Raw genomic sequence first — 68,034 nt, forward strand, 5'->3', positions numbered from 1 at the left:
TTAAAACGAGAAGGCGACAAAGCTTAGATACCACAGGGACAAATGGAGCGGCTGTTGGACCCCGAATCGAAAGAACATTCCTATGATAGTATCAACGGAGAGTTTTTCTCTCCCCCCTTTTTGAAAGACCCTGACTCGTTGGAATTTCAATTACTATCTCAAGTTAATCCATTTCGCTTGTCGACTAGGCAACTCGAGAAGAAGCTCATCAATCACCTAACAACGAAACTTTTGTCCCGCGTTGTACGGAGTAGTGACCGACGCTTGTACAGGCGGGCTAATGTATACCAACACATCTGCGTCATTACCTTCACAAAATGTTTCTTGTGCCTGTGCCCGCTTGACGTCTTATGCGTGCCATTTATACAAGCATGTTCCTTTTCGGCGTGGGGACGCTCTCGTGCGCTGTGGAGAGGGCCAATTTTTCCTTGGCTTCCCTTGCAGCAGTAAGTTTGAAGCGGCGGCATGGGATGGAAATGAGCATCGGGCGACTTATTACGGACTGAGCCCGCTGACGGGCATATACAAGACAGGCAAGATGAGTGCAAATATCGGTGAAGCTGTACGAGTTGCCACGACTAGCCTTGAATTAGATTTGTTAGGACGAGTCTGATCCATGGCGAGACAATCAATCTGTTGGTGATGCCGTGAGGTGTGATGTGATACAGCAGCAGATTTCAATCTATACTAACCAACGAAGAGAAAAAAAAAGCATGTGCCTATCTTATAACGACCGTTGATATGGGCGGGACCCCGGACGTCTGAGTGAGTTAGCAGTAGCGTCGGTCTCTATGCAGCCACTGCATGGAATATCTTGTTACAATACTCCGTATCCATCATGTTTTAATACCTGCATATTATCGCCAAGCACCTCCTTTTACCACCAGTTCCATACCCGCCTTATATGGACGGGGATGAGGAAACTGAGATCGTCTTTGAGATGGGTCTGATGCGTATGAGATCCAACCGGATACGTATCGGGCGAATAAATTTGTTTGCGACATGATATCGATCTCGCTTTATCAAAGTGGCACCTCAGGGCACTGGTTTGAGTTCCGATACTCAGAATAGTATCGAGCTAGATCATGTCTAGAACAGGGAGATGAGGCTGAATGTGAGACTGACAACTCATTCAAGGGAAGCTGATTTTATAGTTAATGAAGCTATCGGACAATGACATGCAGGAGAAAATATGGCTTTGATATGATTTGCGTTTATTATGTACGGATATGTGAATACGTAGTGTCAGGTTTGTGAATAGCGTTGTCAAAGCGGGAACATGTCCGGTTGAGCAAACTTTCTACGACGGCTCAACGAATTACGATACGCCCGAGGAGTAAAGCGGGACTGGCATTATACGCTGAGCAACCTACCTACTGCAGTTGCTGCTCCGTGCTGTGTTCCCAAAACTATAGCATTCAAGGGTTCTAGCAGGGCAGAACGCTGACAGCGTCTCACGACTTTTGGTACTGTACCACCGCCGGGCCCGTCACCCCTGAGCTACCTAGGCTAGGCAACGCGAGGAGAGGACCGCGCCGATGAACGAACACCATGCTACGTACAGATACAGTGGCAGTGGTAACAGTGACAGACAGTCTGACGTTTACAGCTAGAGAGCTGGCAATCATGTATAAATGACAGCTGCACAGCACAACATAAGTTAAGTTCACACAAGAGGCAAAAAGCTAAAGCCAATCAAGTGAGAGCTATGCGAGCCTCTCATCTAGCCCAACGCTTGTCTAGCGACCTGTAGTTTAGTGGATATATTGGAAAGTCAAAGTGAAGATCGCACGCTGTGGGGATTGGAGTGACAGCCTTGGATGTGAGGGAGACTGAGAATGACAGTGATGCTTGAGCACTCAATTAGTTACATGCATGATTAGTTGATGCAAAAGCCCGATGCGGTGAATTGATTGGTTCGGGGAGGATGTAAGAGTCGATAATACCTGAAAGCAACGCGAGCAGCGGGTAACTACTGGTAGTTACTATAGCACGAGTGCTTTTCAGTCCGCCAGAGCCCTTTAGTGATTGTCACAGGCCCTGGCTTTTCTAGCTGGCAACGCCCCCAAACCCACAGAAATCTCCCTTTGGTCGCCGAGATGGGAAACTGGGCTGACTGAGATGAAAGTCAGGATCTGGGCAAGACTCGAGGCAATCGTATTAGTCTCTGTCCAAGTGTCGTCGCGCAGCTGCCGCGTCGGTATGGACCCGTACTTAGGAACGACACGGTTGTGGAGGAAGACGAGACGAGACGAGACGGGACGCGATGGCTTCACGCTCCCGTCGGAGCTGCAAAGTAAGGTAGCTTGTGGGCTTGTGAAGCAACAAGCGCAGCAAGTGGCTCATGGGCTAACCCCAACCTCAACTTGCACACGCATCAACTAGCTGCGCCGGGCAACGAGTCTCCAGCCGAGTCGACTCTTTTCTGCGGAACAGTCAGTCGTCGCGTCCAACGGGAGCTTAATCCGTCCGTAGTGATGACGAGTGTGGGATGTTGGCTAAGTTACGGGCAGCTCGGAACCCCGTTAGAGTGCAGAAGCGTCCACTGTTGGCCGGACTTTTTTACGTTCATGACACTATCACTGTAAGGGAATCCATGCTTTTGAAGGTTTAGACAAGCATTGCATTCGCAACCCGAGCAACAGGGACGATGTTCTGAATGATGGATTTGCTACTATTGGCGCCTCACAAACAGGCCCCTGGCCATCACCTTATCATGGAATTGGTGCAATAGTGACAACATCTTATGATTTCTGTTTCGTTTACACCAAGCTAAGCAGCCTGTATATCACTACCTCCTCACCACTATCAATTCGAGCGCATTGACTTTTGACTCAATATGACGATTGTTTAAGTCGGCCAGAGGCCGCGGTCATGGTGGGCGCCCTCAACTCGGTCATGAGCGTGTGTCGTGGAGATCTTCATAATGTCTTGCTTGGTTGCCATGATGAAGACCAAATGGTGCATGCAAACGTGACGGTTTTTTACAGCTGGTGTCTGCCGACTCGCTGTGGTGAGCTTGTGTAGTGCTCCTTAATAGGTCGTCCGGCCATTGAATGGACGTACAATGCTTATAAACAAGGACAGCATGTAGGCCGGCTGTGGCCCTGCTCAACAAGGCCATGAAGCGGCCATGGGCAAAAGTTCTAAACAAACAAACTGTCGTGGCTGCTTGAGAGAGGGCTGCGTTGTTGAAGTATATAATAATAAATGTCTTGTCCAAAACTTGAAAGGAGTCAACAAGTAAATAAATTCGGCCGAGTGCATCGTACCACCAAAATATTGAGGCTCTTTGCTTCACTTTGAAGACATCTCTCATTCCACGTCAAGGTCGATTCAACATATAATTCATGATTGCTTTCATCGAACTAACTCGTAGCCGTTGTTTCTGTTCTGTATCGGATATATGTCTCTCCATGTTTGCCATCTACGTATTATTGAATCAGATTAAGTAAACCATTCATGATCAATCCGATCTATGAGCATCATTAACACCTGGGACCGGATCACAAAGTTCCTTCCCGGCATTGGATGGTTTCTCCTAGGCTTGACGCGGTCATCTTCAATCAGCCTTCTTCTTAGAGTCACCTTCACTTTCACATTCACATTTTTGATAATCTTTTTCACTTTTCTTCTTACATGCGGTCTCACACGCCCGTCTCCATTCGCGGATCCCTGCCTCAAGCCCACGCCGTATTTCCCCAGCCGAGAGACAGAACACGCTACGACGCGACACAATTGGCACAAGTCGACAGGCCCAGCGCAGGCTCACACGCTTGATACACGCTTCACCAGGCTTCTAAGCAAGCCCCAAGTGAGTGCTAGCGTCCGCCCGGAGTTGCTGCACTTGCACACCCCATGTCATCCTCCGGTTTCCTGTGCTGTATTATTCTGTTGTGCTGTGCAGAGTTGCGTTATGCTGGCCCTCCACTCACATCCAATCCTGTTCTGCTCTGAAAGCCCCAAGCAGAGGCAACCTAAGTTTAGCCCCAGCCTTCGAACGAGCGTGCCTTGAATTAGGTGCGTAAGGTGGTGAGGTCAAAGTAGCGTAAGTCCGCCCGCAAAAAAAAGAGAAGAGGCAATTCATTGAGTACTTTGCCTGATATGAAGGATTTGTGAAATACTTACTATTCATGTATTTATGCGGCCAGAGCCGTAAAAAGGGGAGTCAATGATGAACATGTGCTTGAGGAAGATGTAAAAAGCAAATCGAATGGAAGCTTCCTTTTTCCTCTCCCAAACCTCAAACTGCCAGGATTGGCGTTCCCTTTGGTGGGCGCGCGACCTGAGCTTAGGTGGGCAACTCCTGGTGGCCTCCTAGCAGGGGCCGGTTTAGGTACCTGCACCACCTGTTGCCCAGCAAACCGGTACCTGGTCAGCGCCCCCGCAAGCGGTACGATAGGTACCTCCTTAGGTGGCCGGATAAACAGTGGAGGGCAGGACGGTATTAAGGTAATAATTGAGTCAGTTCCATTTGTGCCAGGTATTGCGAAAGAGACAGAGGCAGAGGCAGATATTGAAATGGAGATATTGAGGATGAGGTAAGTCGCTTATTAGCAGTGCATTCATCAATGTTTGAAGCAAGGACGGATGGTGCATGCAATGCAGCAACGAATTAGACTAAGGCAGAGCACAGAGCAAAGGACAGGACACCCATCTCACACACCCAAGATCCCAGCACACTCCTAGGTACTTACCTAGTTAGACCACACACTCACACTCCACCTGCATCTGCATTTATGTACGGGTACACCTCACGCCCCTGGCAAGCTAGCTAGCTTACTTTAGGCCATGCCATGGATGGATGGATTGGATGGAGCCATCCACCCATACAAACCATGGATCTCTTCTCCTCTCGCTGCATTACAGTTGGTTAAAACTACCTACTCTACTCGCGTACCTGTCACCCAGTCCTTTTCCTTCTTCTCTATCCTCCTCCTACCTCTTCATCCTCCCTCCTTCCCTTCCTCCTCTCGTTTTGTTGATTCCCTCATTCTCTCATTCCGTCTTCCTCTCCTGACACGAACACAGCAGGCCTGAAGACGCTTGAGACGAGGAGAATTCTCAACTTGACTTGACTCCCCCAGGGCTTTCGCTCAACATCTCTCCCTCAAGAAGCCCCCCATCCCGCCCTATTAAAGGCCAGGAACCACCAAAAGCTGTGAGACTAGGACCAGAAACAGGCCGGACTGTGAAAAGTGAATCAAAGAGACCTTTACTGGTATTTCGCTTTTCTATTTCCACTTCGCCCTCTGTAATTCTCCCCCCCTCCAGCTTCTCCTTCGACTCTGTAAAATTCCTCGGTTCATCCACCGGGAATTCCAGTCTCCAATCTGAATCCACTCCCTCGCCAACGCAACGCTCCCGCTCCCGCCGCCGACGAAGCCTTCCATCGACGAGCCCGCTCCCTTGGTTCAATTCAGTTCAACTCGATAGCGACCACTCCTCAACCCTTCCCGAAACTAGTCGTCGAACTGAAGACTAGTCGCCAATCAATTCTGGGTATCCCTTGGATTACAGGGAAAAGCTAGGTCAAAGTGACGATTGCGAGTTATTCAACTCTCAGTCTCACAGCACCCTAGAGAATTCCGAACCATCCACACACAGTAGTGATTTAATTAATCGCGACTTGTTCGGTTACATCGTTGTTGTTCTGACTCGATAATCGAACCATCAGAAGCGTTCACGAGCGTGGGAAAGGTATGTCATCGCCGTTGCTGCACGGTGCTGGGGACATATCATATCTAATTTCCGTATAGCTGCATGCCGAGCGTTCAACTCCCGCATACCGCTCTCCTCACCACAACCACCACGCTTTTTCTCCTTGAAATTTGCCCAGTGGGAGACGTTAGCTCGTTATTCCTGCTTGATTCGATTCAGGGACTGTCTCATATTCTCAACGAGCTTTGCCCATCTCCCCGACGTGTGGCTGTAAGACTTGCCCCTCTCCCCTCGATACCATACTCGTGCCAGCTTGTCGTGTTGTCTATCGACCAAGGGATAGTTGCATAGGTGCATTTCGCCGTGTAATGTAAAGCCTCCAGCGAGTCACGAGCTTGGCAAAATCGAGATTCCGCTAGTATTAAACTTGATACTGACGCACATACCGCATTAGAGCCCTTGAGTCGATCTCGTCTTCAAACAGCCCCCTTTCCAATCCCTTTTCTTTTTTAACTCCACTATCTACATGCTCCTGGTCTCGTTACCAGCCACGGTCACTCTTTTCATCATTTTCACCCACGTTCTTTAATATCTTAATATCCTAATTGATCGGCTTCGCATCACTCCTTTTTGCAGCCAAAGTCACTCTCTCTTTTGCGAATTTCCGACCACAAGATTCCTGGCGAACAAACAGTCGCTCCTTTGACAACAAGCCACAGGCACTATTCTGCCCAGTCACCGCCCACCTGAGAAACCCCAATCACCTACCACCCAATATGGCGTACTCTCAACATGACGACTCTTACTTCGTGGAGTCGGAAGAACCTCACCACAGAATCACAGCCCAAGAAGCAGCGCGAATGATGGCCCGTCAACGGCAGGACATCATTGGCGTTGAGCTATCACGATTAGCAGGCGATGAGTACCTCGAGGATATCATGCAGCACATGCGACAAATGGAGGTTTGTTGTCACATTGCTGTCCACCACGTCTCATCTGCTAACAATGTTTAGGATGAGACTCTACCAGATGCTTCCCTCATCGATATGCAGCGCGAGATCCAGTGGTTCATGCGACCTTACTTGATCGACTTCCTCATCGAGGCCCATGCCGCCTTCGGCCTCCTTCCCGAGACTCTCTTCCTCACTGTTAACCTCCTCGATCGATACTGCTCTAAGCGAGTTGTGTACAAGCAACACTACCAGCTGGTTGGATGCGCTGCACTGCTCATCGCTGCCAAGTATGGTGACAAGAAGGACCGCGTTCCCCAAATTCACGAACTTAACAACATGTGCTGCGGACTCTATGACGCCGGCATGTTCACACAAATGGAGATGCATGTCCTCAACACACTTGATTGGATCATTGGCCACCCTACCGTCGACTTCTTCTCGCAACTAATGGTAGCAGAGGAGGGTGACGACCAGGAGGTTGCGCACATGGCCGCCTATCTGTGTGAGATTGCCTTGTACCATCGCGATTTCGTTTCCACCAAGCCTTCCGTTATGGCTCGCTCATCTCTCGCTCTCGCACGAGCCATCCTTGGCCGCTCCGAAGTTAACGATGGAGGTTGGGACCAGACAGAGAACGTTACCTTGATCACATTGTCGCATCACCTTCATCAACCCTCGCCTACACTTGCGCGCAAATACTCAACAACAGGTTTTTCTCGGGTGTCGCAGAAGCTGGCCGACTTCATGGCTGAGCAGGCTGCGATCGCCCGTCGAGCTGCTAACCCAGCTACTCCCCTAGCCGAACCCGTCAACAAGCACACGAGCAACATCTACAGCACTCCTCAAAAAGGACACAGCGCGATGGGGTTCGATGGTTACCTAACACCCCCGATCACCCCTGACGGTAACTCGTTAATGGGCAACCACAACATGGCAAAGGAGCCTTACGGCTTGCCTCCTCGATGCCCAGTCACACCAACACCTCCACACCATGCGGGAGTATATGGTCAACAACACCAATACGTCGGATACGTTAACCAGCATGGCATGAACCAATAATGTTCTCTTCATGACAAGATATTGAATCGACGATTCGACCTTCGACGTTCACCCATGTACATCATCGTGGCTTCTACACTATCTTTCCGACATTCTATTACTTGTTCGAAATCATTGCATGGTCGCACAACAGAATGATCTTTCCACATATGTTTTGGCATTTAGCGACTGCTTTCTATTTCCTTGCGATTCAAACTTTTTCTCCTCAATATCAAGTCTAGCGGCACCAAAAAAAGGAACACGCGGATCATACCCTTTTCTTTTCAATTTTTCTTTAGCAACTTTATGCATCATTTTTTTTCAGGCTCCATACGACTTGGTCTCATCCGCATACCCAAGAGGACCAACGACAGGTCACCGTTCGGGTAAAACTGGTTGGCGACATAGATTACACATGAAGGGCCTGGCCAACCTCGAGACGGAAGAAGTAAAAAAGAAGACCGAAAATGCACCAACACAGGTCCCTCGCGGTGGATAAAAAGGATACCCCCGGATTTTGGGACATAAGCGGTTATGGACCGACCAGCTTTATTAAAACAGGGACGATGGTGTCTGACCTCGGTCTGGTACGATGAGGCGGCCTACTCTTCACGACAGCAGTACTACGTCTGCATAATTCTTTCAAGGGTGGATGGGGTGGCGGGCGATACATAGTTGGGAAGCCATTGGCATGCACAACAACAACACGTTGTCCCGGGGAGGATTTTGGCATTAATGGTGCCTTGGGTTGGATCTACGAAGTCAGGCTAGTTCCTTTCTTCAGGCCCCCCCCCCCCCGTCCTGTGTATAGATAGTTGTACGTAAAACAGGCACAAAAAAAGAAGTAAAAATTCTTTAACTTGAACTGTTCCAAATCGTATTCATTTCTCATTCCGATGGTCTTCGGTGATTGTTCAACCCGGCGATCGATGGGTTCACTTTGGTCATCTCAAGGCTTAAGCCAAGCCGTCATACCGGTGTTTCTGGTTCAGCCGCGTCTTTTGTCTGTCTATGAATCTGTCTTTGAATTCTAGCTGAACGATCTAGATCGTCGATGGATGGAGCGGAAGCTTGGAGCTTGACGTCAGGAAATTTCCCAGTGTGGAGAGACTTTAATTTCGCACCTTTGACAGAAACCAAAAGAGCTAACTTGGAGCAGTATCTGGCAACCAGCGCAGGCACCATGGGGAGCCCCTGACTAGGAGACGCATATGCATGGAACTACTGAAGTAGGGCATATTATTAGCATAGTACGGAGTAGTGGTGTTGTCTTAAGGGATGTTTCCTAAGGTTTAGAGTTAATAGCGGCTGGTATTGGCCAGGTTCATGCTACCCCTGGACGCTGCAGGTTGGGAGTTGAAGATATGCTGACTCTTATTGGCTACGCGCTCTCATGCAGGGCTGATTCTTTAATTTTGGTAGAAAGTCTATTGAATCATATCTCGTTGTGTCATCCTGTGTCGGATTGAATATTTTCCATTCCTGAGTTGTGTTAAGGTGTGGTGTCGGGTATTGCATTGCAGAGTTCCAGCTCAACAACAAGCATCCCAGGACCAACATCCTGGATTACGGGTCTCGCAGCGGTAGTTCTATGGATATCTTATGGATATGAGTTACGAGTAATGGAGGGGTTTACGACATGTTGACTATTGCCGTGCTGCCTACTCCGTATGTTGATTGATATGGACTTTTGGTTGGGATGATATGCTGTAGGGCATTGTTCAGTGCCACGCCGAGACAAAATGACTCGTAATTCCCTGCTACTTGGATTTACAACGAGAATAACATGCGTCAGTCGGAGACGGTCGTGCTTCGCCTCTATAGAGCACATCATTAAGCCGGGCAAATATCAATGCTCAGATCCCGCTGTAAGTGCTATGTAGATAGTGTATGTGCATTGAGCGGGAGAACGCTTCTCCACAACATATATTACGAATATTTATCGCAAAAACTCAAAGAATAGACAGAAAAACAATAAACATACAGAGCACAGATACAAGCAAAAACCCCTAAAAAGGAGACACGTATAAGTCTATTCGTTGCATGAACGAGGCGAACAGGAGCCCGCATCCTCATGTAGGGTAGCAATAGTTGACTCGGCCGAGAGCGATATGGCAAATTGCGTCTCCACCCTCGATGGAGGTGACTGGCGCATTGCGAGCCCGCGACGAGACGGAGATTAAAAGATCACGACTGACGCGATATGTCGCAAAAACAAACAACACCCGCGCGCCTTACACCGTCTTTTCATATCTTCATTCTCGAGACTGTATAGGGAAGGGGTGTATATAGACAAAGCTCGCCACAGTTGTGAGCCACATACATAAGTACCTAGCTTGTGGCTGTTGAGGCTTTAGTTCCACAAAGTTGTTATAGCTTCTAATTCGCTGGAGTCGCTTATGCATACAACATATGGATACAAGGTTCATCAACCATCATGAGCTTATGGTTCTTGCGGCAGTATCATCATATGTCTGGGCAACAAGACTTGGGCTGAACTTATTGTTGGAAATATCACCCATTCCTTTCCTCTTGAACGCCGGCCACGGATGACAGGGAAACAGGGCAACCTAACACATTCATTAAAGGCCAATAATCGAAGATTAGGAGAAGTTCACTTAGCAATGAGAGTCACAGCGACATATATTGAGAAGCGGTAGATTAAAAAGGGACTATTAACCGTGCTCAATCGACTAAACATCATGTCATAAAAGCGCGCCAACTGCCTCCCCCGTATCAATCCAACCTACCTAGTAAGTAACTCAATACTTCCATGTTCGTCCATGGATTCTATAAATATGTCCCTTTCACTCCTGAGATAACACCAAATAATGATGTCTAAAAGCAACCCTGTTTTTGTCTCGGCTCTATTGAACCTTTTGCGGCTGTTCTTTCCTCAGAGTGACTGTTAGTCAACACTGCAGGGTAAATACCCAAGGTATGTGCTAGGGAATAAACACAATCAGGGATCAAATTAACCCGGCCTTTCCCCCAGCTAGAAGACAATTCCTGGTCTCGTGTGAAGCTTGATAAACTCCTCAGAAGAGTGCTAACCCACGCGTTGTCGCTTAATTCCTCGATCCGGCGTGCTGTCTAGCCGCAGGTCATTGCGGGTAATCTCTTCTGTACCCGCGGGACTTGGAGTATTGTGGTGGCTCACATGGGGAATGGGATGTCCCGTATGTAGTGCCGAATTCGGGTGGCTTGGGTCTGTATCAAGGCTGAAGTTGAAATCAGTGCCATCAGTGTTGTACTGCCCATCTCCAAATAAAGCGTTGCTGTCAAAAAACTGATCAAAATCTGCCGACTGAGGATCGAAGTACGCCTCGTTTTCCCCTAGACCAGGTACATGCCCGGAAGGACTCAGTGGTCCGAGTATGCTACCAAGTTCGCTAATCTTTGCATCTTGCTCACTTTGAAGACGTTGGAGTTGATCTAGGTCCAACTGGTTGGTGTTGATCTCGTTCAAGGACGGCGGTGCCATGGGAGGTCCCATGATAGGGGAAAGCGAAGGAGCTGGGTTGGACTCAATGGGTGGGGGTGAGACTGAGGTTGAGGTAGGCATAGTCGGCATGGCCATGTGGGCATTTGATGTAGGTATTTGAGCAGTAGCAGGTACTGGTGTGGCAGAGACTGGGGTAGGGGCGGGAGTTGACCTGGCAGATGGAGCAGAAGAGGACTGGCCAGCCATGAAATTAACCAGTTTGCTTCGTTGGGCGTTGCTCAACGTGTTGGGGGCGTTGGCCACAAGCTCGGCAGCCTCTGGCAGATCCATGCCATGATTGTTGGTTGCGTTGTGTTCGTTAATCATCTTCAACATCTGCTCATGAGGGTTTGCCTCCAGTTCCTGACGTAGATTGGGGGAATTTGCGTCGCTAGGTGAATTCTCTTGGAGTTCTGTGACGTGGCCCATTTCAGGGTTGTGATGATTGACACTTTGGTAGGTTGAATTGACAGGTGTTGACCTGTTCGGGGTAGACGATCTAACTGACTGGGCACGGCTCTGGTTGGGAATAGGGGGTAGCAGGCCGCGAGCCTTCTTATGAGGTGTGCCGTATGATGAAGGATCCATCTGTTGAATGAAGTCTCCTAGGTCGACCACACTGCCATGTTGAGCGGACTGCTGATTCTGGTTCGTGAGCATGCTCGAAATAATATCGTTTACATTCTGCGAGTTGCCCTGATCCTCCAGTGTTTTTCGAAAGACATTGGCGAGAAAGTTAAGAATGGCGTTGATAGAATTTTGATGGCGGTCATGCTGATTCTGGAACATGACCGCCTGTTGATAAAGATCGTTGTTGTTTCTTTGCAATCGATTGATGGCCCCGAGAATTAATTTCTGTTGTTCTCGGACTTTGCTCAATTCTTCTCGAACGAGGGTCATCTCTTTCTTTGGAATGGGTTGAGAATCAGCAGCTGGTAGTGATCGAGGAGCCTGGGCTGCAGAGGTCCCTAGCCCAGAGGCGAGGATCTCCTCGGTGGCACCCTCATCCTCACTGTCGTTATCGATCTCAGCACCCTTGCCCCCCTTCTTTGCTTTGCTTCCACTCTTGGGTTTGTTGATGAGCCATAGCAGATTTGGATGACCGCGTCGGAAATATGGGTTTGAGTACTCGCTAGGACTCTTGTTCTTGCGCTCACTGGCTCGCATCGAGTTGTCCGACAGACCCACGCGTTTGTGGAAGCCATACATATTGAGCTGTCGAACAAATGATGCATAGTTGTTGTGTTTGAACAGTTCTGGAATCAGAGTCTTTGCAAACTCATCCTCATCAAGCACAATGAACGAATCTCCCTTTTCTGACCATCGAATCAAATCTTCGTTCTTGCGCTCTTCAAGGAAACTTTGACATGGTTAGTTTGCCTCTTTGACCCATAGTGATGAAGAAACTTACCTGCTCAGTTTTTGCACGAAAGGGGGAATCTGCTTCCGCTTCGCTTGCGCCTCTCTCTTGGCCTTCTGGGCCATCTCCTCCAATATCTCAACGTTGTCTTGCTCATTCAAGTTTTCGGAGGGGGCTTGTTGAAGCAAAGCATTGTCATCGCCAACAAAGTTTCCCCATGGTTCAACTGCTCCATCGTAGGGCCGGGTATTGGTCGGGACAAGCGCGCGATTCATTTGCCGTCGAGCAAGCGTGTTCGATGGCGTCGACACAGGCTGAGCATATTGTGGCTGTGCCGGCACCAGACCAAATGAGTTCCCAACATGAGCATTCCCATCCATGATACCATCAGCACCGTTCATGAAGCCCGAAGGGTCGCCCATTCCATTCCAACGCATTACCTGGTCGCCAGCCGGGTTCCCCGTGTTGTACTGTGGCTGCATTGGCTGCGGTATGGGCATCATTGGGGACGCTCCTGGTGCTGGTCGTTTCCTTGGGTTGGGCGCTGACATGAAAATGGTTCTGGCTCAATCGGTGCTTCCTCAGAAGCGGTGAGATTAATTTTCTGTGGATTGGCGCAATCGATGCCTAATCTAGTCGGGTATGGGTTTGTGACTGCTGATGTTGGTCGCCTTGGAGCCAGTTCGCCTCGTCGCCCTGATCGGAATCGATTTCACGTAATGCGTGCCTTGGGAGGGAGGTGGCCCAGAGCGTAATTGTGACTTTTATTAAGACTTCTGTAATTGCTGCGTGTGCGCAACGTAGTCCGTGGTAAGCGGTCAACAACTTATCTTTTGCTCGGCTGTGTCCGGGTTGTGATAAGGGAAAGTGTTGGACCGTCTCGAGGGAGCAGATGGGAATCGCGAGATAGCTTTGGAAGGTAAATGCGGAAAGTTGTCGCAAAAGTCAGTCAAATGTGATTGATGGTGAAGAGGCACAGCCTTAAAGATATGATTATGGAGAAGATGCGCGGGCGCGGGGCTGAGGTCCAAGGACGTCCACTCGGTTGCTCTATCTTCGTGTACGGAGCTCGCGTAGTGATGCCTTAAAGCAGTGTGAGTTGCGCAGCGCGTCTGCCCAAGTTATGTAGTCTGAAGAAAAAGGCTGGAAGGCAGCCTGTCGTCTTGGCCGGTGGGCCTTGCTCTATATAGATCAAGCAAGATAAGAAATGGTGAGCGGCGTACCCATCCTGAAACGGTAAGTAGTAGGCGATGCACAGGCCGGAAGCTGAAGCGAGCAAGTACGGATGTTGCGATTGAACGGTGGTGCAGTTTGCGTGACGGTGATGATGCTGGAGTTGATGGTCGCGCTGCGAATGGGGCTTCCGGAGCATTTGGAGCGGGCGGATTGAATGTCAAATATTTTTGGGCCAATCAGATTCCTGTCAGGCACATGGGCCCAGGTCTTCACGTGATGATAAGACGACGTATCTCGATCTTCAACGTTGGAGAAAGCCACGACTTTGTATCCGTAGCCTCTTGGTGAAGCTCTAACAGCTTTTTCCAATTAGTCCTGCAAGCTTCTGCAAGCTTCTGTAACCTCTATCAACTCTAGAGACAGAATGTCTCACTTTAATCACTTCCATTAATTCGGTCATCGACTGTAGGAAAAACAGTCAAAACTTCATCATTACTATGTGTCCTCGAGGATCGAGATCGGTCATGACATGAATTGTGGGGACGGCAGATGCGACTCGTAATGCCACTTTTCTTCAGCGAACAAGCATTGGCGTCATCCTGTCCCATGTCAGCTCAGACTAGGAGGGGCACTATTAGACCTGGCCTGATGCTTTTGTGCTGGGTATCATAGACAGACTATTCCTATTATGGTCTCAAACTTCACTTGTCACCAACAGCTTTGAACCACACTTGGCCTATCTACCTGATCTTCTCGGTTACTTTGCTCCTCGACCCGCAAGCGATGCTGCCTGAGCCATCTTAGCATTCCTTGCTGCATCTCGTGCCTGGTCCCATGCTCTTCCGGAGTTTCCCTGCCGTGCATCGCGCGCAGCTCTCTTCTCGTCCTTGAGAGTCCGAGCCTTCTCGCGCGGATCAATGACAACAAGTTCTTCTTCTGCCTTCTTACGGTTACTGAGATCCTTGCCTAGTTTGTCTGCTGCGAAGCTGAGGGAGTGAGACATCCATCCTTCATCATCACTCTCATCCTTTTCCTGCTTATCCCAGGATGTACAGCTTTGACAATTTGCGATGAAGTGTAAATCACATAACTCAGCTTCATCGTCTGGAGCATGGGTACTTCCCTCTTCACGCATAGCCCCGGTTATTGTATGTTCGTTGTCCTTTTCTGGGGGCGCCTTCTCCAATCTCGATTGGAAGGCCTTCAGCATGCGGAGTGTTTTTGCGTCCTCACTTGCTGAGGTGTTGGCAGCTCCGGGCCTTCGTTTCCGGCCCCTGATTGATGTTTCAGGGATCATGGCCTCGAGTGCAGACTTCTTCCTCTCCTTCACAGGCTCTTCTGCATGAATGGTCCGTCGCATCGATGCTTTCAGAGCGGCCATCTCCTCGTTGGCTCGCTCTAGAGCGGTCTTTTTGGGAGCCTCCGGTTCAGGTGATTGGTCCTTCACCTCCCTGATCGTAAGCGAGCCAGGACTCCGCCGTGTTTCATTGGATGGCTGATCAAGCGTGGGCTTCCTCGGCCCTTTCTCATTGACCTCATCTGCAACTGATGGGAGCTTCTCCGTTACTCTTGGCTTCTTGGCTTTCTGCTTTGCTGGTTTCATGGGGATTTCGTCTTCCCCCTCATCTTCCATGACAATTCTCGTATCGAATTTCTTTTTCTTAAGCACTGGCATGTCGTCATCATCTTCCTCGTCGCCGAAACTGAGCAGTTGTTTCCCGTCTTTCCGTTTCTTCTTCTTATCCTTGCTCGTTGCTGCTGTTGTTTTATTAGTTGGCGCTTGGGCAGCCACTCGAGATCGTTTCTTCATGTCATCGAAGGGGTTGACCAGTATCTCTATTCGTTCGATCTTCACTGGGTAGGTCGGTCGTTCCGTTGCTTCGTCTACTTCTCCCTCGCCCATTTTAGCCAAGTTGTAGATCGTGTCGCCAGCAATTCGGCCAAACAGGGTGTTTTTCCCATTGAGCTCCTCGGCCTTGTCGAGCGTGAAGAAGAACTGGCTACCATTGGTATCTGGACGCGATTCGTTCGCAGAACCTAGCAGACCACGCCGGTTGAATTTGAGACGAGAGTGGAATTCGTCCTTGAAATTGATTCCTGTTGGTCCTGCATTCTTGCCCTGGCGCTGGTCCATGGGCCATGGATCTAGGTCGCCGCTGAATGCGCCTCCATCGTAAATGGACTCTCCTCCATTGCCGGTGCCTGTAGGATCCCCACCTTGCAATATGAAACCTGGAACTAATCGATGGAATATTGTGTTATCGTAATAGCCGTCGAGCGCTAGTTGTAAGAAGTTGCGACATGTCAACGGCGTTTGCTTCGCGAATAACTCGACGGAGAGTTCGCCCCGGGTGGTATGAATAACAACTGAAGCAGTGGGCTGCGGTTCAAGATTATATATCGCCGACATTGCGACGCCTTGAGTTTTGGTGAACGGAGATTGGGTATTCACTTGTTGAGGTTGTAGAATTCAAGTCGCGTGTGATGAAGACTGGAAGAGCTACTTGTAAGAAGAAGCTTGGTTTGGCCTGCATGAGAGATCCACACCAGAGTCTTATCGATAACCATACCAAATCTTTTGTACCTAGGTAGGTAGATATGCTCTGTCGTCAATATGTTGCAAAAACAGCCGATACGGCTACCAATACACAGGGGTCACGACTCCAATTTAATTTAAATGGCATTCCTGTAGGAAGTCAAGCAATTATTTCAATAATACTCTCGATTTGACTGGGTACAGATTGGAACACTGAGTACCTATGTAATGATCAAAAAATAAATTATTTAGCAAGCGGGTCCTCTTGACCTTATGGTGAGATGGCCGAGTTGGTTATGGCGCCAGGTTAAGGTTAACCTTAACACCAATTTCCTGGTGGAGCAATCCTCCTGGGTTCGAGTCCCAGTCTCATCAAAATCTACATTTTGCCTTCTCGTGTAGATCAGTGCTTGTCAATTTTTGCTCTTGTCCCGGTCGTACTTGTCTGTAGTCCTAGAGAACTTGGTGTTGCCTACTGAACCACAGTTATCTATTGTCTTTTTCTTCTTATGCCAATAGAATTTCTGTTTGGAACATTCAAAACAAACACAGTTACGATATTTCTGATATAGTCATAAATAACACGCAGTAGTTATAGCTTTGTTCAGAGTAGGTTCAACTATGACCCTGTTGTCACCCATTGTCCACATAAGCACATAGGGCTTGCGTTCAGATAAACACTCATCATTCGCAATTGTTCACATGGCCCAAGAATTATCCCTTTCTAGCAGAAGTCACCGCATATAATATAAAGTGTCCTGAGCTTCGCGTTATTCCTCCCTCATTACGCGACTTCAAACTTCCCGGTAAGGTCTCAGTTTCAATCCAGTTCATGTCGTCAGGCTGGTCTAGACGATAAAGAAGTTCCCAAGAGACGCAACGTAACATAGCAATCTCGTGTCCTTCAAGAACTCCCGACGGATCCGTGAACCACCGGTTCTTTGTGGGCATGTTTCCCAAATCCAACCGGGCCTCTGCCCCTGGCTTCAAGGTTTGCTTCAATGACAATAGTGACGCACGGCGCCGCATATTCCACATCGATATCAAGGATGTGAGAAAATGGCGAGATGCGTTCAAGCCAAAGACGCTTGATACTAAAGCAGACCGAAGGCGTCAAGACATCCACGCATCCATGAGTCAACGGGCCATCACCAACAGTTCCTTCGTTACTTGCAACCAAGAGAATGTTCCCACTCCAAAACGCGAGCCAGAATCCATAGACAGTGGATCACCATATGACTCCTCAATTTTTACAAGGGAGAAAATAGATCTTCTCGGAGACACGAAATACAGTGGGACAGTTGATGCCGAACGGACCAAGACCGAAAGGATTCTCCAAGGTACGTTGACTCCAGATCCTGACCGGGACTATGAAGGCGAATTTACCCTCTTGTTTCTATCATTCGTCGAGGCTCAACGCGAACGACAGCCAGATATTGTTGATGATGGTTCGAAAGGGTGGAAATTTCTGCATGACATAATCACCGTAGGGCAGAGCGGTGAGCCCAGTGAACTTCCTGCCTACCACCCAGCCAACGAGCATTTCTCCTTGTTCGGAAATTTAGGGGCCCTTTCCTGGTTACCTGTTCTACACGAAACATTGATGCTTGCAGCCACGCGGAACTCCTGAAGCTCATTTGGCAGATGGAGATGACCGGATGGAACGACATGATCTATGTCACCCAGAAGGAAGAGGAGGTCCCTTACCGTATCGAAAGTAAGAAAAAAGCCGAAGTGTTGGAATGGGGACGCTTTGAAGATGATCATGAGCGTCCACGGATCCCAGGTAAAGAAGCTCTGAGAGGCAAGAAACTTAGGAGCCTTATCCTGAACAATGAAGCGGTTTCGGTAGGTTGAGCATAACTCAGTAAGCCTTGAGACTAGTTGTTCTTGACACCTTACTTTGAGAGTCGAGGCAAGAAAGCCTCTCCGAAGGGGTAGTTTGATTTTCCGGCAGATTTTAAGGGGTTGTTGTTGGCGCGCGTAGATCAAGAATATCATAAAGAATAATATTCAAAATCAAGTTTGTTGGGATAAATCGTTTGCAATTTTCGTCTTCCTTCAGTGGTGTACCGTAACGGCAGTACAGTGCTTCGTTCGAGGAGGTATGGTGTAATGCCATGGTGTGACAAGTATGAAGGACGTTGTCGCTATCTCAGCCAGCGATCGGGTTGGCGTGGATCGTTACTTTTTCGATACGAACTGGCTCCTTGGGTCTGTTCTTTCGGTCCACTTCGATAGCTTCCAGCTTGGCCAATGTCGCCATACCCTCGTCTCCGATGACGCGCCCAAACACAGTGTTGAGTCCGTCCAGATGCGGCGTCTTGTCGAACGTGATAAAGAATTGCGATCCGTTCGTCCCAGGTCCCTTATTGGCCATCGACAGCATGCCTCGAGCGCCGTGTCGTAGCGCTGGCCGAATCTCGTCTTCAAACGCGCCTCCCCATATGCTGCGTCCGCCTTTGGGGTTCTCGGGGGGGTTTGGTGTTGCGGGTGCCCCAGTCTGTGCCATGAACTTGGGGATGAGGCGGTGGAATGGAGATTTATCGTAGTAGCCTGAGCCACAAAGGGCAAGGAAATTCTGGTAGGTGTGAGCAAAGACTAGGATAAACATATACTGGATTAAACAAACCTCTGCAGTTTTGGGAACACTTTCGCAGTATATTTCAACCTTTATATCGCCGTGCGACGTGTGTAGCGTGACTGACATAGTCGTTGTCTTCAAGATAATGATTTTTGCGATGAAGGAAATCTTTTTTGTAATTGGGAAGAAGAATACACAATGCTTTGTGGTAAGTGTTGACAATGTAGCATTGAGAAGATGATTGGGCGAAGAGGTTGATAATTTATACTTGATGACTAATACAATCAACAAACTGGGAAGTTACAACTTACAATAGTTGGGTATTTCTCAAGGTAGCAAATACCATTTCTACCTTTGGACTCATGATCCTGAGTCTTAAAGAATTAGGGCTGTAACTACGAGTATTATATAGACGAAATGGGCTGATGCGCGTTAACGAGGTGTTGAAGGTGTTGAATGTGCTGAGTGTGCCTTGTATATTTGCCTGAGCCAAGCCAGCCGCCTTTCCCTCCTATCTATTATAGATGCTGTGCATGGCGATTCGTTCTATCGTCAAAGTGACTTTGATCTGTGAAGATATGGGAAGTCAAAATTTAATCCTTGCGACTTTTATTTAAATACACATACTTTGCACGGCAGCTCTCAGCTCTTAGCTCTCATGAATACTAACGTATCATCGACCCTTCTCAACTGCTTCTTTGAAGCTCTGACACGCCTACGTAAGGTAACTATAGTACCTTGCCTTAGCGAAGCAGCATCCTTTCCAAATTACCTTAAGGTAAGTACCTAGAGTGATGGATGAGACCCCCTCGCTTATGCACCTTCCTCCTTGACTCATCTCAATAAGCTCACTGCACTTTCGACGCAGACGGGAGATTCATCATTCTTCTCTTCAATACCTCCGCTTATGAGAGAGATTTTAACGTCATCTGCTCATGTCCAACCACTCTTATTTTCTTGCGCCTGTTGTCTCATACTTACGCTTCGCTGTCAGTTATGGAGAAACTACCTCAGGAGTGTCGAGACATGGTTACATCCTTTCTAGATGGGTACGACGTGAAAAACCTGGTTCTCGTGTCCAAAAGTTACCAAGACTTCTTTGCCCCGAGGAACTTGAGACGGCTTTGGTTTGAAGGTCTCCCTAGACTTCTCTCCCACCAGTTCACACACTTCCTGGCAATGAAGCCCAGTAAGAAGTTTAGCCTTATTAGGTTAGTTGTAATACATGTTAATCATATGGGATAATCCTAATATTACCACAGGAAGATATCAGTAATCCTGCAGAAGCGTGGGCGCGTCGGGACCCAGCCACCACTGTACGAGAAACTTGGGCCGTTACTTGTGAATAGCGTCTCGCAAGTGACCGAACTTCAAGAGTTGGATTTATCTCTCGGAGGCTGGCCCCAGGAGCAAGAAAAGAATCTTTGCGAACTATTAATGCGGACTCGGAAATGGGATAAGCTCAACTCCCTCAAAATTTCCACTTCGCCAGAGATATTATGCGCTGTTCTCAGCCGCTGCGTTCCCGAGATCCTCGAAGCCGTTAATATCGATGGGCACTACGGTACACGGATGTATAATGAGCTGGTGCGCCTTTGCTCTTCTTCTAAAACCAAACACTCTTTGAAGAAGCTCACTATTTCCCCCAATTTCGACGGTCCATTGTTAGATAAGGATATCATTCTGGAAGTTATAACCCATTTCAAAGCTCTCAAATGCCTCAGTATCCAAGGACGTTCAGATCTTTGGGATACTTGCTGGACGACTGCAGTCTTTGTGAGTTAACCACTTCACAAGCTTGTCGTTTCGAAAGGCAAGCCGTCCTATGTGTTGAAGAAGCTCACATCTACTTAGTCAGGCTCGTTGAGCATAGTCTGTGATCTTCTTAACCAAACATATATTGAAGAACTCTGTCTCAGCATGCCATACATACCCTTTGATCGAGCTTCTGTCCTTGAGTATTTGAACGGGCCGGTTCCAGATCTCGTCGAGTCTGAAGATGTAACCGAATCTGAGCTTGAGCGGGCGTATCGCAAACTGATTGCGGATATCACTTCAGCATGTCGCCGCATTCGCAAGATAGTTATTCTTCAGAAGTTTGAAACTCGATTTGATGTTGTTGGGTTCAGCTCTCCTGGCAGGGTCATAGAAGTCAAGTTGTGTTAAGAAGGGGAAAACAAGCCATCCTGCCATCCTTCTGTCCTCTAAATTGAATCAAGAATCATCAATTGTTGCACTAGAATACATAGAGAATAGGTAGTTTAGAAATCATAAGGGAAGGATAGATATTACCAGAGATATCCTATCAAGACTCCAGAGATTGTGATCCACCCTCTTCCTTCATTATTATCTCCCCGATCCAGGTCCATTTAGCCTCGTTTTACAGCACAAACTGTCGAGAAGACTGATTGCCCCTTTGTTTATTAATTTCTGTATCTCCTAGTCATATAGTTTATAGAAAAGGCAGCGTATCCAACTAACTTAGGCGAGCTGTGATCAGTATGTGCCTGTTTGTTCAGTGTCTTGAGGCTTTATAATTCTGAAGCGCAGCGCCATTCTTAGGAAGTTTTTTTTATTTTTTTAAAAAAGGGTTAGAGATAAAGTCCTCAACCACGAAGCAGGTATATTTTAGGAGAATGCTGAAACTACCTAGTAGGTAGACAGGTATTTGACAAGAGACCCTGAAAATTCTGGCTACAGAGCATAAAGGCCAAAGAGTACCTGGAAGAAAGGGGAGTATTTGACTCTTCTCTAAAACTTGAAGCGGATTGGACTGGCAAAAGCCCGCGGGGATTTACGTTGAATGGACATTATGGTGACGGGACAAGCTACAGAACAGATGATCAAAACGTAACTGGAGGTCTTGCTCGGCCATTTCATACTTAACTGATCTTCTCAACATGAATAAATTTATCAAATACATTTATATCAAGAAATGCTGGAGCAATGGTACTGAAAAGAGAATGGGCCAACTTTAGATGCCCGCCTTGGCTCAGAAACCAAGGCTCACGTTCGAATGATACAAATTTATTCGGATTGTAGCTTGGTAGCTTGTCTAACCTCACCGTCTAAGTACTAACCTACCTATGCATAAAAAGATCTTGAACTCAATGGATCCAATGGATGTTCATACCCATGACATCACGCTCATACCCTCGCCCTTCCCGAAGGCTCGTCCAGTCTTGGCGGCTTCTCTGGCATTAGCTTCCACTGAAACCCCCGTAATGCCCGCAGGCATGGTCAGAAAACTTGAGGCTTGGCACTCGATGCTAGAAATAAGAAGGGAGATATAGGCTTTGTACGGGAGGCTCTTGATTGACTTATTTTTGGCGCACATACTGGAGATCGAACTTTTTGGCTTCCTCTGGTGCCCCTGGCTATCCCCTGGGGAATTACACACTAACAGTTACAGACCCACTGAAGACCTGCGCGAAATAAAAAAAGTCCTTTGGTCTGGTTGGTCCCGTCCGGACCGATCGGCCTCTCCTGTTGCTGGTTGCTTCGCATTGGCATTCAAATCTCCCGTGTCCCAGCTTTTCTCAACGCGCTCTCTTTTTTTCCCATCTACTCTTCTCTTCAACCTCAACCTCTTTTCTTTTCCATTGTCGCCCTTGTCTCCTTCGGCGGTTATTGTGTGTGATTAGGCAGAGTCTCACCGGGAAAGGAACGACGTGTCAAGGACAAGCATCATATCGAGTCGCCGAAGGAACAATAACAAAACAACAAAAATGCACGCATCAAAGATCATCGCATCAATTGGCCTTGTGGCTTCTGCCCATGCCACAGTCATCCGCCATGAGCGCGATCTCGAAGCCAATGCTCCTGCTCTCGAGAAGCGAGCCGAACAGACTGCCGCTTGGGTTACTGTCGATGATGAGATGCAGCCTGCGACGACATACACTCCCTCGTATACCACCGTCGATGGCACCACTTCTCTGATTGATGCTCCTCCTCACGATCTTACCGCCAGCGTCTACACCTACACCAGCTGGGGTAAGATTCACACAAGCACTGGCGAGCCTCCCAACCCCCAGGCCACCGGCAAGCACGGCGAGGGTGTCTTTGCGCGATGCTACAACAAGGACGGCGATAATGCTCCTTTCTGCTCGCCTTACGCCAACAGCACCCTTGATGTTAAGAACACATACTATGGTGAGCAACAGAGCCGTTCGTTGATGCGTCAATTACAGTAACTAACATATTTCAGTTACCTGGGATCCCGATTACTTCAACAAGACCAAGTCCTCTGATAACTCTACTCTCCTGGTCACTGCTCGCCTCGACCTCTACAACCGTACTAGTGAATCATGGGTGAAGTACAAGGAATTCACCGATTCAGCCGTCCCCGCCGCTTGGGGCTACTGGCCTTTCGATGTCAAGCAGGAATACATGAAGTACTCGCCCTACAACATCTCCATCACCCTCTACAGCAACAGCAACAACTCCCTCGAGAAGACCAAGTCCTCATCTCTTTACCTTAACCTTAATGACCAAAACTTCCCTGAGAAGTCCCACGAGAAGTTGCCCGAGGGCCAGACCTTGACCATCGCTCTGCCTGTCGTCTTTGGCTCTCTCTTCCTCCTTGTCGTCGGTGGCTTCCTCTGGAACCGCAAGACCCGCCGTATCGGACTCGGCAATATCTCGAGCCGGTCTCGTCACGGTTACACTGGCCGTGCCAAGCGCCGTATCTTTGGTGCCAGAGATAATGGCATCCAGCTCGATGCTTCAGTTCCTCCTCATGGTGAATACCGTGACGCTCCTCAGCGTGCTCGTGCCGACAGCGACGGTCTTGGCAGCCTAGCCGGCAGCCCTGTCGATGCTACATTCCCTCAACACGGCACCACAGGTGGTCGCAATGCTTTCCGTGACGAAGTGCGAAGACAGGAGGAAGAGAGACGTATGTAAAAGAGGTGGGATTTTGCAATCTTGGATGTCATGTCATTGCTGGTTCTGTTCCAATATTCACAAATGACATGTTATAATGTGCATCTAGATGGCTGGAAGTTGGGTGTAACGTTTTCACACGACGCATAACGAAAATCAATACGAAAAAAGACCTTTCTAGACCGAAAATAGAGGGACCTGTTAAGCCCATGTAACAAATGTACTCTGTACAGGAGGGCATCGCCAAAAACAACCAAGTTCCTAACCCGTAAAATCAAAGCCATCTGCCGAAAAGTGTCATACGCCGGGCGTCATGGGTATTGAAGCCATCCCTAGCAAAATCCCACCCCTAGCAGATTGCAATAGTCGATGACCAATACATCAACAAGCAAAGCCGTAGCAACTCCGTAAAAGCATGTAAATGAGCAGTATCCTTCCCCCACGCACCGTTCTAGACCTTAGCCCTCTTAGTGTTCCCAACACTTTGTCCGTCGTCCTCGAAACGTCTCTTTGTCTTTTCGGGTGTAGGCGTCGCAGGAGGTGATTCCTGCAAGGCCGCCAAATCAAAACCAGCACACAGGTCGAGCTGTGTCTCTCCCTCTTGCAATGGCCTCAGCAAGTCAGCTGGGATGGCCGTGGCCAGCTGGCACTTTGCCTCACATGGCTGGTAGGTGCTCGTCGTCCAAGCATCATCAGCGTAGTTCTTGGCTTCCGCGATCGTATATCCTGTGCTAAAGCCCTCGTGGTATGCATCTGGGAGAATTACTATTGTCTCGCCAGGGCGCTGGTCAATGATGCGGAAAGGTATACCAAGTTTTTCCAGTTTCTGGGGAAAGAAAAACTCGGCTCGATGCCGCATGAACTGAGAGCACTTGTCCTTGCGGCCAAGCGCCTCTTCTGCTACATCCACCGCAGTTGATGGCACGACGATCCAGATCTTCCGTCCCTTGTATAGATGGTTGAGCGAAACCAACCGGAAGTCTTCTGCGTGTATTTGAAAACTTGCCCCGAAATGGGGCCCTGATTCATACACATATGGAGTATGGATTCCAGGAATTATGGCTTTTGTGTTATCCAGCTTATCACCTTTAAGGGGATAAATTGGGCTTTTTTCAGGAACCCCGGCTTCAAGGCGTTGTTCGGGAGTCCATGCAGGGACGTCAACTCGATAACGTACATTGCGAATCTGCTTGTGGTCGTTCTTGCGATAAAGTTTTCTGAGCTGATCGATGGCTTTGATCGCCGTGACATTGCATTTCGCACCTGTAACGGACGAATTGAAACTGCCGACGGACGGAACTGTGTCAACTCGCCAGAAACTGTTCCTTTTTATTTGGGTTGGGCGATAAGCATTCGCCGGTACTTTTTGAGAGTCCTTTGCTGGGAGGTCTTCTATGAGTTCCTCAGGAAGGACGATTTTGAAACAACCGTGGCTTTCAGCCTTAAGACTTCTGGCAAATGCGAGATTGGCCGGAAAGTCGTTCCATTGCTCGACGGTTGGTTTGAGTCGGAGAACTTGATGTCCCTCGGGGCCATCCCAATCAAAATCTATTGGTTCAGGTTCTGCAGCAGGCTCATCCAATTCAGATGGTAGATCACTGAGAATTGAGCTTGCGTCGTCTTCGTCAAGGTCCGGGGACAGTGATGGGACTTGTCCTAGCGGAGATAGCCCATTCGTGACGATATCTTGGTCTGAGATTAATTGAGACGGTTGAGGATACTGTGGTTCGATGACGTTTTGCTGTGTTTTGGCGGGGATTGGAGGCTGCTCGTCTAGGGATTCGGTAGTGGGAAGTGGCCCAGGCCCAGGCCCAGGTTCAGGTTCAAGGTGCGAAGAGTGCTGGAAATGAAGAACGGGTTCCGCAAACTCATGCGGGGGATGTTGAATCTCCATTGAAGCCGGGAGAGGCCCGCCTCGCCAATGCGACAGGCAAGCGATGCGATGAGGTTCTGGTGTTGATTGATGTCTAGTAGTGGAGAACAAAGTGAGGGTGAGCGTGAGCGAGAAAGGCGGCGAGTGAGAGGTGAGCACAATCGCCACTTATTTCAGGGCAGAGGCCAGAGTTTTTGTATGCGCCTTGAGGCTCCGAACTCGCATTCTTGACAGCGAACAACCAGGACAAAGGCACAAAAGAACAGAAGTAGAGCAGGGACTTTGTTGCGCGATGATCGTATGAACAGAAAAGAAAATGGAGCCTACCTAGGGTAGTAGTAGGTGAGTGAGTGACTGAGTAGCAGGTTGCAGAAAAGAATCCCCATGAGAAGCGGAATGTCGACCCAAACAGTACTAGGCTAAACGAGTGCAGGGGGCTCCTGGGCTCCCGTCAGTGGCAGAGAGTGTGAGGTACTTCCACAACGAAGCAGGCCGCCACCCAAATGCATGTCTCCTTACCAGACAGGACAGAATTGTTAGTAGGTAGGTAGTAGGTAGTTGGTGCCAGCCAGGGATGGTGACCTGTGGTTCTGCGCTGCACTTTAGAGTGAGCGGGCCACGCGGGGAGTCCAGAGATTGGTCAAAAGAGAAGCAAATATTTGATTCTAGCGGGAAAACCGCCTGCAAGGTCCCTGATTAGCGCGGGGCACTTGAAGTCCAAGCAGCCAAAGTTGCATTCAGCGGGAAAACAGACAGGCTGTCATTGGGTGCAAATGCTATAAACAATTGCTATTTGTGAGCGGGATCTTGCTTCCACCTGAGCACAAAGGAACGGATTCTTGCTATCAAAGAGAGGGCATTTTCTTTCATTCTTTGATTTTACTTGTTCAGAACCAGAATTTTCTTCCATCAGCCTGAATGGTAAATGCCGCGACGGGAGCTTTGTCAGGCGGACAAAAATAATCGAGTCTGCTTTAGGCTTTGATGACAAAGGGTGGAGCAATTGAGCCCAGACCATAAAAGGGTAAGTGCGTGATCGTCCCGCTGAAGCACTTTGTCGGTGACGTTGGAAAGGCGACAGGGGTATGTCTTTATCAATCTAAGTACATACCTACCTAGGTAGGTAGGTCTTCAACGACCTGGACATTGAAATCCGCGGAATAATATGCGAGACTTCCGATTGTCTCAGAGACTATAAATCTTCCAGTCGAGACAGCCTATGAGGAGACACTTATTAGACTAATGTACACATGCAAAAAGCCGACGGCTTCCTATCATAAAGTTTGTCAGTGTGCACAGCGGTTTCGGGATCATACCTATATCATAAAGCGCATAGATGTTCGTTTGTTACTTGTAAGGCTTCACTGCTGGTAAGTGCTAGATTACATTTGGGGCAACCTGACTGATAGTGGATGTATTCTGCTCAACATTTGTATGGCCCACCGCCAAGTATAGCTTATCCCTCGTTCGTATCAAAATGCCAACAAATATTTACTATATCAGCCTCTTCTGCGACGATTTTGTCAATACCGCTCGGATTTTGACTGGAAATAACACAACACCAATTCGCAATTTTGTCACTCCTGTTCTTTAGAGACAGAAGCACTTCGGCCAAGGTTGCCCGTGTGTTCGGCATGCGAAACTGCATTGACCAAAACCCGCGCAACTTTGGCTCCTTGCACTTCTCATTGCCCATACCTGCTGCTATTTAAGGCTCTTTCATAGCAGGTATAGATCACACAAATCAAGACCAAGAGGCAATAATGTTAGTCAAAGAATTTAATAAGTTCGTCGGATGTGATGTCTTCGGAGTTTCTTGTTTCGTCTCGTGTGTGACGCGTGGTGCAAGATTGCCTTTGTTGGCGAAGACTAAGAGTCTCGATGGTTGAACTTCGAGAGCCCGCATTACATGATCTAACCAGGTGTAGTCTTCCATAATTTTGTCGTGACTCTCTGATTGTCGTCCAGAGCTCCTGGTGTGGTGGACGAGTTTCCAAGTCATCGAGCCAATCGACTGTGTGCTCCCAATGTGTTGATTAGTGTTGAAGGTGATCGTTAATGTGACTCTCGATATGAGATAGCCATTCTGAAGACACTTGAGGGATTGGTCTTCATTCAGCTTGAAATGGTGAGTAGGTGGGATATTGATGTATCCCGTCTCGACCATGTCGTTGAGTTCATTTTCTAATCGTCGTAGAGGCAACGAGTTGGTGGCGTTCGTAGCTGGCATAATCATCATCCAGGAAGAGAACATATATGCTCTGATGCAAGGAGATGGAGATGATGAGGAGAAAATTATAGGAAGGGCGAGGAGTTGGATCGAGTCACTTGCAGGCTCAGATGCAGTGATTTCAAGCATCACTAGGTATTCAGTGAGCTTGACAGTAACGACCGCTAAGAGTTAAGATCAAATGATGCGACTATGTGATTACCTCACATAAAAAACAGTTTTATCACCAAGTACTTAAGTCAAGTAGTATACACCGACGTACCGTTAACCGGACTCCGTGCTGCGGCTGTTTAAGTCTCCTGCTTTATGCATCATCCTTAAACTGCAATTGATTGCTTGTACTTCTCGAACGGCTTCTTCACTTCAGTATCAAAACCGTTCTGTTCTGTCTTTGCCATGTCTGCCACAGCGGGAACGATGACTAGGTCTGGGATAAACTCCCACGCTATATGTAGCTTTATGCTTTATCGTCTTCAGAGAACATCATGCCATAAAACAAGTCACGCTGATATCCACTGAGTAACTGCCTTGTCTAGATATATGCAGATAACATTCATGATCAACTATGATCATGTAGGGCGGGTATAACTAACATAGCCCGTATCTTTATGCAGATATATCCATCCATAAAACGACGTCCATCGGCCCAACAACGCCAGCACGTCGTGTATCTTCTATCGTGTTTGTTAATGCGCATCGTACCCCATCCTCACTAATATTTTTGCTCCATGTGCTCTGTAAAAGAGATTTACACATAAAACCCAAGGGTCGCTTCCATGTTCTACATTCCAATGCTCTTGCGGGTTCGCCATCCCGCAAACTAGCCTTGTCTCTTTCCAAAAACGCCAAAAGTCATGACACCAAATGCTACATGGGGACAAATAGAGAATAGTGTTGTGTAATAGGTTGGTGAAGTAATTATGTCGAAAGTGAGGGTATGTCTAGCCATCTAGGTCAAGTGACTTCGTTATATTCGTAAACTGTGGAGAAGCTGCATAGTTCTCCTGACAGAGCATCAGGTGTCAAGTCGGCGCAGCATCTATGCAGCATCAAGCAGAGACTGAGAGATTCTTGTATTTGCCGACCAACTCTTCGATCTTGGGCAATAGCTCAGGGATTCGGAATGGCTTGGAGATGACATCGTCCTAAAGTAAAGTATTAGTGATGAAGTTAATAAAGTCTGGCACGACCAACTCACAATTCCTGCGGCCTTGGCGCTCTCGATTTGCTCCGGTCGTGCATATGCCGTAACTGCAATGATGGGAATATGTTGCACAATGGTTCCCTCTCGTTCCAGCTCCCGAATCTTTCGAGCACAGGTCATTCCATCCATGACAGGCATCTCCAAATCCATCAGGATGACAGAGATGTCAACACCTTCAGCCTCTTTTCCAGCCCAGAATCTTGAACGCTCGAGAGTCTGCAGAGCTTCCTTGCCGTGGTTTGCAACAAACGTATTGTTGCCACAATTTCGTAGCTGTCGTTGAAGAACCTTTTGATTGACAATGTTGTCCTCCACAATCAAAACATCAAACAGTTGGGTTGTGTCTTCGCTTGTCGTCGTCGTTCGAGATGGCTGACGACTGAGTTCCGGCTTCTGCGGAATGGCTGGGGCATGAGACTTTCGAGCGATCTTGAACGGTGTAATCTGTTCGTAATCCTGAGGAGGAGTCAAAGAGCGTCGGCACTTGATGTAGAAGCTAAAGCTGCTACCAATGCCACGGCGGGATGTAACACCAATCTGTCCACCCTGCATCTCTGTTAAGATACGAGAAATAAAAAGACCCAATCCCGAGCCGCCGTACTGAACGTGTGTTCGCGGAGTCGCCTGTTGAAACCGTTGGAAGAGAAGCTTCATCTCCTCCTCGATTAAGCCAGGACCAGTATCCTCAACTGTGCAGTGGATGTTGATCTCCTCTCCATGACCCCACTCGTCAGTGTTGTTGATATCCATGACCGCAGTGCGTTGATGGTCGACTCTATCAAAATATGAAGTGCCTTTCCGAGTGACTTCAGACACATGCTTTGAAGCGCTGAGGCTGACAGTAATGGCTCGTTTCTCGCGGCCTTGTGTAAACTTAATAGCATTTGTCATCAAATTGATCAAGACTTGTCGCAGTCTGGAAGGATCAAGCTTCACCCATTTGATGCCATACTGCTCGAAGCTCTGATCCACGTTGAAGTCAAACTCGATATCATGGGCAACCAGTTCTGATTCGAACATCTTTAGGGCACGCTGCACAACTCTTACAGGCTGTTCGTCGATGGGTGTAACGGCTAAGAGGTTCGAATCCAGCTTGGACAACGTCAGAATATCATCCACAATTCGCTTTTGATGACTGGCACACAAATTGATTGTGTTTGCAGCATCCAGGCACCCGTCCAGTAGGTTCTCAACTTCTGATTTGACAGAATGCGAATCGAAGATAGTGATGTTATTTGCGATCTGATCAGCACATTGTAGAATAGCTGATAGAGGATTCCGCATTTCGTGGCTGGTGATATCAATGAAGTTCTCTTGTTGTCGTTTCATCTCAACCGCCTCTTCACGTCGTTCATTCTGTACTTTCTCGGCCCATTTCTGAGAAGAGATGTCGGTGATACAGCCAAATATCAACTTGAGATTGCCTTCTTGATTCCGTTCGGGATAAGCGCTCATCAGAACCCATGTATCAATTGTGTTTCCATCGCTCTGTTGCGAACACTTGAACCGGAATTCCACCGAAATCGTGACTTTCTCTCTAAGGAGTTTGTCCCACGCGTCTTCTAATGCCGGCCTGTCCTCGTCCCTGACACTATCCATCCACGTATCAACAGAATCTTCGGACCGGGAATGTCTCGAGATCTGCCACCACATATCGTTGCAATAGTTGATCTTGCCCGCAAAGTTGGCAATAAACATGCCAACAGGAGCAAACTCAGCCATTCGGGTAAATCTGTACTCGCTTTCCACGGCTTCTTGTGTACGGAGGTAAAGTTGCATCGAGAGTTCTTGACGATCCAGTGCAGCGAGGCGGGCAGCCCTTTGGCCACGCTTGATTTCCTCCTCGAACAAGACCACTGAAGCCATTGAGGTGGCTAGCTGCCGGGACAACAGATGAATAAACAACTTGTAATCGTCGTCATAGGGACGACGAGGGTTGACACCCATCACGATGAATCCAATCACGGATTCTCCTGTGGTGGTCGGGATAACGGGGAAAACAACGAGCGTCTTTGAGGGATCGCCAAAGCCCCTCCAGTGAAGGCCATCGATAAGGTGTGTAGGAAGGTTACCATTCTCTTCAGAGAGGACAATTGGAACACCGCCAGCAGCCATTGATTGGCGCATGTAAGGGGCAAACCCATCCTCAGACTGTCGCATATCAAGCTGTGGAAGTGCGGCTTGATGATTCTCTGGTGCTCCAAGGCTCCCTTCAAGAACCAATTGGGGTGAGTGTATCAAGCTACCGGAATGTAATGATGAAACCTCGCTCTCGGTGTCCTCTCTGGCGGAATAGATCAGGGCAAAGGGCACATCGTGTTCGTTGAACTCCAGTCCCTTCTGCACCTGGGGCCAGAAACCTGCGACAGTGGTAGCTGCAGCCGTTCTCTCGCCAATCTCGCGAAGCATCAGCATTCGCCTCTCGTTGACCCGTCTACGGGTATTCTCGAAAGCTGGGTTGTATAGTCCAACCACTTCGCCTTCACCACCCACCAAGGGAACAATAGACCACGAAAAGAAAGCCTCCTCCAAAAAGCCGTGCCGATTAATGAAGAGCTGATTTTCGTGCTTCATTGTTGCCTGTCCAGATTCTAGTGCACTCTTGAACACAGGCTTGATCTCATCCCAAATCTCAGGCCAGGCATCCATGTAGCAAGAGCCCATCAACTTGGGATGTTTTTGGCCCGCAAGGTCGAGATAAGCTTCGTTGTAGATGATCACACACTGGGGACCCCAGTACATGGCAGCGGGGTGTGGACTGCCCATGATCAGGTTGGACATGGATCTGAGATCCGCAGGCCAGTCTTCGATTGGTCCGAGAGGAGTTGCCGCCCAATCGACCGAACGAGCAAACTTTATATGAGGAGGAAGTGCATCCGACACTGGAATCCTTGTCCAATCGAAAATTGACCTCGCGGGTTGCGATTGGAAGACCTGGTTTGTAAACTCGTCAGGGTGTAGTCTTGTGTCGCCTCCCTCCATGATCTCATCAACATCTGCGCGGTCAAAATTAGCATCGACAGGTTCAGCATCGCCGAAATAATCTGGCGCATCAACGAGCTCGGCGTCAGGAGTAACGGGCATCTGCGGCGAGTGTCCGGAACTTCTCGTTTCCGAAGCAGCCGTCTCGTCAATAAGTGGTAACGCAGTACTGGGGCGCGGAGTAGCAACACAAGTCTGGGCGCTAACAAAGCGAAACCTTCGACGTAATGTTGACAATGTCCAGGTAATACCAGCATACTTGTGAGTATCAGCTGACACACGAGCTTTGGATTGTGTCATAATCCATGATTTGAAACGACCAAAATCTGTGTCTGCACTAGCATCTTCTTGGTCCACCGACAAATATTGAAGCACTTCATGTGCTCCTCGCAGAGAGGCGTTGTAGTAGAGGATGTGTAAGCCGGCACGGATAGCATTAGCGGAATTGTCCAGGTCTATGAGAAAGGTAGGCCTCTCGTCCTGCTCTAGAAACTCAATAACACCAACACCTTGTAGCATCTGCAGCCCCGGAGGGAGACTACGACTGTCTGGGGTCGTCGTATGAGCGGGAGCGTCCATTGAAGACCCCCAACTACCAGGAGTGCTCTCTGATCTTCCTGGGCTGATGGAGCTCACACTTGCGCGAGGCAACTTCAAGGTCGTGACACCGCCAGCCGGGTCCTCTCGCATACGTGAAAGCATAGAAACAGCAGGATCGGTTGCAGGAAAGCTGGCCGGACGATGAACGTGCCTTGCTGGCGTGTGAGAGAAGAAGAGAGGCGAGAGCGGCCCTTGCTGCTTCCCCCTTGCTGAGGGATCAAGATTCGCAGATTGGTTAGGAAGTTCGACCTTTCGAGGTGGTGATGCCCCAGTGCGGGCTTTCTTGATGGGTGAAGGGTGCATGACGGGTTCACCTCTGGACGGGGCGGAGGGACGCTTCGCCGGAATGGGAGTCTGTGGAAGCCCTCGCGTGGACGCGCTAAGATCTCGTGGACTACCGGCGGTGGACAAACTTGACTGGTGAATAGCGCCGGTAGTCGAAGCTGGCGAGAAGGAGGTCGTAAAGTCAGAAAAGGGCGCGATTGAGGCCAAGTTTGGTATGCTAAGATCGTGCCTCCATGCTGGTGCCTCTGATATGCGGCGTGAGTCGTAGGCTTTCCTGCCAGTTATGGTGACCCTGTTGTAAGCTTCCCCGGTAGCTTTGGCAGCAGCAGCAGCGAGAACTGAAACGTCGGTATCAAGCTCAGCGTTAGTCGTGCTGGTGGCAGTGGTGTTGCTTGGAGTCGTAAATGTGGGTACTGAACCCGGAGTAGAGGTTGAGGTTGGTGGTGGTGGTGGTGGATGCTTTTTGCGACCCTCCTTCTCTTGATCGGTTGAGTCTGCGACAGGACAATTCAAAGAAGCAGAGGCAGAAGGAGACGAGGGAGAGTTGAAACTAGGAAGCCGCTGCATGAAGGCGCCTGGAGAAGAGGAGGGAATCGAAGCCCCGGAGGGACTGCGAGTCCTTGGCACCTAGTGGCCAGTGGCTTTGGGCCTTGCGCAGCGGCCAGCAAGAGATCGAGATTCAAGATGCGATGAGGGGCGTGTCTGCGAGGTCGGGTGTGCGTAGCGTATGAGTGAAGGTAAGGTAAGGTACCGTATGCGTGCGAAAACAGTGGTGGAAGTTCCCTATGAAGTGGGGAGACTCTGGTGCAGTACCTTAGCTGTACGGGCAAGCAGCTGCAACAGTCAGTGGGAGGTGCAGTACCTGATGCGCGGCGCAGTAAAAGCTCGGGCTGCTAAGTATATGTTGAGGAATACAGCCGCCACGATGTTAGGTTGAAGGGGAGGGGGGAAAGAAATGGGATGGGGATCGAGATGGGATATGGGATCAGAGGGATGAGTTGCAGGGGGATTTGCAGCTAAAAGTCGGCTGTATGGTGCTGTGTTATGGCCGTAGTCCGGGGGGTCGTTCAGTGGGTGGAGTGCAGTAGGTGCTAAGAGCTTGACTCGATTGTGAGTGATGGTTGGTTCAACCAGTTTGTCAAAGGGAAAGAGGGAACCAATGAATAATACAGTTCAATTCAATCTGATGAAAGCATTCGGCCGAGTATTGACTCGAACGGAAACTCTGAGTTAGGCTGGGTTTGGGGTGGCGGAATCGGAGTCAAAATTGACTGAACGGACGGGTCCTGGCATGTAGCGTAGGTAGCGTGTGCCTCATTGGGTACAGTAGGTAGAATCAGTAACAGTTTTGGGGCCGGTCAAAAAGAGCCGCAATTGTCAGTGAGAGAAAGGCTACCGTCCAGTGGAGATACGATATTTTGACGTCGGGTCGGTAGGGTGTCAGCCGAGTGAGACGAGAGGGCGACAAGGGAAGGGAAGGGAAGGGAAGTCAACGTCACAATAGAGTGTAAGTTAGATGAGAGTAAAGAAGATTAACAAGATGAACGAATAAAGTGGCAGTTAGATCAAGATAAGGATGGAAAGAGGCTGATCACTGCTCCGCATTTGAGCTTTCAGGTCAGACCAGGCCACACAAACCGACAGAATGGGTATGGAAATAATGGATGGGAGAATGGGAAATAGCATTTCCAAAGCAAAGGAACGAGCACAAGACTAGCTAGTGGTGACATTCACATCGAACGAGTAAATGATAGGCAAAAGGGGGCACGATAGATAGACATGTCTAATCTAGAGGAAGAAAGGATCAACGTCAGCTTATGGAGAAAACAAATATTTCATCCCGTTGATCTGCTTCAGCTTCAGCTTGACTCTGAGTCCATCACAAAACAGTAATATTGTTCGGGACAGCACAGCATGAGGCGCAACAGCTCATACATAGAGAGCCAAGGAAAGCCATTCAGAGAGAGCGAACCGGGGTTTGTTACCGGGGTCAATATTCGTTCATGGAGATTAGGACGGGGAATTGGTGTGAGGCAGCTTGTAAGTGGATATCTCATCATCTTGGCAACAAATAACCTACCCGCTTTCGAGGTCTGGGTCCTTGAAGCTGACAAGGGAGTCGACCACCTGGACAAAAAACTCATGGTCACTAATGGAGTTACCTGTTGTGGAAGAAGTGAAATATCAGTCATGATAAACAGATGCATAGTGATTCCCAGCGAGTACCAATATCATCACCTCCTCCGATAACCTCACCACATCTGCCGTCTGCCGTATATAGTAAGCAGTCCCACCACATACATATGCGGCCGGCTTCTTTTCTGGCCGCTACAGACGAACCCAGACCACCGGACCTAATCCGTCCCGCTTCAATCCATATTGACCACTCATGAGAAAGACATGGGAATCGAACAAGCTTTTAGACTTTGTCAAATCGTTGCTAGCACTATGAATTTGGTGATCCGTCAAGGCTTTTTCCCTTCTCTCTTGTCGATCATCGTATATCGAACCATCTGATTTATTTTATCGGACCGGAACTGAAAGACGGGAGAGAGATGAGAGCCGAGAGCCTCGACAAGGACACGCACAATCAAGTTATCGCCATTGACCAAATCCCTGTATCAAACATGAACAGCGGCGGAACCATCGGTGCAACGTCTTGGCACCATTATTTGATCACTGACCAGACATTCCATGGATACTGGGCCTATTTAGCAGTTCAACCCTTCCAACCAGGCACTCTTTTAATGGCTGACTTGTCACAAGTTCAATTTCACACTCTCATCGCTCAAAGCAAAGACCCTGAGTTACATGCAATTGGTGTACTTGTCCTTGACCCGGGCTGCGCTGACAAGGATGGAGGTGTGTTTGACACGAAACTACAGAGTACCGAGGCATGTCTTTCTTATTGCCGCAATATCATGTCAACACATGCAGGTTCTGAACGAAGGGGTAACGTTAAAGGCAATAAGTATCAGCGGAACGAGTCATCGACTAGACCAGAGCTAAGAAGGAAAAGGCAGAAAAGAAAAAGAAAAAAAGAAGAGGAAAAAATCCCGATCTGTTCGGAGAATGGATAAAATGGTTTGGGCCTGTGGAACGGATGCGTGGAACTCACCCTCCCACATCAAGAAATGCCCATGACGATCGGCGAGATCTAGAACGGTCTGTTTTACCCACGCCTTGAGCTCAAAGCCTCAAAGGCTAAGGGCCCCGCATGTCTTCAGCTCCCCCTGTCTTTTTGTGAGAGTGGCCGTCTCCAGAGAACACGGTCTCGAAGTCTGCCCCTGGTCTTGGCTTGCCTTGTTGACCTTGAGTTTTGGCGCCAAAAAACGCCCAATCTTTAAGCCTCTGCTGTCTGAATCGTGAATACTCGGACAGAGTTTCGGGGTCTCGCAATTTTTGTGAGGCAATAGTCAAGGTAACGTTGGTTTTGCGTCTTTCTCTCTCCTCCGCTGTGGATGGGATGGTCTATTCGGCCGAGTTGGAGCTGGTTTTAAGAATAATCCTCCGGTAGCTCGGCTTCCCCATGCTCATGATTCGTCGCATGAGATTTCCAAAAGCGAGGCGGTGTGGATACCGCTCAGTAAAATCCATGACTTCTGACGGCTTCTTCCCGTGTCAGCCATCCCGTTATTGCCGTGACGGCGGAGTCTCCTCTCGAGTGACGCTGTGGCTAGTTCAAGTGCATTCTTGACGGGTTTTATGGCTGGCTTGGTGTTAATAGCCGACACCAGTCAAGGGGACTAGTTAATATGTTAATATTCTTGAGGGAGTTTCTCAGTAGTGGCCGATAATACGCGGAAGCATATGATTCTGTTTTTCTCACTAACAATTAAGTTAGGGCCTAACTAAGTATGCTGTCTTCTCTTTATGTTCTTGCTCTTGTGAAAGGGAGATTGATAGTTAGGGCATGGCACATGGTTATGGGCAGCCTGAAAGCCTGGACCAGAGTTTAAACTACCGATTGGGTTATTACCATCAGGAGTTGGGAATGCCCTCACTTTGATTCAAGCTTTTAGACTTGAGTTGCTCTTGACATGATATGATCCGGTTAAAAGATGTGACTCTGCTGCAGAGTAATCTGTGCGTTACATAATGTCATCACTGTTGCTATTGTTAGCCGCCAGCTGACCGATGTTGTTCACAAATGACACATTTCGTAGTATACAAACTCAGAATGTTACCCTTTGAATGTTGAACAGCCTCGATCTCGGATAACCGGTATATGAAGATGCCACAAGTGAGGCCATTTCCATAGACACTCGACTGGCAGATGGTAACAGGCGGCTAAACCTGGCCGAATCTGGCCAAGGACTGACACAAAATACCCGTTCTTTCCGTTCTCGAGGCAGATCACAGGAATTGAATATGCAAGCACTCGACAACAAAGAATTGGCGGTTCCCAATCCCTGCGACACTCACTCAAGAGCACAACCTCAACTGTTTTCTTTTTTCTTATTGGCCAGCCAGCCACATGAGGTTGCATCTCCAGCCTCTAGCCCAACCAATCGGGCTACTCCATCACTATCGGGCATCTCATGATTTCCACCCGGGCGCTTAACAGAGGAGACGAGTGGTGATAGCACCTCACTTCTCTGACCTGATTGGCCCACGCCGTTGATGCTCATCCTCGAGATGCAGTGATTGGCATCAGAGTATCACTCCAGGCGCCCGCTCACAGGCTGGCTACAGGTCCTTCACGCAGCATCACAGCGGCTTTTCTCACCTCGAGAGCCTCTCACAGCTGTCCAGCATGGGGGCCCCCTCTCAGCTGATGGCCACCTCCAAGGCCCTTAAACGGCTGCCCACCCCGACCTGGCCGCCCTCGAATGCTTCTTACATCTATATTGAATTGGCTGCCGGTCAGCAAAGACGAATTTGACGGTCTCAACCAGGACTCTGTACGATATCGCATGTGGAACAGTTCATAGCTGCTACCAGCAGCCGACACAGCGCAACATTGAACTCCAACTTCACCAAGCAAGTCAATTAACTCAGATCAGATCAGGTTAATCGCCAACATGAAGTTCCCAACCTTCAAGCGCTCTCAGCAAGAGCACACAGATAAGCCATCCAGGGCAAAGAATTACCGCGTCTTATTCCGGAAGTGGCCTCGCGTATCAAGAAAGGGAACATGGTGGTTAATGCCTCTTGAGCTGATTGGAATTGTCCCTGCTCTGGTCATCTTTGGCATCTCTCAACCAAATCTCTACCGTACCGATATGTGGCAGATTGGCTGGGAGCACGATCCTCCCCTCAACTCGAACCCGGCCAGAGTTCTCTACGCTTATGCCAATTATCAGCCTCAACCAAAGATTGCTCTCATCTGGACACGAACGTGAGTGTGTACCTCTGACAGTGCCTAAGGTGCTGACTAACATGACAGCTTCACCAATTTCAATGTCGCTATTTCGATCATTTCACTCTTCTTTCTCCTCGGCAAGCTTACTGCCTTTATCATGAGAGTTTGGTACCCCATCTTCGCCACTTTCATCAATGTCAGTATGGTCGCTCTCTACACAGTCTGCGTCTATGGAACCATTGGACCTGACTACACTGATTCACGATATCCCGCTCCTGCAGCTTGGTACTACCGTATTGGGTGCGATATTGCCAAGCCATATGGAAAGTATAAGAGCTGCATGATTGCTCGATACTCGCTTGTCATTGGTGTTTACATGCTGTAAGTGGTGTATAGTATTTATATGCCTCAACTTTACTAACGCCGATCCAGGGCAATCTATCTCTGCAATCTGGGATTCAGCATCTATGCCATGCTACCAAATAAGATCAACGATGTTTCGGACGACGACGACGACGAAGATGGATCTACAACGTCGGAGCCGAAGGGAGGTGTTTGGGAGATGCACAACATGAAGACCCCCAGTATTCGAGCAATGCCGTATACTCCTCGAACGCAGGCTTTTCACACTCTGGATCGCCAACTGCCACTTCGGTCTCAGCAGAACAGATACTATGGCTGAAGAAATATTAGGATGACATCTAGGATACGTCTTGAAGGAGCCACTATCATTAATGAGCATTGGGTGTTTGGAGTTAAGGATGATATACCAGGGAACATACATAGCCCTACGAGGCTCGACTTCCATTAAATGCTGTTCATATATGGATCTGATAATTCATTGACATTTACACGAGACATTCTTCGCGTAGAATTGCCTACTTCGTAAACACGGCCCGGTCGATTGGTGAAATTCAGAGATACTCCACAAGAATTGCCAGTGTCAAAGCCTCTAAGCTGAAGAACGTTAAGTAACTGCAGGGACTGAGTCACTATTTAACTATTTGAGGTTAATTAATCGGCCATGGATAATAACATGCCGATGTCTCTCGTGCCGGTCCCGCCGGAGCCGATAGTGGTCCAAGATACCGGCTCCGGGAGCTTTAGTCAACCCCACACAAGCTTGGTTAACAAGACGTCACCCCGCCATCACCAACCTCGATCCGTCACCGGCAACAGCGAAACCCCAGAGTCTTGACCCTTTATCTCTTCAATTGATTGATCTTATTTGTCTATTTGACTTTGTCGAGAGTGAGTTGAGATATCAACATGGCTATTCTTCAACGATTGGCCGCTCCATCGCGAGGAGCTCTGCGACAATCTCCAGTCATCTCATTGATGATCACAAGGAGAGCTTCCAATGTCGCACCCCCAAAGGTACACATCTCACAGTCTAAGGGACTGGTCATAGAACTAATGTCTTTCAGCTCAAGGATCCATCACTTCTCAAGCAGGATGTTTGTTATGTCGATGGTGAATGGGTCAAGGCCGGCTCCGGCAAGACATTTGAAGTACATGGTGAGCTTCACCCTTTCTCTCACTTAACAATCTCGTATACTCACAGTCCAGATCCTTCCACCGGTAAACTCATCGGAACATGCCCCGAATTCAACTCCAAAGATACTCAATTAGCCATTAGCGCTGCTGCAGATGCGTTCCCTTCATTCCGCGCCAAGACCGGCCGTGAGCGCTCAAAGCTACTGCGGGCTTGGTATGATCAAATGGCCGCCAACGCCGAGGATATTGCAAAGATTATTACCTGGGAAAATGGAAAGCCCCTCGCCGATGCCAAGGGTGAGACAACGTATGCTGCAAACTTTCTCGAGTGGTTCAGTGAGGAAGCACCACGAGTATACGGTGACACAATTCCTAGCTCGGTTCCTGGGAACCGTGTTTGGACTATCAAGGAGCCCGTTGGAGTCTGCGGTCTCATCACACCGTAAGTTAGTTTCACTCCTGCAAGACACATTACTGACATTTTTGAGATGGAACTTCCCTGCCGCCATGATCACACGAAAAATCGGACCAGCCTTGGCAGCAGGTTGCACGGTCGTCGCAAAGTCCCCCGCCGAAACACCATTTACCTCACTCGCCTTGGCCGAATTGGCTCACCGCGCAGGCATCCCCAAGGGTGTCGTCAATGTCGTGACCTCACACGAAAACACGCCCGAGCTCGGCGAGCTTCTCACATCTGACCCTACTATCCGCAAGGTCTCCTTCACAGGGTCCACTGGTGTTGGCAAGCTTCTCATGAAGCAGTCTTCTGGCACTCTTAAGAAGCTCTCCATGGAGCTTGGTGGCAATGCCCCTTTCATCGTCTTTGATGACGCTGATGTGGATGCTGCTGTGGCTGGAGCTATCGCGTCCAAATTCCGGTCTTCGGGACAGACCTGTGTCTGCGCCAACCGGATTTATGTCCAGCGCGGAATCTACGATGAGTTCGTGTCCAAGTTTACCGAGAAGGTCAAGTCTTTCAGTGTAGGCAATGGGTTTGACCAGGGCGTTACTCATGGACCTCTGATCCACGATCGAGCTATTGAGAAGGTTGAGGCTCATGTTAAGGATGCTGAGAAGAAGGGTGGAAAGATCACCATCGGAGGCAAGCGACTCAACAACCTTGGATCCAACTTCTATGCACCCACTGTCATCCGCGACATGACCCCTGAGATGGACATGGCCTCGGAAGAGACCTTTGGACCCGTCGCTGGTCTCTTCCCCTTTGAGACAGAGGAAGAAGTTGTCAAGATGGCCAACAACACCGAAGTTGGGCTTGCAGGCTATTTCTTCTCCCGAGATATTGAGCGTGTGCACCGCATTGCCGAGTCTCTTGAGGTTGGTATGGTTGGTGTCAACACTGGTATCATTTCTGACGCTGCTGCGCCATTCGGTGGTGTTAAGGAGAGTGGGTTCGGTCGTGAGGGCTCCCTGTATGGAATTGGAGAGTATCAGATTACAAAGATGATCACATATGGAGGCATGGGCAAGCCCCTTCAGTCATAAACTGATGAGGATGGCAAACAATGCGCGAATTTAGTCTGATATGTAATGAAGAAAGAAGCTGTCACCATCAGCTAGAACAATACATCTACACACACCAGATACTAGCCATGGAGTGTTTTATTCTATAACGTAGTTCATATATATTGAAGACAAGCTGTATAGGTGCCTTTCTCCTTCGGCCAACACTTTGATGGGCTTTCAGGGGACACTATTATAAATACTTCTGAAGCAACATTATCAACATATTTGATCAAAGCACGCACCCAAATCGTGATCTAAACCATTATGAGCGACAGAATAGTGCAACTTTCACTACTTCTCACCATAATAAGGAATGCTCAAGCCACCAACTGACTGTTAACAGTGGCAACTATCAAGCACCTAAGATCATTTTACATTTGCCTACTCCCGTCAGCCACGCACCGCTACCCTCTTCTGATCTGTCCTCGTTCCACTCCTCTTCACCCGCAACATGGCCCAGCATATTGTGAGTCAATGACAGTTCTAGCGCGGGCCAGAAATCAACATATCAGCCGCAAATCGCACCTACTTATGCACATCCAACATTGCCCCCATCGTGGTAAACAGTCCATCCTTTGACTTCAATGACTTCGTCTGCCGTGTCAGGTGGGGGAAACAGCTCGATTTGGGAAATTTGACTTCCCAGACCTTTGACATGCCTTTTGCAATCTTAATAACGTAGTCGTTCTCCGAGCGGATAGCCGAAACGGTCGCCCACATACCACACTGGAGCTGTGTTGCGCGATCGTACCTCATAAGTTCGATATTGACTAGGCTTGGTTGAGTGGTCGACCCAGATCCCTGACCAGAGAGACTGGATACATATATACAAAGCTTATCTGCAGCAAACTCAGGTATTTGAGGTTCGAGTTTGCCGAAATGCTTGAGGGCAGCTTTGACCCGATTTCTGGAAATGATTCTGCCTGATTCTTGATGCCTTTTATCTGATTACTGATGGCCCTTTATCTGAAGAACTTATATATCTTAGGTACTGGAAGCCTGAAAATGTTAGACCTAAGAAGCATAGGTCCTAAGGCAGTTTGGGGGTAATTTGATATAACTTGGGATAACTTGCGATGGCTTAGTAGACTCTGATAGATATCAATAGAGTGCGCTCTACCGAACTGAATCCTTTACTGGCCAGGTAGGTAGTTGGTAGCCATTCACCCCAAAGCTCATGCCCGGAGAGTGTCACTCGAGTCTTCACCAAAAGTAAGCGGGTTCTGGAGGGTAGAGATGTTGAAGGGTGCATTCGGGGGATATTGCCCCATTCCTTGCCTGAGGCAAGCTAGTTCTCGTCGTGTCTGCTGGCGGGTAGAGAGAGATTCACGATACCATTAACACTGGAGGAAAGGCCAAAAGGCGTCGACGCGAATGGTTTCGGCCTCGCCATCTTCGTTATGCACAGTTATCTGCGTCCTCAACTCACGCGTATCCATAGACTCCGGCAAGGTGTCGGTATCGCCGACAGCCCACGACGCACCAACATGACGAGTCGACGAGACAACAAGTCGATTCTCGTCCGCCACAAAGCAAGGACCAGTTCCGGAGTTGACAGTACCCAAGTACAACTATGTGAGTCCCGCGGTCTTGAGATGAATCCGCCGTATTTGGCCCAATCTGGCCGAGTACTTGCCTTTCTAAAGCCTTGAGTGCTTGAAGTGTTTAGAGCGCCGTAACTATATGTCCTGCCTGGGCCTTGGTATTTCTGGCCGTGATGTTAGCCAAATACTAAAGTCCTTGGTTTAAAGAACTCCCTTATTCTTGGGTTGCAGAAAGCTGAAGACATTAGTCGTAAACAATATAAATCTTTAGGTAATATTAGGACAATTTAGGGATGTTTGGCATAAGCCTCGCAGACTCGTTACTCTTGTGTTTTGAACCTCTTGTTCGTCATAGTCTTCGAGACGGGGAGAAAATACTCAAGAAGGTGGGGAAAGCCAAGGAAGGGTAAGGAACAGCAAGCAAGTGTAATGCCAATGCTTGTTGAAGGCAACTTAATCGATACAGATAACGCCCCATGGTAAGAATGAAGACCATCGCCAACCATATCTATTTCTCAAGACCTAAAATGCAATGATGGTACAGCTTTCAAGGCTTGAGTGGTAAAGACAGAACAATCACTTCGTTGGTGCAGAGTAGAGACAGACAAAATAAGCAACACGCAGCAGTTGTATTATTAGGTATTAATTATCTCCATCCCGGGTATCAGACAAGAAAAACAAGAAGCAACGACGCGGGCAACTCGACTCATCAAAGTCAAGAACCCATTCAACATTTTTTTTTGGTAATTTTCGGACATCCATCAGATATCCCTTTTGTTCAACATCCTCCTCTCCTCCGTCATATTCAGTAACTTAGCTATGGAAATTGGTATCAGTGAAGCAGTCTCGACAGGGTATCTCGGTATCTTGTGAAGAAATGCAGTTCCATCCTTCCATTCCCAAACCCTCTCAATGCGCGTGTTGTATGGTGTTGGGGTTGTTTCATTGTGAATTCAGTCGTAAATCTCAACGCTCAGAGCCGGGCAACCATCTAGGCAGCGGCGGTGACAACAGGAGCGGGAGCAGCATCCTTGGGCTTGTCCTCGGCCTCGGGCTCAGCGGGCTCCTCAATCTTGGGAGCCTCATCTGTCTTGAGCTCCTCGGCTTTGGCGTCGGTGGGCTCCTCCTGGACGGTCTCCTCCTTGTTCTCCTCGGCGCGCTTCTCAGCAGGCTTGGGGGACTTGCCGCGGATGGTGTTACGGAGCTTCGAGAAAGGAGACTCCTTCTTCTCTCCCTCAGCAGGGGCGGGAGATTTGTCACGCTTGCCGAAAGCGAAAGGCAGAGAAGACTTGCGCTTCTCCTTGAGGTCCTTCTTGGCCTCAGGGGCAGGAGAAGTGGCGGCAGCAGTCTCAGTGGTCTCGGTAGGGACGGTAGCGGGATTGGAAACGTCAACAGCGAGAGGAGTGGTAGCCTCAACAGGGGGGATCACAGGAGCAGTGGTCTCAGCCTCAACCTCCTTGGTAGCCTCAGGCTCAGTAGGCTTGAGCTCAGGGGTCTTCTTCTCCTTCTTTGAGAAGACGTTTCCGAAGAAGCTGTTACGCTTGGTGGCGGTAGGCTTCTCCTTGGGGCTCTCGGCAGGCTTGTCCTCAGCAACAGCAGGGGCAGTCTCGGGGGCAGTCTCCTCAGCGGGCTTAGCAGGCTCCTCAACGGCAGCGGGAGCAACCTCCTCGACAGGCTTGACAGGCTCATCGATCTTAGGGGTCTCCTCAACAGCAGAGGTCTCGACGGCGACCTCATCGGCGGGCTTGGCCTCGGCCTCCTTCTTCACTTCCTCCTTCTTGGACTCCTCCTTCTTGCCGAAGCCGAAGAAAGATGTTCGCTTGCGGCTAGCAGATCGGCGCTTGGGCTCCTCGGACTTGACATCCTTCTTGTGCTCGTCCTTGATCTCCTCCTCCTTGGGGGTCTCCTCGTTGACGGGAGCAGCCTCCTCGGTAGCAGGGACAGCAACGGCAGCCTCGGCGGAGGTTTCCTCCTTGGCGGTCTCAGCGACCTTCTCCTCCTTCTTGACAGGAGTAGGCTTGAAGCTCTCAAGAGTGGTCTTGTAGGTCTCGGACTCAGTGACGGCAGTGGCAAGCTCCTTGGCCTCGGCGATCTTGAGCTTCAGCTGAGAAACCCAGTTGTCGCGCTCAGCGGCGCTGGAAGCCTTGAAAGTGTGCTTGTTACCCTTGGAGGTGAGGTGGAACTTATGAGACCCATCGATCTCGGGCTCAGTAGCATCAGCCTACGGGAATTGGCGGTTAGCTTGCTGTGACATGTCGGCAGTTGACGCTGCACGAGACCGGAGTTCTGTGGGTCCAAACTTACCAGGCTAATGACGCTAGAAGGGTTCTTCTTATCACCAACGAAGAGAAGACCCTTGCCAGTCTCGGAAGCCCAAGCAACGTTAGAGTGAGCAGTCTCAGTGGACTTCTCGCTCTTCAGGTAGTGGGAGAGAGTCTTGGGCTCGAAAGCCTCGGTGCCGAAGAAAAAGAACTCCTTGCTGGGGATGAGGTTTCTAAACGGCGTGTCGTTAGTGCACTGTTCCTGATACTTCTAATCCTTAAGCGTTTTGAGGAGCAAGGTCTCTTCGACCTAAGACGTAGAAAACTTGCGGAAAGCAAGGCTGGCAGTGGCACATGCGGTTCTACTTACTTGGGAAAGCTCAGGCCTTGAGCCTTGTGGTTCAAGTGACCCTCCTCAACGGGCTTAACCTCCTCCTCCTTCTTCTCCTCAGCCTTAGCAACCTCCTCGGCAGGCTTGGTCTCCTCGGTGGGCTTCTCCTCTGTCGCAGCAGCGGGTTCGGCGGCGACAACGGGAGTCTCTTCGACGGGCTTTGTCTCGACGGGAGCCTCAACAGCAGGGGCGGAGATGCCAGCGGCAGGGGCAGCGATCTCTGGCTTGGTCTCCTGAGGGACCTCGATGTTCTTCTGTTCCTCGGCCATTTTGAAAGATTTTGGGGGGTATCAAATGAGATTGGGTATCACAACAAACAAAGACGTTGGTATAAAAAAGGAAAGAAAAAAGGAAGTTAATCCAGAAAAAGGCGTTGTATTTCAGATGGAGCTGAAGAGCAGGTAGGGGGGAAAGAAGGAGGGAAGAGAGGTTTGCAGAAGACGGGGAGGCTTGGGGTACTTATTTGTTGGTGTCTTGCTGTGAAAAAGGGATCAGAAGAGAGGGTATCCTATCCCATGGATGCCCAGGTTGGAAGGGTACGGTACATTCAGACAGGGTCGCATACAGTGAACAGGCCTAAACCTAAGGATGTGGGTCCGGGCGGGGCGTGTGCAGAAGTGGGCGGGAATTAGGGGAGTGAAGAGATTAAAGACCGCCAAGGGCAGACAGGGTTAGTTGCAACGGAGGGAAGCAACCTAAAGGGGAGAGAGGCTAGAGAGAGGGAGGAGTCATAAGTGTGAGTGATGGGCTGGCACCTCATATCAGCACCACAATCAACTTTTCAGTTGATCAGTGGCTAGCCGTACCGTACAGTTTACCAGTAGATCCAGTGTTGGTGCCGCACGAGGAATCACTGAACCGTATCTGCAGTGACAATGACTGTACTGTCCGAGATCTGATTCGGGTTCTTCAAGTCTGCTTGTTCTATTCATCAAGCCACACAATCTCCTATTCTCCCACGATGAACCATAATCTCCTAACGTCAACGGACCAGCACCTCATTAGTAACCGATCCGCTTACTTAGGTAGTCTATCCACTGGCTACTTTTGCGTCAAAACACCTTCAAATTACAGGGCACATCACATCTTCTGACGCCCACTGATGGTTGAGCAAGAGATCGCATTTACTCCATATCTATGCGTTTGATAAGAATTTACTCCGTACAATTACAGTACATCCACCACAGCTCATGTAATCTGCAACATGATACATCACTCATCTGGTTCCCCAGCAACTAATATCTCGTCAAAATTACCTGTCTCTCGTTAAACCAAATCTGTGCTTCTTCTCAACAATCTCATTTTTCTCTCCTTGTTGTTGCTGGGTGATGCCCTGGTCTGTGCTGCATTAAACAAGTGGAACTAATATTGCAGATGCCCCATCGACCTGCCGGCTACCAGTGGATTGACTCTAGCGAATGACGCTAGCCGCGGACAAAATTGCTGTAGCATAGTCAGGGCCCACGTAGGGAGTACTCAACACGTACCTTCTCAGTCTCAGATGGTACACTCCTTCTTCACCTTTCCTCACGACTTGGGTTCCATATCAACTGGGCGCACGCTCATTACAGGCGGGCAGGTTGAATAAAGTAGGTATGTACGGAATAATAAATAGCACTTTCCTTGCCAACTTTCAGCACATGGAGCAAATGCAAAGAAGCAAGGGAAGGCGCTCACCGTATCCTCCGTTTCAGCCGTATCGAATAACCTACTTCTGTTGCTCATCATCTCTCGATATAAGCTTTATTTCATTAGTACCTACCAGGCTATTACTCATTCTACATACCGGCCTCTGATACTTGACTGTTAATTCCGGGCGTCTTCCGAGTAATGCCAAGTACTCTGTTCTGTGTTGTATTATGATATCAACAACCTATCCTCGTGATAGCTACAGAATAATAATCATCATCACTCCTAGATTCTTGCCGGTGTATACAAAAATGCCTGCACGAAGTCTCAGCGCTATTCTGTATCACGTGCATCCATACGCTCCATCTTGGGCATAGAAACCATCCCCGATTCAAACGAACCATAGAATACGGTGTCAACCACTATAGAAAACCATGTCAAGGCTTGCTCAACCCATCTCCAGCCCTGACTCAATCATCCGGGTCTTGGTCCTAGAGAAATGGAAGACAAATTTCGCTGTTCATTGTCCACCGATTTTCTCTTCTAGCTCGGTTTCTGAGCAATAGCACGAGCAGGGTCTCCAGACGGTGTTCAATATCGATCTCCAACCCGCCTTTTCCCTCAATCGTCTGTATCACCCATCTCCACTCTGCCGAGCAATTTGGTCTAGCACTTGGCCTCCTCGTGCATCTCAAGGGTCACAAATGGGCCAAAGCCATGTGCACATCCCTTTACTCCGTACAACTACTAGTATGGCTTTCTTTGACTTGGCGGCTCGTTGTATTGTTTCGGTGGCTGTGTACGGATATTATTCTTAATAATAAAAAAACATTCTACATACATACGCAGCTCTAGGATCTTCCACCAGAATCCAATCAACATCCAATGTCCTGCCGCCTCATGTCACCGGCCTTGTTAAAAGCCCCTTGACAGCAGAACAGGCTTCTTTCCGAACTATCCACTAAGTCCTTGTCCTGGATTTCTCGCTTGAGCCCAGTGCCGACGAGTGCGCCGTGCCCAGGCGGCCAAGATCAACACAATTGACATGGTCTTGGGTGGATTAATATAGCAGAACCCGAGATGATGTTGTTATGCCAGGACCAGAGCGTTTCGACAAGTGGCAGTCTCCAGCCAGTCGTCAGTGCTCTCCCCAGCGCAGATGTCGTCTGCTGGACTGCATGGCCCTGTCATTGGCTTCTTGGCTGTGTTGTGTCTCCTGGCACCATTTTGGCGCTCAGATGAACCACGGCGCTGCCCATAGCTGCCATAAGGCTCTACTGTCTCATGTTTACTGCAATGGATATTGTGACAATAGCTTGGATTTGAACTCGTCTCAGGTCAAGAATTGTGTTTTGTTTGATTTTACGACACCGACACTGTTGCTGCTTTTCTCTCAGGCCACAGCGTATCCCTGTTCTGCCGTGGGATGCACCCAACTGTCAGGTCATGTCATATCAGGTCACGCTTCAGCTACCCGCACCAGCGTCATCCTCTGACAACCGCTTCTATCCAGTAACCTTATGTATCAACCCTCCAACATGTCGTGGCTACGAGAGCCGGCCATCATGGAAACTCTACCGAGCACACCATTACACTACACAGCAGGTTGGTCTGGGATCTGGTGATTCCTTGCTCATCGATTTCTTCAACGTTACCTACCTTACCTAAGACCAAAAGCTCAAGGAGAGACTGGTCTGACCTGGTTTCAAGCCTAAACATGGCCCTACGGCGGCTGGGCGCTAGCGAAAACGTCGTATTAAACAGTACCCGCATTGTGCCCTAACTCAAGGTACTCTGGCGAATCAATCAATACGGTAGACTGAGGCAAGGGACTGAACCCCATAAAAGATACATTGTTATGCACGAAAGGTACCTCGCTGGACTTGTGAGCCAAGCGCATACTTTCTGATTCCCAAGATAGTATCGGTACCTTACTTTGACCGCTAGACCCGCAACTCCTCGCCTCCACGACCCTTATTCGCCTGTTGTTAAGGTCTTTCGCTTTCGATAATCACGATGAACGAGGAGAATGCTACCCTGGAGATTGACCAACATTTGATCAAATGCGATCAAGAACGGAGGTTGAAATCAAGGATACGGACTACACCCACCAAACGTTCAACGTGTATTATAAAAGTCGAGCTATACATATGATTACCAAGTATTAGTACATATGCACCTGCACGCTCTTTCATTCCACACATAGCCATTCCCATTGTCCAACACGAACATTAGAGGCTGTCTACCCATTCACAGTGGAGGCACAACAATGTCACGGTTCCGCGATGTCACGCTCAGGCCTTTCATCAGCCACTCAGGATTCGATTCCATAATCGAGGGCAGACCAGACTACTGATTGACCCCAGCCGTGGCTCACACGATCGCGCTCTCTCACTCACCATGCGTTCAGGTGACTCCCAGTTCAGCTACCGCCTTAACCAACTCCAGCACAGATTTGTGACAAGTTGGGGATAGTAGATCAGCCAGAGCCGCGATCACCAAGCCAGTTTGGGCCGATTACCGTTCTGAGGCCTCTGATACTAGTGGATCAGCTATTTGGACTACAATACGGATGTTCATTCCTTCATTCCCTTGACTCAAGCATTCCGAGACTACTTTTACTTCTGAAAGTTAGGGACTCGGTTGGCTAGACACATATTATCTATCCAGCGGATCAAAGCCGAGACAACAACTTTGCATGGGATTCGTGGGCAGCGGCACGAGCGGTACAACCAAATCTCTGGATATGCCAGAAGAATGTGTTCCAATCATATTCAACGTCTGCTAACTTAAACCGGCTGACGGTGGCTTTGTTGGACAGGAGCCATGAGAATGCCATTAAATTGAAGTGCATGTGCTTTTAAGGGCCTCGAACTATGGTTCCATTTGGGGCTCCTTCTTTTCGTCTGAGCTGGCTCCCGAGGCGTTATAATTTTAACTGATATGATCTTCCATGATCGTTCTCACCGTGTCGACTTTGCTCTAATCTACTGGTATAACCACCTCCTTTCGGAGATTCGTACACCACTAGCCTTACAAGAAGAAGAACAGGATACCTTGATACTTCTGGTGCACACCCATGATCACCATACATACATCCATACATACATGGTCCGTGGCCGGTTGACATTGCAATCTAGGTCCACATGCCCATCAGCACCCATATTCAACCACAGCTCTCCACATGCAGGATTTCGGGTTGTGGGACTAACCCTGCAGCCTCTTTGTGTCTGGCAAGTATTGGGACGTAAAAGGTTATGGATGATTTCTGTTGAACTCGATCGCCAACGTCCAAGACGGTTTATTTCCCCAATAGCAAGCAGTGTTGCATCGCGCCCTGGAACCCCGGAATAGAGCACGAAGCAGAGAGTTCGTTTTGATCCAGTGCCCACTGTGATGAAATTTTATCCAGGACACACCGACATTCGATGTTGAGATTTTTGGGGTTGCATCCCTGATGAGCGAAGCTGATCCCTTCTTCACTGTACTCCGTAGACCTGAGTCTGTTGAAGGGACCCTGTTCTATTCATGTCGCGGCTTAAAATTTTGTCGGCTCTTTATACTGCGACTGGGCTTACTCGTTTCACGCTTGATCAGTGGCCATTTACGCTGGCCCCGTCATTTACAGCGTGGCTAGACTCTCTCCTATTTGAGGACCACGACTCATTCACTATGAGGAATGAATGATAATAATTTTCCATCGCTGTACCGTTATCAACAAAAGAACACTTGGCCGGTCTTACTTGTACGTGATTTAGAACGATTGCTCGCACATTTTCGCATTTTGCCAAATAATAAGCTGGCAAGGCAGTTCCACAAGATGATCTTATTTGAGATTTTATGCAACTGTGCAATTTAAATGATCCTAGCGGCCCTTTTTGTTGTACGATCCACATTTTTACTCTGTGGTTGTCGTGATTAGACTCGTGATTCTTCATGTGAGTGGGCTCTTGTAGAACCCGTTTTGACGTTTTGGAGGTCGATCTGATCAACCTCAAACGGTCGTTTCCCGCTATGAACGATCATGTGCTGTTCACAGGCTTCTGTTCCATGCATTGGCCACAACGGTGCCCGTCCTGTGTACATGTCTTGAACAGCGCCACCGTTTTCAGTCAGATGATTTGGCGTTCTTTGCGTTAATTCCTCCTCCTCATCTTGACATGATCATTCCACTCGCATATTGGCGACCCCCGAAACACCGCCAATATCCTTCGTATATCTCTGATAATAGTATCGATACCAGAGAAGGTGCATATATCCTATGGATGCTTTAGGTCTGAACCGCAGTTTTCTACATGAGGCTTCATCTTGTAGAAGAATAAGAATTTGGAAGCAGAAATACCTTCGACTTAGTCCCGTCGAAGACATTGCAATCTCTACCATGGTAGCTATCACCAGTTTATGTACCTCGATGCAAGGACGCCCAAGACAGATGGAACCGAAGTTCCCGTTTGCATGATCTCGTGCGCATGCGCGTCATGATCTTATACACAGCCAACCTTGTTTAACCGCCTGTTCCGTCGTGCCTTGGAGTTGGTCGAGGCAACCATACATACATACAGCAAGTACATGATAGCATAAGTTGATGCGTGCTATTCCATGCCGGCTGTCACACTTTTGCTGTCCTGGTCGGACAATGACGACTCATCTCGAGGACTCGAGCTTATCCTCGTCGAGAAACGAAACGAAACGTTGATGCAAGCCCCGCACCCTTGCAGATTGAGCTACGGCCATGTGCCATGCTTTCATACCCACCATCACTTCTCTGATGGCACCCAAAGCTCACGGAACGGCTTGTTTTCCCATGTCTTTGCTTGGTTGGTGGTGTGTTGGACCCTTGTCCTGAATATGGGCGTAGACTAAAATACTTGGTCCAGGTTAGCCCGTTCATTGCTTGTCCTTGGCCCTATCAAGGCTATCATGCACCACAAAGGTCTGTGCCCGGCATGTGAGTGTGTAGGTGATAAGGCAGAGATATTGTGAATTTAGGCCTACCATGCTTGATTCGATGAGAGATTCCATGCCTAGCGGGGACGTCTGCATCTCGAATTTTCTTTCTTGCCGGCTAGATTTTCTGATCTTGGATCAGACGAGAGATCTTCGTATTATTTCTCCCTTTCAACATGGCACGCTCCGTGATATGTCAACTTGTCTATCTATATCTTGTTTAATATGACCCTGGTAGGGTATGCTGAACGGCGGTGAGATTAAGCAAGAGTTCAATACTGCGCAAAAAAAAAAAAAAACCCGCTGAGCACCACAGTTTATTGTACCTTGTTGTTAACATTGGGCGTAGAAGGTGTTGCGTATGATAGTATAGATAATTGATACAGTAATAGTGTAATTGCGTCGGGATCGGACCTGGGCCTAGGTAGCCATGATGCAAGCCCTATATAATTTTGTCTCAACTTACAACACACCCTAGAGTCTTGAGGCCAGTTCTTCGGGCTGTTGAGCTGTTGAAATGCCACTGGGGATTTTGGAGTTGATTGGAGTCTTCTTAGAGGACTCCGTATTGGTTCGGCCGTGTGTTGATGGATCTTTGATCGAACATTTCGATCTGCTTCGATGAAGGACTCCACCATGAGTGTTGCTCCGTATGTACCACAATAATGTCTGTTCTAGTATGTGTCTGTCCCCAATTCGACACATCCTCAGTGCAATAGGTACATGCTTCGTTTAGTGTAGGGTTTGACCAAAGTATACTATTACGCACGCCTCTGCACACTGGTTATCTATTGAAGAATGGTTTGTTTCCTGTGTGTTTATTATTGTGTCTTCCGAGGAATCTTGGCCGAAAGCTTTATCTCGGGATATAGAAAGCTCAGTGTCTAAAGTCAAGGGCTCTTGGATAACCGGAGATAGGTGATTGATTCGAAGAAGTATCATAAATATTTTCAAGGGTATCTATCATTTTGACATATCAAGGCTGTATTCAGGCTTGCCAGTATTGCAAGTGTTAGCTTTCGTGAATGTCTGGGCAGTATAATGACTGTGACTTACCTCTTTGAGAGAACTTAATATGATTTTGACTGTGTTTTTTCATGCCACGCTTGACTTCGTCAGTAGCTACGTCTGGGAGATTAGGCTTCTGTATTGAAGGCTTGTTATAACTTGTGGAATTGCAAATAAGGTTACAACTGAGGCACTGTTTTAATCTAACTAGGAGACTTATCTTTATTGAGGCTCTATATACATATATTGCCCTCTAGAAGCTGAAGTTGATTAAGATTTTTTAGAAGTATGTTGGCTTCATGTGTCTCATTGAGATGCCATAGCTTAACTACCTATGAATCAATCAATTAACTTCGACGTTTCAAAATCTTCTCCACTATATGTGACAGGAAACCGCAGCATGTACTGTTGTAATAGAGTTGCTTGGTAGAAGGCACGATCCATATCTTGGGCAGGTTCGTCCTTGGGAGTTCCCCAAGGGTTCAGGGGTATCTCGGATAGGTCTCCTTCTATTGACCATGGAGATTTACCACAACTAGAAAAGTTGCAGACCAGCGAGACTTTAGACTGAGCGATATAGACGTACGGGGTAATTAAAAGATGGATCGTAGTATCGTATGTGTAATCGTGGTTGGGATCGAGGTTTCATAACGGCGGTGGGCGACACGATTACTGCTCGAGTAACTTAGAGACTCTGGATAAAATTAGAACTGGTTTTATTATGGCAGTCATATGACAGGAGTTATTCGAGAAAAGGGAATCTCTTAACTACCAACCGATGTTTGAAGACCCCATGTGCCTGTTCTTAGCTTTCTAACCCCGACTCAGGACTTACGGTGCATTTCTGAAGTCAAGTACTATCCGTGAAGGAAATAAAGACCTAAAATATGGTCTCGGGATCGTTTTATTGTAGAGATTCGATGTTTGTATTCTATAAGGGGTTTTGCGGTTGCATGTCGACCGAGAACTCGAGTCTGGGGCTAACCCCTTTTCCACGTTTGATGGAAAAGACACAAGTAGACAGGATGAATAATGCTACGGTGCATTTCGAGATGATTATTTCTTCTGTTTGTTGCAGAACATATGAACCAGTGGGGTGTACAGTGAACAGTCCGTCGATGCAGGTCACCATGTTCACAAGATGGAGTGAACAGCACATGAACCATCACCCAGTGCATCAAGGTTCATTACATGTTCGTGCATTTTTGGGGCCTAAAGAAATGAAAACCTAATACCAGCGTTTAGAGATTCAATCAGAGGGTATATGGAGCTAGAGACGGTGCTGAAAGAACCTCAATGCTTGCTACCTACGGAGCCCCCTAAGCCATACCCTGAGATTTAGGGGATGTATTGGATCACGGACGATGGTACTACAGCGCTAGCACTACAAAACAACATCACAGGCACATTATAACGCCAGAGAAGCCGAGAATACGACTTTTGTAGATGCATATATGATAAAATGCCTACAGTGGCCGAGTTACATCACACCCCTTGTTTCGTCCGATGTCTCGTTTAGACTCTGAGATCCGCTAAAATTACTTCCATTGTCTACTTTCTATTGTACTCTATTGAGCTAAATCGTCTACAATAACCTGACAATTGGCCAACAGTGCGAGTGTACTTGGCCGTTTGTACTCTTGCTCCCGTGCCAGGAGTTCGCTTTGTGGCGACGTGTCTGAGTCACTGGGCGTGAGGTTAGGAAGAGGCTTCAGCCCCCAGGGTTTAAAGGTAAAGGACCAACTCCACAGCCTTTCTCTTTCTGCACCTCCACTCGCGCTACAAACAACTTTCACAAATCTCCTATTAGCTACCTTGGATGATTAGTTGGCAGTGAATCATAGCCTTCTTGTGCACTCAGAGTGGGGTATAATCTTCTCTTTTATCATCTCTCTCTCTCTTCTCCCTCTTCCTTTCTTGATCCTCCTTCTCACTTCCTCTTTTCATCCTCACCCTTCCCTTATCTCTTCTCCCCTAGGCCAAACACAGGCACCGCATCTTGGAATTCTCTTGGACCTCCTTTCACTCAAATTTCTTGACAACCTCGCCGTTCTTTGTACAGCAAAGCCTCAAACCATGGCTAGACGCAAACCAAAGGCGAGGTATTGGAACAAGAACAAACAAAATGTTCCTGGTAACATTCCCGTCAACTCGACGATTAAGACAACCTCAGAATGGAACACAAACGCTGGATGGACTCAGACCACTACAACCAGTAACCATCACTATCCTCACCAGCCTCTCATGAAGGTGACTCCTATCTCCAAGCCTGAGAACCGAGGACGCTATGGCCCCAAGGAGTCTCGAGAGCGTCTCGAGTCACAAGGCTACCATCCGTTGGTCACTAGCATGAATAAGGAAGAGGTCGAAGCCTCTTACGAGGAGAAACGCAAGAAGAGCCTTTATAAGCCTGATTTTAGTGATTATGTCGGCATGGGAAAAGAACAAGGCTTCCAAGGTCGATATACCTCCGACATGAATCTGCTTGTCAAGTCAACCGACTCCTCCTATGAGAGCCAGCATGAGGCCTCCGAACTCACCAAGGAAGTCTTCGACGGAACACACCCGCAAGGCCTCTTGATTGCACAGCAACTTGCTTCGCTTGGCATCAAGCATCTTGAAAAGCTTGCTCTTGCTCGCCCACAAGAATGGGACGCCCTTTCCAAGGGTATGGCCATCTGGGATTTCACTACCAACAAGTTCGATAGCGAACCATCTGGTCACGTTTTTTTGTGTCTTTTCCCAAAGATTTCTCAGGGAGCTTTCATCAAGTCGCCTGCCCACCAGGAATCGCGAACACACGAAAAACGTATTCGGAAGGAGATCATCGACCTGATCAACTGGATTTACTCTAAATGTGGTCCTACAGAGCGACCTGCTTGGCATCCCGACGAAAAACTGCTACAAGCCGAGGGGCTGAGTCCGGAAGTCTTGCGCTGTCTCAACAGAGGCACAAAGCCACCACAGGTTGTGATCAACATGGCCAGGTCCATCCCAGACATCAGTAACCTCGAGGGCATGATGCGAGACTATGTCGATCAACCCGAACATCTCGACTATCGCATGTCAAAGCCAGTCGCACTGAAGAATATGTTCGGCCTCCGTAAGTTCCATTGCCTTCTGCACCTGTGTTTTTACTAACAAATCATAGTCACAAACATCTTCAACAGAAGGACAAATATTCGTGTTCTTCACTTTCAGAAAACCCCGCTTCTCGACCGACGACTGTTGGCATGCATCCTGCGTGCTTGCCCTCATATTACCACCCTTGGCATCTACCAATGCCCCCTTATTCATTTTGGTGATATCATTTGCCTTTTGGACCTTATCCATGAGGTCAACTTGAAGCGCAGCAGTCAGAGCTTGCCGCTGGTAGAAGCCTTGGACTTTTACCCTCTGTACCAAGCCGGCATGCCCTTCAAGGTGCCCGCTGCAGAAGAACTCACTAGAGCAGAGAAGCAACGTGGTATGGAGCCTGCCGCAAGGGAAACACATGGATACGGGATCACTTGGACCTATATGAACCTCGAGGTTGTTCAGCGAGGCGTTTTCGGTATTCTTCTGAAAACTGTCCTAAAGGCTCGCAAGATGGGCATCCGTCTTCTGATGGATAAAGACGCAGCCTTCATGAAGTACCTCTCAGATATTCCCATGCTACCTGGCATTATTTTTCAATTCCTAGACGGTTTGTACCGCTATCTTGATCTCAAAGAGACTGGACCCGAAGACCAAACCGCCATGAGAAGAGCGAAGTACGACATGATCCTGGCCGTACGCACCGGCCTAGAGTCGCCATATCGCAACACCCTCGACCCGTCCTACGACGATACCGGAAAGGTCACCTCACTCTTTTGCCGTTCGTGTGGGTACAAGATGTTGGACATTTTCTTCTGCCCCCAGTGGGTCCGAAACCGACAAGACCCTCAAGACTGCGCTGGATGTACGCTCCAGGGTTTGCTTGACCGTCAGAGCGATCATCAAAAGCATCATGACATTAATCTGATGGGACCCTTCTTAGAGAAGGACTGGGACCCCAAAGGCTTCAACGTTGATGCTCCAGTTCATGACGCTGGCCAAGAACTCCTTTCTTTGCACACCCGGAAGACCACAAATGATCTCCCTGTGATGGCGCTTCTTCCAAATGGTGATTTTGACCAGCCGTCGTTACAGGAGCAACCTATCTGCGAGCACAAGAAGAATAACGACTGTCTCCAGGGCCTGCCCACTCTTCGAGACATGCTCCTACAGAAGGACACCCATAAGGAGGATGCCAAAAACCATGCTCTCAATGTTGATGCATGCCGGGCCCTCTCGATCATCATGAACTACACTGACTCCGAACTTGCTGAGCTGGATAAAAATCAGGGTGTCGGGGGTCATTTCTGTCAAGGCCAAGGATGGCGGCCTCTTATTAAAGGCTTCAGAGATCCAAAGAAAAGTCACACATTCGACTCAGCCACGAAGGCGGCCCAAGAGCTCAAGGTGAGGGCCGAGATTGCAGAAGGTCAACGGCCGGAGCAGGATGCTGCGGGATTTTGGTGATGCTTGGAAAACCCTACCTAGGTCAACCCTAGAACTTGGGAACTCATGGGACGTTTGGTTGCTTCTGATTTGTTGGTACATGACACTTTGCAGAACCCAGGATGCGGTATTGCTTAAAAACACCCAAGTACTTGATAATAGCTACACGGAGGATAGAAAGAGAGCTTTTGAAAGAAAATGGGAACTGGCTCTAATGGGAGAATGAGCACAGCTTGGGATGGTTGGCGCTGAGGTAGCTATTTTCTGATCCGTAGCCTTAATCAAGTTCACTAAAACAAGAAGAAGCTCCCGTGAAATGTCGGGCAGACTCTGATCGTCATGGCTAGAATGTATTATAATAACGTACTTAAAAAGACATATAGATCTTTTTGCAGGATATCATGTTCATGAAGGTTGAAGGTCGAGATAAGGAAAAGTGGATTCTGGGGTGACTTTATCCACACGTGATTCGACGATTCGGCACTTGAAGGCAAACCTCAATTGCTCAAGGATAGAACTTCTCTCCGACCAGGGTCGTCCGCCTCAGAATCAACCACGATGGCTTCATTCCTTCGCGCCTTCTCGCTATCGGCGAGATTATTGATCCCAAGCAATGCCATGGGCGCTTTTGCGACTCGCGCCAACTGGTCGCTCTTTGCCAGCCCCTCAACGACGCCCATCTCTCGAGCACTCGGAAACGGTTTGATGCAACAGACTCGCGGCATGAAGGTCCACAGTTCGGTAAAGAAGCGATGCGAACACTGTAAGGTAAGAGAGGTCAGCCAGGGACTATACCCGGGTAGAACTGATACTCGATAGGTCGTTCGACGGAAAGCCGGCAAGCGACATAACGGCTACTTGTATATCATCTGCAAGGCGAATCCTCGACACAAGCAACGACAAGGTTAAATACGAATGGCGGGATACGGGAGGATATGTACGATATATGTGAATAAACTGCGATTCGGACATTGCTGGGCGGGGCAATGGGTAACATTATGCGTGATAGAACGAACGAACTACTGAGGGCGATTCTTTCAGCGAGAAGCCTTGAATAAACATTCTATGGAATTTGAGAAGATGGCGACAGCGCTAGGACTGGAATTGTTCGTCATGTACAACTACCACTATATTCACAACTGCTGCGCTACATACCATCGATATACCTCTCCATGCCTTCCCATTCCGTCTTTCCAATTGAAAGAAGATACCGAACGTGTGACTTGGAGAGAACAGTTAGTGAATTGGTTGAGAAGCGAATGAGGGAACATACAGCGTCTGTGACGTTGCGACGCCGTTCAAATTCGTCACGGGCGTATTTTCGAGACTCGGCTCTTGTTGTAGGATCAGCGATCTTTTTTGTCCCGCGGAGGATAGTGCGGTAGAAAGCCAAGACTCGGCCTCTTTGAATGAACTAGATACGATTCTATCAGTCTTTGACATCATGAAACTTGTGTCAGACCCGAGAGTGTAGATCGTACCTGGTCAAGACTTAATGTTGGCATGATACGAGAACCGCCTGATCGGGTGGCATAGCCACGGCTGAATGTCAGCAAACGAATGCTGAGGCCCATTCCGCCAACTTCTAACTCGTTAAATGAGAAATAGTGAATATTGTCATTCCTTGAAGTTTAGATATCGATGATGAAAAGCTTCAACCAGTGCTTTCTCATCATATCGGACGAACCTCGGCTATCTAGAGGGTCTGGTACTTCCGGTTCATTCAACACTTCATATTGTTAGTGGAAGGTGTGACATGTTTGACAGACACGTATATTATCACCTTGCCATTGCCATTGGATTGTTACCATTTCAAGATCTTCATCCTAGATTCGTCCACATTCTTCGGCATCGCAACCTACATTAAAATCATGACAGAAACGAATGGCACAAAAGAACCAAGGAGATTGATAGGAAGAAGACGACAACGACCCGAAAACCCCATTGAGACGGCCAATAAGGTCGAAGACGATGAGTTTCTGACACAATATGTGAAGCCAAGGTTAGTTTACGTTTAACCAACAGACAAAAGTTATAACAAGTGTGGTATCTAGTAGTAGCAAGGGTTGGTCGGAATGGAAACACCCACAAGACGAAGCAACCTATACCATGAGCCTCACACGACCTACTTGCATGAGCGATGAAGATCTGGAGGCATGTTATAACTTGGTAGAAGAAACAAGCGGCCAAGATTATCGCACCTCATCTCTCGGTTGGCATCCGGCTACTAAGAAAAAGGAGATGAGGTCCCCAGACCTTCGTTACATCCTTGTGAAAGACAGTGAGGACCACATAAAAGGGTTCACGTCTTTTATGCCGACATTCGAGAACCATGAGCCGGTCGTTTACTGCTATGAGATTCATCTGAAGCCAGAGCTCCAAGGGTGAGTCAGTCAAGATGACTGTTCCTGAGACCACCCGTATTTCAACGGGAATTTGTCTGTCATGCAGGATTGTACCACAAATAGAACACGGATGGCCGTTGAACTAGCTGACATCCAATAAAGGACAGGTCTCGGTAAGAAGCTTATGGGCTACTTCACGGACGTCGCGGAGAACATACCTTCAGTTGAAAAGGCCATGCTCACGTGTTTTGTCAGCAACAAATCTGCCCTCAAGTTCTACGAGAAGCTAGGATTCTCAAAAGATGACTACTCACCGAGGGCGCGAAAGCTACGAGGAGAAAAGGTGGTGATACCCGATTATGTGATACTCAGTCGACAAACAACCTCTAAGAGAGTCGAGGCGTCGCGGGCGTACGAGCCTCGACTTCGATACTAAGATACAAGCAAACACGGACTTTCAAACTTTCAAATTTATCTCGTTGTGGTTGCAAGACAGCTCGTATTACTACGTGCGGTCGTGGCCGCTTATTAGTGTAGAAACGAATTACAGGCACGTTCCTTTATACCACTCTGCAATCACATTTGGTGTTGCCAATTGCAAAGATAATTCGACCCAAGAATCCGACGTTTAGGGCTTTTTTCATGTCGATTCACCTATTCAGGCCCGCTTCGGCCGCAAATACCAATCATTGCATTGCACCATCTTCGATGAGACGCTATCTCTGGATGCCCCGGCTTTTCAAGGGATGTGCGGTACACGTCTTTTCTAAGAATATCATCGTGGAATGACCTTCGCAGTGGTGGCCGAACTTTGCCTAGTCTGGCCTATTGAAGCACCCTTTTGACTCTGACTGGGCAAACTGTACGGATAAGAGCTACCTACCCAATTCAAGACTGATGGCCTCATGATAAGCGGTTCAACTAACCAGCTTGGGCGGCAATAATATTCTGCAGCTCCCAGGATCCCTTCACCAAAGCTGACACGCTGGGGTGGGGGAGCTTGGGGAGCCTCAGGGGGTAAGAAAACACCAAGCCTTGATATAGGGTGTCAAAATAACTTGGCAAAGAGTCCCCTAAGCTTAGACTAGTTTACCTAAATATTTTTATCACTTACGATCAAGGTCCTGAGTTTTCTTTCCTCCCCTAGGGGAGCCACTTCACCACCACTCACCAACCATGGATGTCAGCCCTAGGACGCTAGTCAGAAGGCGTGGCTGAACTACCTTTTCTAGGAAACAGCTCGCAGCTCTTCAAAAACCGTGCTTGGAAAGTGTTCTGCCGTCTGCTTGCTGTCTTTTTGTGCAGAGTTGTACTAGTTGCACAGCCAGCTTGTGAGACATGGCGTCGGTGCCAATGCGGTAGCTGCATGCAACCAAGGGATGACTTTCCATCATGTTTCTGAGCTCGAGGCGTCAGGCGGCTTCTAGCTAGGCTACTAGGCTCCCCTGTTGCCTGTCCTGTCATTAAAATGAAGGATGACCTAGCTAACGTGGAGGCTTAGAGCTGAAGCTCTGGGAGGAGAGGGCTTGCTTGTGATACGCCAGTCTGAAACGAAAGGCGAGTACCGTGCCGAGACTGTTGATTGTCCATAGGAGTTTCTCTCATAAGACGCCGTTTCTCCCTCTTGGCCGTTAATCTTCTCCCTCCTTCCTTCAACCAGAACTTATTCTTCTTGGCTCAAATTCCGATCAATCATAATTTTAATTACTTGGTCAATCGACTCACGCATCATCAGAATGGCCCAGCAGTACTCTCAAGGACCTAATGTCCAGAACCAGGAATGGCAGAATAACCTCTGCAATTGCTCGCCCTGCGACTCTTGCCTTCTCGGCACTTTCTGCCCCTGTATCCGTATGTGATCTGTGGGACAAATTGATTGCAGTTGGAAGACTAATGAACTCGCCATAGTCTTAGGTAAAACCGCCGATCGTATGAGAGACCCTACCATGCAGACTGCCGATACCTGCAACAGCGATGCTCTTATATTCTGCGCGATCAACTGCGTGACTGGATGTGGTTGGATGTAAGACGATTCCCGCAGACCTGTTCAAACCATCAACTAATACGCAACTCCTAGTTACTCCATGATGAAGCGTGGTGAGATCCGGGAGCGATTCGGCATCAAGGGCAGTGGCATGAACGATTGCTGCGTCAGTTACTGGTGCCTCTGCTGTGCTCTTATCCAGCAGGACAACGAAGTCAAGTCTCGCCTCTCCCAGGGGCCTATCACGCAGGGCTACCAAGCTCAGAAGGAGGGCATGCACATGCCAGCATCCCCTGCTGCTCAGCAGCAGCAGCAGCAGCAGCAATATCATGATCAGAAGCCCAACCCTCAGCAGCAGGCCTCTCAGCCCGATTATCAACTTCCTCAGCACGGTTACCAGTCTCCCCAGCCTCAGGGATCCTACCCTCCACCTCAGCAGACCTACAACCCTCAGCAGCCCCAGTATTAGGCCATTCGACCATGGAGTGTACAGCAAGATGGAGCCTCACACCGATATGACACCAGAAATTGAAAGAAATGCATGTGAAGGGGGCAATCAGAGAAATGTCTGGCATGTGAATTTTTGAGCGCGGACGGGTACGCGCCAACGGATTATACCTATATACCCAGTGACGAAGACGGTCATTTCTTATCTATATTTGTATTGATTTCGATGTATTATTTGCTTCAAGGAAACAAACTACTACTAGTCACCTTTCAGTTACATATGAAAGCGTCACGCATTCTCCCATTCTCTTTTGAATTGCCTAGTTCGGCGACGGAATGCGAAATGGAGAATCAGCAGACAAATTTACTAGAACTCTAAAACGAAACTAGGAAAAAAACTTCAGGCGTCACCTCGAGAGACCCTTGCAAACTATCATTGGAAATCCACTTGACCTTCCCCTTCGAGGCATGGTTTTGTTGTGCTTTGCAATGATGCTTTCCGGGATTATGGTCTGTGCACTCTGATATTTCGGCGATTTCCATGTTACGGAGCTATTCCGATGCTTGGAATCACAACTTGTGAGATCAGTGTGCGGATTATCAGATATAAGCCATGCTGAGCGATTCTTGAGGATTTATTATTGGTACAATCGCTCAATGATACATACATTTATGGACTGGTGCTGACGTTAATGTCCCCTATGATCCTCGCAAGATGCACCACAACTCGGACAGACTGGCAGCACTTCAGTATCCCTGGGGTATCAATAAAAATATCATTCATGACCTCTGTCCCTGTCGTATTTTCAGACTGACAGCAAAACGCCCACGCCGCACCTCTATAGTGGTTGGACAAACGCCTATTCAGATCTACGGTCACAGAGGCTCTTTACCCTCAACCCAAATCAAAGCCTTCTGAATCTTGTGCCCAATTCCCCAATGCAATTGAATGCATATAAACAAACCAGTCCCTTTTTCCGTATCCCTTTCCATCGTCCCATCATATTTTCCAAACATATATCATTACGCATAAAGCTTCTTCTCATATGACTCCATGTTGACGTTGCCCTCCAACTGGGCGCTGGCTGTTCGAAGCTCGAAGCGCAGCTCACCGGCCTCGGCACTCTCGTGCATAGTCTTAAGGCTGGTCATACCACTGTCCTGGAGAGAGTGCTTGAGTCCAGCAGCAAGATAGGGAACAAACTTGTTGATCGAACTATTGTATGTTAGCATTCACGGTTACATTCGGCTTCGGATTATGACTTACCCTCGGTGAGCAACAGCGCCAGAGACACCCTGAGCAACCAGGACGCTATCACCCTCAGAAAAGTAACGGGCAGTACCAGCATTGCTCTTCTGGCTGTCCTTACCACCGTTACCGGCCTTCTTGTCCTGCATAGCATCGATACTTCCCATACCTCGGTAAGCCTTGACGAGCTTACCCTCGCGGGAGACGAAAGAAGTGCCGGGAGACTCAGTGGTACCAGCCAAGAGACCACCCATCATGATGGTAGAAGCACCCAGAGCAAGGCCCTTGACGATGTGGCCAACGTTCTGGATACCACCATCGGCGATACAAGGAACACCGAAGCGGGCAGCGAAGCGGCTGACGCTGTAGACAGCGGCAGCTTGAGGACGGCCGACAGCCATAACCTCCTGAGTAATACAGGCGGAGCCACTGCCCATACCGATTCGGAGACCGTCGACACCAGCAGCGATCAGAGAAGCAGCCTGCTCTCGAGTCACGACGTTTCCGCCAATGACATCGACACCAGGGAACTCGCTCTTCACCCACTTGATCATCTCAATCTGGTACATGCTGTTACCCTGAGAGCTGTCAAGGATAACGATGTCAAGGCCGGCGTCAACCAGCTTTTTGAGGCGAAGCTTGTCCTCGGGGCGAGTACCAATGGCAGCAGCGCAAAGGAGCTGCTTGCTGTCGGGAAGCTTGGAGGCATTGGGGAAGTGCTGGTTCTTGGTCAAATCGGAGCGAGAGATCATAGAGACCAGGTTGAAATCCTTGTCGACAATGGGCAGCTTGCCCTTCTTGGACTTGGAAAGACTTTTGTTGGCTTCGAGGAGAGTGACGTGCTCGGGAGCAGTGACAAGGTCAGTAACCATGACATTGGAGACGGGCTGGTCAAGATCCTCCTCGAACTGTAGGTCTCGGTTGGTAACAATACCAAGCAGCTTGGAACCAAGCTTGCCGTCGGCTAAAAATTTTCTTGTCAGCCCAATATTCTTGTGCGGGGCAATGCGAGCTCGGATGACAAAACAACGAGTTGTGGCGATTGATCATAGTGAAGAAAGTCCCCATGACAATAGTCTATACGGTGGAACGAAAGTTATATAAAAGGGTGTATAATCATGCAATCTTGTGAGAGGTGAGGATGCTGTATAAAACTCACCAGTGACTGGGAAACCACCGAAACCCCACTTCTCCTTCAGAGCTTTGGCCTCACCAACAGTGGTGTTGCGATCAATGACGATAGGGTCGAGAATGAAACCGTTCTCGTATCGCTTGACCTTGCGGACCATATCGGCCTGGGCCTCAGGAGAGCAGTTGTGGTGAATAACACCAAGACCACCCTGGAGAGCCATGTGGATAGCCATCTCGTGCTCCGTGACAGTGTCCATGGGAGACGAGACGAAGGGGGTCTTGAGAGTAATGCGCTTAGTGATGGGCGCATCGAGGGTGACCTCAGAGGCAGCGAAGCCAATGTAGCCGGGCAGAAGCAGGAAGTCATTGTAGGTAAGACCGCCGTGCTTGGTTGTGTCCATAAGCTCGTGGATGTCGAGACCATCCTTCTGCTGGTACTCCTTCAGCACCTCGAGGGCTGTGGTGTAGTCAAGGACCGAGGCGGACATGACTGGCAGATAAAAGAGTATATGACGAGGAGAATGAAAATGTGAGGTCGAAGGCGAGTTGAGTCGATAAGCAAGCTCTGGCCTTTAGTATCGACTGCTAAGATTGATAGAACGCTTCTTCCCGAAAGAAAGAAAAGAGAAAAGAATTGGTGGTGCTACCTCAAAAACTTTTTTATGGGACGCGGGACCCTGCAAGGTGAGGGGCGACTTGGAGGGGCAGTTGCTTCTGTGAATGGATGAACTTGGCCAAGGCTCTTGAGGCAGGTGGATTCGAAGCTCTGCTAGTTTTTCTTGCCGAGATCGCTAAAATTAATCAGCTCTTTATCACCACTCTGAAATTGACTTACCCTGCAGATGTGGTGTCCACCTCTTCGCATGAATAAACTACCTACACTTGTTTACTTGTACGACTTATGATAACGAATAAGCTCAGTATATATTGAGTTTGGCAAGTTGTTCTTTTTCTTCTTGAATATGTGTGAGTAGATACTTTTCACAAACTAAAGTAGACCTTGACTTCGACGTCATTTCCCCATCGAGTTTCAAGACCCAATTCCTTCCAGGCTTTTCCAATGTTGATCTCAAGTACATAAGTATCAACCTTAGAAATGGCCACGGTATGTACGGGTATGACCTTTTCTTGAACCGTAATCAGAAAATCATCTTCAATCTTCAAAGAAGGGAGTATAGATACAAAGATCCCTGAAGATTGTCGGATTTTAGTCAATGTAAAAAAAAAACAGTAATACTCCTTACCTAGGGTGCCAAATGCTTTAACTCGCGTATCAATCAAAACACGTCCATTCTCTCGCACTTGAACATCGTTCATGAGGATTGCTGCTGCACCAGCCATCTTGCCTAACAGGCCTAAATTCGAGATCCCGACATTGCCATGGTTCTTGCTGGATAGGCGAGTCAGAGGAAAGGCGGAGAGAATATCATAGCCTCTGACAGGCAATGAGATAGTAAATAGTGATCCTGGGCTCCCGATCTTTGTAGGACGAGAAACCCTGCCTGTGGTATGAGCACGAACCAGGTATTCAAGGTCGCGAACCACACCAGGGAACGCTGAAAGAGCTACCAATTCAGTCAATGGCCGAGAGGAGATATTGAAAATGGCCATGATAGGGCTTCCGGTATGTGAGGCTCCTGGATCATGATTAGTACACACTACTAGCTTCCCTCTAGATAATTCTTACCATGATAGCTTCCAACCTTGAGGAGTAAATCATCGTCGTATCCGATATAAGGGTCAACGGCCTTTCCTAAAGAGCTTGGCCGGAATATGACAGTCTTACCCCGCGGGGTGCGACCACTCATTTGCTCAATAAGATCCATGTCATGCTCACCGGGAACATCAGTGATATAAATTGGACCTCCGCTCACACATCTGGCCGCAGCATGAAATCCGGAATACTCATGAACAGTTTGGAACATGTCCCAGTCGGGAAGAACATTTAGATGCTGCATAAAAATAGCATTGTGCGCATTTGTCCACACGTGCCATGGATGTGAAGCAGGAACCTCAGGGAAGAAGTCGTCAGAGTTTCGAACAAGAATGGTAGGCCGATTGGTTGGCATCTGCGAATGGAAGAGTGCCTCAGGGAACTGCGACATACATGATATCGCCTTGTAACTGAAGTTGCGAAGTGAGATGGTCCACGCATCGAGGTACGTATTGATCAGATCTCGGCGAGGGAATGCTTCGATCCACGTATCGATCATGAACTGCGCATCCGTCTTAACAGCATCGATACCGGCATCTGAAAGGAATCGATAAAAGTCTTCATAGAATCGATACACATCTTCTTGTGCGATTACCGTCATCTTCCCACCCAACGGAAGATTTCGGCGGTCAGCTTCTTCCCGTGTCACTACGATAGTCTTGTATGTCTTGGCAAGCTTGCCATCAGGAGCAATGCCACCCCAATAGCCCAGGAGGGCATGCCAAACAGCAATGTGTTGGATATGTGGATGGTTCTGTCGAATATGAGATATGGTGGATTTCAAGCCTTTGGGAAATCCCCTGGGTTCCGCTTCAAACTCGTTCCAACCATATTGAAACTGGCTCGGGCCACGATAGTCGATCGACTGCCAGTTGTCATCAATAATGAGACTAGATATCTGGATGTTGTGCTCAGAAAGCTTATCGAGAGCGTCGAATATTTTCTGATCTGTTAGTCGTTGGCCCAGAGCGTTCCATGTGCCTGTATATAATTAGTTCGTGGTCTTTCGAAGTTGAAAGTACTCAAGAACACACAGAAGCCCAGTCCATCAAACCAGTATTCTAGCCACTCTGCTTTAAAGTCCCTCTTCAATGCGGGTAAGTCCTGTGACAAGTCATCGCTGGCCTTCTTTGTTCCCGCAACCATATCTCGAGCATGATACATCACAGACGCAATGGCGCAGTCGAAATCGTCTCCAACCGAAACAAGAATAACGGCCTTTTCTTCGGAGAGACCGTCATTTCGGATCTGAACTGTTAGATACTGCAGGAAGCTGCATCAGACACACTTACATGAACCTGCAGCTTTCCATTGGGCTCGCTTCGAAATACTGGCAAGACATGACTGACACCGCCGACGGCAAGGAACACTAGGTTTTGACCTTGGGGGCTTAAGAAGCAACAGAGAATGGCATCTTTATCGAGTTTGAATTGAGAGTGCCCATGGCGAGGTGCAAGCCACGGTGACCATAGTCTGACAAGAGAGAACCATCTGTGTCAAGTCAGATAACATGGTTGCTAATGGATTTTCGATTTGCCGTGTCACTCCGCCGAACTTACCTAACAAAAGAGCCCCAGGGGGTACCGACAGTGATGTCTCTGTACGAAGACTCATTGCCATTTGCAGTTGGAATGACTGCTTCGAGTGTCCAGAGTGAAGTTCTAGGTGATTGACTCAAACGTGGCTT

The 68,034-nt window shown here is 48.5% G+C and overlaps 19 protein-coding genes across 19 annotated transcripts in view; 10 read left to right on the forward strand and 9 right to left on the reverse strand.

The window, feature by feature from the left end:
* Positions 1-6,437: 6,437 nt before the first annotated feature.
* On the forward strand, positions 6,438-7,673 carry FTJAE_3000 (G1 S-specific cyclin; the record flags this gene model as incomplete). Its single annotated transcript, XM_037349252.1, has 2 exons — positions 6,438-6,623; positions 6,675-7,673. The coding sequence occupies 2 exons, from the start codon at positions 6,438-6,440 to the stop codon at positions 7,671-7,673; spliced, it is 1,185 nt and encodes a 394-aa protein (XP_037209913.1).
* Positions 7,674-10,701: 3,028 nt separating this feature from the next.
* On the reverse strand, positions 10,702-12,999 carry FTJAE_3001 (heat shock factor; the record flags this gene model as incomplete). The annotated part of the gene is made up of 2 exons (XM_037349253.1): positions 10,702-12,496; positions 12,548-12,999. The coding sequence occupies 2 exons, from the start codon at positions 12,997-12,999 to the stop codon at positions 10,702-10,704; spliced, it is 2,247 nt and encodes a 748-aa protein (XP_037209914.1).
* A 1,430-nt stretch (positions 13,000-14,429) lies between these two features.
* FTJAE_3002 (peptidyl-prolyl isomerase CWC27) lies at positions 14,430-16,082 on the reverse strand (the record flags this gene model as incomplete). The annotated part of the gene is made up of 1 exon (XM_037349254.1): positions 14,430-16,082. The coding sequence occupies one exon, from the start codon at positions 16,080-16,082 to the stop codon at positions 14,430-14,432; it is 1,653 nt and encodes a 550-aa protein (XP_037209915.1).
* A 1,075-nt stretch (positions 16,083-17,157) lies between these two features.
* FTJAE_3003 (uncharacterized protein) lies at positions 17,158-18,065 on the forward strand (the record flags this gene model as incomplete). Its single annotated transcript, XM_037349255.1, has 2 exons — positions 17,158-17,759; positions 17,822-18,065. 2 exons carry the CDS (start codon positions 17,158-17,160, stop codon positions 18,063-18,065), a joined length of 846 nt encoding a protein of 281 aa, XP_037209916.1.
* A 298-nt stretch (positions 18,066-18,363) lies between these two features.
* Positions 18,364-18,918, reverse strand: FTJAE_3004 (peptidyl-prolyl cis-trans isomerase-like 3; the record flags this gene model as incomplete). Its single annotated transcript, XM_037349256.1, has 2 exons — positions 18,364-18,789; positions 18,841-18,918. The coding sequence occupies 2 exons, from the start codon at positions 18,916-18,918 to the stop codon at positions 18,364-18,366; spliced, it is 504 nt and encodes a 167-aa protein (XP_037209917.1).
* Positions 18,919-19,788: 870 nt separating this feature from the next.
* FTJAE_3005 (uncharacterized protein) lies at positions 19,789-20,958 on the forward strand (the record flags this gene model as incomplete). The annotated part of the gene is made up of 3 exons (XM_037349257.1): positions 19,789-20,003; positions 20,055-20,568; positions 20,647-20,958. 3 exons carry the CDS (start codon positions 19,789-19,791, stop codon positions 20,956-20,958), a joined length of 1,041 nt encoding a protein of 346 aa, XP_037209918.1.
* A 1,562-nt stretch (positions 20,959-22,520) lies between these two features.
* FTJAE_3006 (uncharacterized protein) lies at positions 22,521-23,697 on the forward strand (the record flags this gene model as incomplete). Its single annotated transcript, XM_037349258.1, has 2 exons — positions 22,521-22,944; positions 23,000-23,697. 2 exons carry the CDS (start codon positions 22,521-22,523, stop codon positions 23,695-23,697), a joined length of 1,122 nt encoding a protein of 373 aa, XP_037209919.1.
* Positions 23,698-24,127: 430 nt separating this feature from the next.
* On the reverse strand, positions 24,128-25,570 carry FTJAE_3007 (transcription factor jumonji; the record flags this gene model as incomplete). Its single annotated transcript, XM_037349259.1, has 1 exon — positions 24,128-25,570. The coding sequence occupies one exon, from the start codon at positions 25,568-25,570 to the stop codon at positions 24,128-24,130; it is 1,443 nt and encodes a 480-aa protein (XP_037209920.1).
* Positions 25,571-28,828: 3,258 nt separating this feature from the next.
* On the reverse strand, positions 28,829-33,417 carry FTJAE_3008 (Hybrid signal transduction histidine kinase K; the record flags this gene model as incomplete). Its single annotated transcript, XM_037349260.1, has 2 exons — positions 28,829-28,924; positions 28,978-33,417. The coding sequence occupies 2 exons, from the start codon at positions 33,415-33,417 to the stop codon at positions 28,829-28,831; spliced, it is 4,536 nt and encodes a 1,511-aa protein (XP_037209921.1).
* Positions 33,418-37,874: 4,457 nt separating this feature from the next.
* FTJAE_3009 (succinate-semialdehyde dehydrogenase) lies at positions 37,875-38,837 on the forward strand (the record flags this gene model as incomplete). Its single annotated transcript, XM_037349261.1, has 3 exons — positions 37,875-38,191; positions 38,240-38,536; positions 38,588-38,837. 3 exons carry the CDS (start codon positions 37,875-37,877, stop codon positions 38,835-38,837), a joined length of 864 nt encoding a protein of 287 aa, XP_037209922.1.
* Positions 38,838-39,424: 587 nt separating this feature from the next.
* FTJAE_3010 (succinate-semialdehyde dehydrogenase (NADP+)) lies at positions 39,425-41,155 on the forward strand (the record flags this gene model as incomplete). Its single annotated transcript, XM_037349263.1, has 4 exons — positions 39,425-39,532; positions 39,583-39,673; positions 39,725-40,094; positions 40,141-41,155. The coding sequence occupies 4 exons, from the start codon at positions 39,425-39,427 to the stop codon at positions 41,153-41,155; spliced, it is 1,584 nt and encodes a 527-aa protein (XP_037209923.1).
* Positions 41,156-43,711: 2,556 nt separating this feature from the next.
* On the reverse strand, positions 43,712-45,641 carry FTJAE_3011 (uncharacterized protein; the record flags this gene model as incomplete). Its single annotated transcript, XM_037349264.1, has 3 exons — positions 43,712-44,941; positions 45,025-45,214; positions 45,352-45,641. 3 exons carry the CDS (start codon positions 45,639-45,641, stop codon positions 43,712-43,714), a joined length of 1,710 nt encoding a protein of 569 aa, XP_037209924.1.
* Positions 45,642-55,032: 9,391 nt separating this feature from the next.
* FTJAE_3012 (uncharacterized protein) lies at positions 55,033-57,498 on the forward strand (the record flags this gene model as incomplete). The annotated part of the gene is made up of 2 exons (XM_037349265.1): positions 55,033-56,059; positions 56,108-57,498. 2 exons carry the CDS (start codon positions 55,033-55,035, stop codon positions 57,496-57,498), a joined length of 2,418 nt encoding a protein of 805 aa, XP_037209925.1.
* A 537-nt stretch (positions 57,499-58,035) lies between these two features.
* On the forward strand, positions 58,036-58,386 carry FTJAE_3013 (ribosomal l36; the record flags this gene model as incomplete). Its single annotated transcript, XM_037349266.1, has 2 exons — positions 58,036-58,245; positions 58,297-58,386. The coding sequence occupies 2 exons, from the start codon at positions 58,036-58,038 to the stop codon at positions 58,384-58,386; spliced, it is 300 nt and encodes a 99-aa protein (XP_037209926.1).
* A 154-nt stretch (positions 58,387-58,540) lies between these two features.
* Positions 58,541-59,051, reverse strand: FTJAE_3014 (LYR motif-containing protein; the record flags this gene model as incomplete). Its single annotated transcript, XM_037349267.1, has 4 exons — positions 58,541-58,575; positions 58,633-58,699; positions 58,751-58,891; positions 58,959-59,051. 4 exons carry the CDS (start codon positions 59,049-59,051, stop codon positions 58,541-58,543), a joined length of 336 nt encoding a protein of 111 aa, XP_037209927.1.
* A 297-nt stretch (positions 59,052-59,348) lies between these two features.
* FTJAE_3015 (uncharacterized protein) lies at positions 59,349-60,258 on the forward strand (the record flags this gene model as incomplete). The annotated part of the gene is made up of 3 exons (XM_037349268.1): positions 59,349-59,479; positions 59,538-59,861; positions 59,985-60,258. 3 exons carry the CDS (start codon positions 59,349-59,351, stop codon positions 60,256-60,258), a joined length of 729 nt encoding a protein of 242 aa, XP_037209928.1.
* A 1,300-nt stretch (positions 60,259-61,558) lies between these two features.
* Positions 61,559-62,275, forward strand: FTJAE_3016 (plac8 family; the record flags this gene model as incomplete). Its single annotated transcript, XM_037349269.1, has 3 exons — positions 61,559-61,673; positions 61,731-61,845; positions 61,900-62,275. 3 exons carry the CDS (start codon positions 61,559-61,561, stop codon positions 62,273-62,275), a joined length of 606 nt encoding a protein of 201 aa, XP_037209929.1.
* A 1,001-nt stretch (positions 62,276-63,276) lies between these two features.
* FTJAE_3017 (inosine-5 monophosphate dehydrogenase IMD4) lies at positions 63,277-65,121 on the reverse strand (the record flags this gene model as incomplete). The annotated part of the gene is made up of 3 exons (XM_037349270.1): positions 63,277-63,469; positions 63,521-64,466; positions 64,662-65,121. The coding sequence occupies 3 exons, from the start codon at positions 65,119-65,121 to the stop codon at positions 63,277-63,279; spliced, it is 1,599 nt and encodes a 532-aa protein (XP_037209930.1).
* A 493-nt stretch (positions 65,122-65,614) lies between these two features.
* FTJAE_3018 (Sip1-like protein) overlaps positions 65,615-68,034 on the reverse strand; it is a gene marked incomplete at both ends in the record, with an annotated part of 2,945 nt that continues 525 nt past the window's right edge. The window contains 6 exons of the mRNA XM_037349271.1: positions 65,615-65,823; positions 65,878-66,270; positions 66,321-67,328; positions 67,382-67,595; positions 67,640-67,838; positions 67,907-68,034. The exon at positions 67,907-68,034 is cut by the window's right edge and continues 525 nt beyond it. Of these exons, the coding sequence (XP_037209931.1) occupies positions 65,615-65,823; positions 65,878-66,270; positions 66,321-67,328; positions 67,382-67,595; positions 67,640-67,838; positions 67,907-68,034 (2,151 nt within the window). The remainder of the gene's footprint in view (positions 65,824-65,877; positions 66,271-66,320; positions 67,329-67,381; positions 67,596-67,639; positions 67,839-67,906) is intronic.

Source organism: Fusarium tjaetaba (assembly GCF_013396195.1).
Source record: "Fusarium tjaetaba strain NRRL 66243 chromosome Unknown NRRL66243_c0000060, whole genome shotgun sequence".
NCBI lineage: Eukaryota > Fungi > Ascomycota > Sordariomycetes > Hypocreales > Nectriaceae > Fusarium > Fusarium tjaetaba.